The 72089-nt window shown below is 33.9% G+C and overlaps 1 protein-coding gene across 2 annotated transcripts; it reads right to left on the reverse strand.

The window, feature by feature from the left end:
* Nucleotides 1–1002: 1002 nt before the first annotated feature.
* LOC113491845 (U8-agatoxin-Ao1a-like) lies at nucleotides 1003–59706 on the reverse strand. Of its 2 annotated transcripts, none has more exons than XM_026869019.1 (4): nucleotides 58946–59706; nucleotides 3776–3887; nucleotides 2564–2642; nucleotides 1003–2132 (listed from the first exon to the last, which is right to left on the reverse strand). In XM_026869019.1, exons 2-4 carry the CDS (start codon nucleotides 3858–3860, stop codon nucleotides 1997–1999), a joined length of 300 nt encoding a protein of 99 aa, XP_026724820.1. In that variant the 5' UTR covers nucleotides 3861–3887; nucleotides 58946–59706; the 3' UTR covers nucleotides 1003–1996. The 2 variants fall into 2 exon arrangements, with proteins under 2 accessions (XP_026724820.1, XP_026724819.1); XM_026869018.1 differs by having other exon boundaries at nucleotides 1003–2159.
* Between the last annotated feature and the right edge of the window lie 12383 nt (nucleotides 59707–72089).

A 72089-nucleotide genomic window follows, 5' to 3' on the forward strand; every position in this document is an offset into this window, starting at 1 on the left:
ATAATGCAGAAGGAACGGCGGAAACGTCAATTTTTGCGAACACAGTAAAACAATTTTGAAAGTGAAATAATTAATTTTGTCTCGGATCGAGGGGAAGGATTAAAAGCCTGATTGATGAAGTGAATAAAAAAGTTTTATCGAACTTTGCTAATAATGAAGTTGGTCACCGACAGGGTTTTGTTTTGTGTATTCTTCATTCGTTTTGTTTGCTACCAGTGTGCAGTGACATTGTTTTGTACGGTTGCTATTTTCATTTTGTTATTTTGTCTTTTTATTTCTGTCTTGTTTTTTCCAATGCTATAATAAATAGTTTATCAGATACTTACTTGTTCCAAGAATAGTCGATCCCACATTCAAAATATGCTTACCATGAACATCGTCAATCGTTGATAGATTTTGTACAGCCAGACATATTGTGTTCATTGTGACATTTTATATATGCAGCTATACACTTTTATAGGTATTAGGTATATTGACTTGATTAGAATAAATGCAAGAAAAAATTCTGAAGACAAAATGTATTAATAGTATCAGAACTGACGTTGTGATTTTTTTGTTATTAACGGCAACGGCTTACTCACGCGTATTTATTTATTGGGAGTGCCTGACTAGTTTCGGACCCAACCGGAGTCCTTAATCATGATCTGACTGATGATTCAGTTTCACGATAGTAACTATAAAAAAATATATTATTGTTTGCTTTTGCGTTCAAGATTATAATACCGCAAAGATCTCTCCTCCCTTTTTCATTTTAGTATGAATTAATTATTCATACTAAAATGAAAGCAATTCAGAATAATTAGAAGTCCTTAAATTTCAGTGCCTTTTTCATCCGTCTATCATTGAGCTTAATTTTATCTATTTCAATAATTTATTAGCACGATCTGATTTTTAAGGTTTTTCATAAATATTTGACCACTTATTAATTAACATAAATTGAAATAAAAGCTACATCTCAGTTGGTTTGGGTAATTAAGGGTTATGTAAATAATAACACAAATATAGTCCATAAACATTTATTAATATAATTCATTTTCCATATTCCAATATTAGTATTAGTACAATTACCATATTCCATAATCGGAACATACATATAAGAAGCTACATACAGAAGAATCTACTAGGCTGTAATAACATATATACTCCTGTCCAAGAGGCGTATAGAATACATTAAAGATTCGTTTTATTAATATTATATGAATTATGTATTGACATTTATAATAGATATTTAAAAATCTAAGATGCCAATCGCAAATACAAATGGCGTTGTTATATATAAAGGCTTATTATAGCGTCTTTCACCAAGTTTTCCATTACCGATACTCCCTTATGAGACTAAAACATTTACTTTTAAGAGTTACATTTATATTTTTTTTTCTATTTTGTAGTGATAGCTACTTCCTATTGACATAAGTTTACCATCAATTAGCAGCTACTGCTTTATCTACGTTTAGCTTACTTAACTCTACATACATACATTGTAATAGAAATAGTCGCACTGTCTTCAAGACGACGGGTCTCCTCGTCCTAACCAAAGTATGGAACTAAACAGGACGTCCGAGCACGCGTCGCCAGAAACAGTCGTCGGGGTCTGATTGGCCGAGCTTTGGCGTCAAGGCGTACTGATTCGGCAATAAGGCTGGGTAATTGCCCAACCAATAAGCGGACACTCGGATAATCAGATAAATCATAACAAGAGACAAATCAACCGACAGAAATCTAAAGTCATTAAAAGAAACGATACTGATTCTAAATTTTGTATATCATAAAAGGTCCAAAAATATTTCCGAACTAAAATCTAGGTCCCTGTTTTCAATTCGAATCTCTCTAATAAGTAGGTAGGGTAGAGTGACTAAGGAAGGAACAAATGAAATGAAATATGAAGAAGAACGCAACGGGTCCGTTTGTAAATGCAAGGTTGTCGTCCGATGGAGCGGCGGTCAAGTCGGCTGGTAGGAGTTGGTCGCCGCTTCAGGGGAGTCGGGGTGCGAGGGGCCTACCCCCACTTCTGGAAGAGGCCCATGCGCTGGCAGCGGCAGTTGGAGCCCCAGAGGTTGCACCTGCACGAGGACGAGTGGCAGCAGTCCCCGGGGCGGTGGTCGCAGTTGCCGCCCCGCCGCACACAGGCGCGCCTGAAAACGTAGATCAGCGACGAACGTCTGAAACCACATCATTCAATGCTAGCCTAAGTTTGTGTCGGGCCAATGTGCAATGCTCATGAGGTACAATCTCACAAAATTACGTCGATTGTGACTTAACAGAGAAATCCAATTAAAATAATAATTATATTCTTACTCGAATATTACTTTGTATTATTTTCTCTGCGCATAAGCGCTTAATGAGAGTACCTCATAAATTGTAAATGATATTTCTGTGTATTGTTTTGTTCAGTAGTATAAAAGGGGTCGTTTACTCAAAGAACCCCTGTTTAATGCCCACATTAATTGTACTAATTAACATACACAAATCTTTCTCGTTTATGACAAATTTTCGACCTCCCAAGAATTCTATTTTAAACTTGCCGTCTAATTTTGAACATTGTAACAAAGATGATAGGACTCACTTTCCAACATCCTGTAGCAGCTGCAAATCGGCCGGGTCGTCTCCGTAATCAGGCAGATTTACCTCGACGTCGTCGTCTCCTGTCGAAGAAATACAATTTAACATATTTTAAAACATTTAGACTTAACTAAACATCGTGGAAATGGCTTCAGTACATTTCCACTTACTTATGAACTTATGAAGAATTTGTATTAACATTATAAATAAGACTGATTTTTTTGCATGTGTCGAAGAAGCAATCGAAGCTATCCGACATATTTCAACATCCTCACACTTATATATTAAAAAAAAACAAAACAAAATATTTTTTACCATATAACCATCCAGTAATCAGTAGATACCATAACTATGTGTAAAATAAAGTAGTATAAATAAAATCAGTAGCTCATTAAAAGTCAGGACAAACAAGAATGAGCAACACGTGTTGCGTTTACATATTTTTCCGTTCCAGCAAACACTTACATTATTCTTTCCACCAGCTCTAAACGTTATCAAATATAAATGAAGGCCAATAATGATTCTTTAATTTCCCTAAGTATATTATGCTTGAAAGAACTGGGAGATTATCATTTATTTTCCCTTTTTGTTATTCACGGTCGGCAAATTAAGAAAAATAGACGTGGGAAAATCGTTTCGGATTCCCGTTGCGGCAAGGAACGAGGAATGATATTCTTTTATCTTTATAGATGGAGTCAAATTAAAATTCTTAACAACAGAATTGTTTTGGATTAGGGATTATACAAATATTTTTGCAAAAGCGATAAAAATGTACATTTTGGCAATGGAAGATAATTAAAACAAGATAAAAACACACATCTAATATTAATGTTGCGTAAATAAGGTTAATCCAACCAAATTAGGTTTTCCCAAATTTCCAACCTGACCTCGAAATTTTAGCGCAATCAAACATTGTGCTTATTAAAATTGGTTAAGGCAGTAAGTCTAGTTAGTGTAATGCAATAAATATTTGATGAAGAGTAAATCTGTACGCCGTTCTCCGAAAGTCGAGTTTTTATTTATTATTATATCCTACTGCTGGGCTTCCCTTCTCGTTCCGAACTTCTCTGTCTTTCCACATCTTTCCCGATGACGACCCCGGAGACGATATCCTTCCTCCGGGCGACAAGTGGGGGACGATTTTAATCTTCGGTCAGGTTGCGATTGGAGTCATGTTATAAGTTATGTTAATATTTTGTTTTTGATGGCAGTTTACCAGGATCAATGTAAGATGCATGAGCCCACTCGGCGGCGAGTAGGACGGCCGCTATCGCCAGCAGGAGGGCGCCGGCGCGCGGCATTCTGCCCGCGCACCAACCGCTGCTTGCCTGGAAATAACATTACAATCAACCAACAACAAAAACAACTCGGCCTTTAGCAGGCCACTGCCTGTCCACTTGATTTTGTTAAAATTTGTGAAGGTGCAGTTGGACCTCAACGTAGCTTGATTTTATCAAGTTATGTTGGAGTTTGAACAGAAACGAAAAAGAACATAAAATACTGACGAAGTTCGGTGAATTGTGTGTGGCGGTTTCTTAATAATGTACCTATCAATTATACATTAAAAAACAACTCCCGCGCTAAATATTTTTTTAAGTCTCACGCACAAAATCACCTAAACTCAGAACAAGCATTCAGAATAGATCGAACAAAACTAAACTACCCAAAATAAAAGGTGACCTCACCATACATAACATACCCAAAAAAAATACTTCCAATAGATTTCACCGTAAGCCTAAACCTCTGTGACATATATTGCTCAAAAACTCTGCGTTATGCACCAACAAAAACTTAAAATGGAATGAACAGAGCATTTAAAGAATGTGAGAGATTTAACCAAAAGCGAATAGAACCGAACGTTTTTCATTGGGCACAAACACAGCCAGCTTTAAAGCTAAATGCCGATGACGAAAAACTGCTGAACAAAGGACATTTGCGGCAACCCTGAGCACAAAAAGCGGTATTTTTAAACTATAGTCAAAAATATCTACACGTTTTCTTTTATCTATGAAAAATTTAAAACAAAAGTTAAAAAAATATATTATATTTTATTCACACATCCTATGTGATAGATTATTTAACAAATTAATTTGACTTAAATACGACAAGAATTCAATACAAACTGAACAACATTTTATGATGCAATCCATCAAAAGGAACAAACTAAATTGATTAAAGATAACCTACGCAAGATCGCGTAGCAACTTGCTACATCGCTACGCTTTTAGATGCTACGGCTACGAGTCGATTAGTGCCGTTTCGCGCCATTGCTGGTCGGATTTCCGCTTCCTTTCCCCGCCCGTATTAACCTAGCCATTGTAACGTAAGACAAGCGGTTCGACTTTATTGACTAGAAAGACTTGATAACATCGTTTCGTATCAAGAAGACTTTATTTGTATGATGATGCCGTTGACCTGATGAGTAGAATATAAGCTTCTATCTTTTGACACAATATGAGGTATTTTGCGGTAAGTGTGACGTTGCTATCCTCTTCAACATTTATGACACAATGCGTGAACAATGACTACTAAGATTTTGGTTTTAAATGTACTTTTTAAAACTGATTTTTTTTATCATTATAAAAGTCAGATCGTGATTATAAATTGCTGTGCTGTCCTTGCGTTTCTATGCATGGATTTGTGTATACGACGTGCAGGTTCGACCCTAACACAGGCAAAGAACCAATGAATTTAAATTTATGTGCACTTCCTTAATTATTCTAAGACATCACGGATAAGACGGTAAATGATTGAAAAAAAAAATAGTGAGGAGACCTGACTTTCAAATATTGCAATCTGAAATCGCCAATCCGCAGTGAGTTAGCGTGGTGATCAATGCTCAAACCTTCCCTATACGGATATAAACCTTTATCTAGTAGAAGGACGTATAAAACTGGCATTTATGAAAAGCCTCTTGCATAATTCAAAAATTATCAGCATACGTCATCACTATGATAACATCATAATTTATCGTTAATATGTATTGTTACCGAACGGAACACAATGCTCAACACGCCTGTTGTGTGTAACATGTGTTGATTCACAGCAGTCAACAGACATTAACTAATATATTACACTAATTAGTAACGCTCTACCAGATCTGAGGCTTACTAATACCTCTTGTAGTAACACTAGCTGTTGCCCGCGACTTCATTCGCGTGACTATGAAAGTATAAAGTAAGGAGTTTTTTTTAGCTTGATAGTATATTTCCCATAGAATTCCTGGATGAATGGGCGATCGAACATTTAAGACTTCCAAATCGGACCAGCAGTTTCTGAGATTTTGACGTACAAACACTTGCAGTAGCGGGACAGCAATCTATACTGTGTGGAACGTTGTTTCCTTTCCACAACTGCAATAATAATGTATGTCCCATGGTCTAATAAAATGTAATTAAATGCCATGACTCGACAGCGGACACATTTAGAAAAGTGCCTGTAACTAAACCGTCTAAATCTACTAGCTGTTACACAGAAAAAAAAACTAAAGAAAATATTCTGTATAATTTTTGTCATAAAATATAATAGAATTCCATGCGGGTGACACGTTGACATTTCCCGAACATGAGCGAAATGTGTTCAAGTATTCATAACATAAATATGTTACATCATGTCATGTGACGCAGATTATGAGACATGAGACAATTTTGTAGATATATGGAGAAACGAATTGGAAAAAATATGAGACCAATTTAAAACGACGATTTGTTTTTATGTTGGGGTTTCGGGAAACACCTGAAACATGATTTGTAATTATTTTTTATTCGGATTGTCTAGGTTTAGGGCTTACAATAGTCTGAAATAATAAAATAAAGGAAGAAAGTGCTTTTTAAAATGGCGATTATCGAAGTTACGAAATTACGAGTAATTGTCATTCCTCATGAACAAGTTGAATAGAAACAGAGCCTTATAAGATAATTATTACAACCTGCAATTAGTTATGGTTAATTATTAAACATACATTTCGTATTATACTCACGCTCTTCTACTCTCAAACACATGAAAATCTCGAAGTATTGACAGCATTTGGTGCTGTCTATTTGTTTATTTGACGTTCAAGATGTGCTTCTTATACGCACATTTTGAATAAATGGATTATTGATTTAGATTTTGTCTTCAAATGTGTAGGACTGATATACCTATTCGACAAGTGACAAGACTTACTTGTTAATTCAGTATATCGGTGTGTGTTTTACTAGTTTTAGTGCTTAAATCTTAAACCTATTGTAATTCAAGTCTCTACAGTTATTCAAGACCAATTCCAAGCTTCCCTGAACCAGCCATCACAATACTTGAAACAATCCCATCACTATTCCCAATAAGCTCTACAAACTCTACATTCTTCATGCATTATCACAACGGCTTGAAATCGAGCTTCCGCAACGGATACACACTTTCAATATGTCAACAACAATCAAACTTGTATTACCAAACCACTTGCTTCAAAGGGAATAGTTCGAACAACTTTGATTACTTGTTCGCCCTTTGATTGGTGTATATCGAGGCGTGAAATCAGGGATAACATCGATATATTGATCAGAATACTAAGATGGAATTGCTCGCTTGTTTTCTTACAGAACGCATACGTAATGGGTTGAGAAGTTTATAAATTTCCACGAATATCTACAGTTATCTCTGGCTAATCAATAAAGACTTTATGAAACTTCTTCATAATATATATAAGTATCTATAGTAATGAACATTGCAATCAAGTTTTATGCATTTACAGTTATCAGTTGGAAGTCAGAAACTTTTACATATCACTGTCATAAAAAAAATGGAAATACTCAACCAAAAAGTTTTTTTTTAATGAATAAATCTTTGATTGATTAGTACAAATTTAAGGTAACATGTTATTTGTAAGTTCAAACGAAAAATATTTCCAATAAACATATTTGTAACATTTTAAATTATCACATCAACTATATTATTTACTATACATATTTTTTGGTTTCTCGACGAATTATCAAATTTCTGCCAACAGCAGACAAACTTTGATCCTGGATACTGCTACCCTTTGCATGAGATAGGCATAATGATGTATACAAGAACATCCCCCAATCCAAACCAAACAACCCTTTTGTTATCAGCTCTGAGTTATAGCTCTCCCGGGATGATACACTGCCGATAGCCCGACGATAGACGACACGTATTTATAAAAACTTGACAACTACAAACGCCCGATAAATCTTAGTATCTCTCTGACATTTCGCTAGAAACAAGACGGCAAAAAATAATATACGAGGAGAGATATAAATCTTTCTGTATCGATGCGATGGAAATGTTCCCTTTGCTTCGTTCTAATTTGTAAGAATTGTAGGCACTTGTCGAATCGTTAAACATGGTCAAGTAAAAGTACCTCCCTTTTACATGACCCTTAAACTGGCGTAGTAAGGGGACTAGTGTCACATAGTTATTTGCTTTCGGATTATCGTCCCTCTTTGTCTGCCAAGCGTGAAATTCCAAAGGGTTTTTTTTTATTTTGTTATATGAGTAATTGACGAAAAAAAGCAACATGTATTTCTTGGAAAATTTATAATGGACCTCTTTTCAAATCTTTGGAATTTAAATATGCTCGGATTGATTATTTTCTGAGCAAGTGTCACTTGTTCTGCGTTTCAGAGGGCTATAAGTAGAATAGTGACTGCTAGGTCTAAAATCTGATTATTCTTCTGATATATTTGAACCAAAAAATATTTCGTCTATATTTGAGAGTATTGTTATCCACATTCAAAGCTTCCATCACTTTGTATCTTAATTTATTACAAATTCTCTCCTCATCCAGCTTAATAATAATCCTTTGTTTTAATACTCAACAAATTATCTGTCTATCCCACATCCCTTTAAATTTAATTCAGAGCAATATTTCAGTATTACCATCAAATTATAACGTAATAAATCATATTGCTGTTACAACGCTTGGTGGAGCTTCGCCGGAATATCTATCGTACAAACTGCAAATGGAAAATTTATTATCAACGCGATTATAACCATGATTAATTATATTACCATTATGTTTTGTTTTTAGGTGATTATGTTTATACAACAAAAATTTTCATTGAGACGCTGTTGTGGTCGTATTGGGGTTCAGGATAAGTGTCGAAAGATGTGGGAATGGTCGCCTTAAGTTGACGGGCAAGATTAAATTTCTAAAGATTAAATTTCTACATTGTATGAAATTAATAAGACAAAATCCTAGACAGAAGGTGTATAATTAAAGCATTCGTTGAAGAAAAAACGACTTTAAGGTTAGTTTCCATTGACGCAGAGCAAGGCTCAGCAAACTGTGAATACGCCAATCAATTCAGTTGTGAAGAAGTGTAAAATGATTTTAAACGCTGTGATTGGTCAATTCACATTTACCCTCTTATTCCGCGTGAATGCAAACGAACCTTAAGTTTTTCACGACCTTGAATCCCTATCTTATTTCGGCATAAATCAAATTGAAATATGAACTTAAATAAAATGAGATATCTTTGCTTCTGTTCATAAAACAGTTTGCCTAAGTTTCATACGTCTTAAGCGCCATTAATTTGATAGACCCTTACTTCGGTAGTACCTGAACCACAATCCCTCTTGAATTTGTAAAGGAGGGACACGAATTAATGAAATACGTGTTTAATTTACATGTCTACTATGAGGTTTTATTATGATGTTACCTTTGTATTATATAATATATATGTAATAGTTATGTGTTTTAGGTTGTGCGGTTTGTTGCAAGATAATTAATGATATTCTCATAGTTTGTTTCTTTCTTGTATTATAATTTTTAATCCTCGACGCAAGAAGAAGGGTGTTATAAGTTGACATGTCTTTTTCTCTGTCTGTGCAATATGCTCCCGAAAGGATTGAGTGATTTCAGTTTATTTTTAGTCTGTTTCGTATTAAACTTGACTTGTTCTTAAACGTGTTTGATGTAAACGGGTAAAATGGGTAAAAAAAATATACTCAGATTTATTACTTTGTTTGTTGCGTTTTGTTTCCTGCTCGTTCATTAATTGACAAACGCCCATGTTGTCTAGAAGTACAATGTGAAATGAGATGTTTAATTATTCCCTACGATCTCATGGTACGTAATTATCACCAAATTATCAGGTTGTGACCATAATAAATACATTTAATTTAATATAAACAAAATAGGTATCCATCTAAGCCTATCAGATTGCCATCAGGGATAATACGGTAGGCGTCCTCAATTACGTTGGAAGCAGATATTGTCGGGAAGCCTGTTATAGCTAATAAATAATTTATTATCTCGTTGTAACACCGCAAATGAGCTGATTATGTTTCACGCTGTTTATTATAAGTTTTACGTGAAACTGCGGTTTTGTTTTTGTGGATATTTTGTTTATATTAATAGAAAAACTGCGCCGTTTTTATTTGTGCAAGTTTACGAATCATTTAAGTAATTTAGTACAAATAACGTAACGAGATGGCGTTGACCGTTTGGCGTTCTGGCTGAATTGCGCTATGGTTTAGTTACATCGAAATCTTAGTACTAAACGAATGTTTTATATTTCTTTGAACTTGAATTTTCTTTATTAAAGTTTTCTTCCTTGTACCTTAGAGGGCGTTTAATTTGAGACTGACCATAAGTTTTATTCATCATTAGCTAGTATTTTTTCTTAATTATTTTAAGAAGAGAAGTTTTCGTATTACAGGATTATTGGGTTTAACGTATTCTTTGTTTCATATTTTCAGAGACGAAGAAGAACTATCGATTTTAAGTACATTTTGACAGGATGAATAGAAATCAAACATTGTTCATTTTTTTTTATTATGTATTATAGTGATATTTTATCGTAGCACTAATAAGGACAGTTTTAATTTACTCTTAATTAGCGCAATTTCCTTTAATTTAGAAGAGCCACACAAACTAAATCGACAATGGATTTTAATAACAGGGCTGTTGACGCTGTGGAAGCGAGATACATATGCACGAATGTATAATGCTGTCTTGCTTTCACAACAGAAATTGACAGCCGCGCTAATATAATATCTTACAGTACAAGTATTGATCCTTTCTCCGTAATATCGCAAGTAGGATAATCATTGTTCAATTAATTGGGTTCCGATTAAGATAGGTTTAATCACATGCTATATAGGTATATAATATACTATTTAGTACCGTTTATCTGTAATTAATAATAGCTTGAATGTTTCACGAGATTTTGTCACTGATCCATTTAGAGCCAGCAGAGTGAGAAAATGGTCAAGTGAGAGTCGGCCTCGCAACAAAGACGGTTCCATACAAATAGGCTAATTATAAAAAGTCTATATTTATTTGGATATGCACCCTCAAATTAATTTATCGCCTACCAATAACTTTATGACAGCCATCGTTGCTTAAACTCGGTTTTAATTTATAGTAGTTGTTGTTATGGCATCAACAGTAGTACAATCTGTCTAGCTATCATAGTTCATGATATTAGTGAGCGGAGCTTTAGTTACATAATATACTAGCTGTTGCCCGCGACTTCGTCCCCGTGGGTAGAAGATATAAGTTATGATTTATACCTGCCCTGTTTTTTTCACATTATCCATTGTATCTTCGCTCCTATTAGTCGCAGCGTGATGGTCAAAGCTTCCTTAAGTTCCTAAAGCCTTCCTCGATGAATGGTCTATTCAACACAAAAATATTTTTTCAATTTGGACCAGTAGTTCCTGAGATTAGCGCATTCAAAAAACAAACAAACAAACTCTTCAGCTTTATATATTAGTATTAGTATAGAAGTATAGATATGGTTCCGTCTTTACCCTATGGACTAACTCTAAAAATATATCTAATGTTTTTGGTTCATAACTTTGTAGATTTGATTTGAATTTCCTGGTACCCGTATCCCCGTTACAAATCTCGAACTAACCCACTCAAACTAATTCAAGTTTCCTGCCTCATCTTAGTAAATTATTCCTAACTAACTTTCAAATCCGAGTGCTTTTATAGCCACTTGAAGAAAACACTTAAAGTTTAGCGTAGATACACAATTTGAGTAATGGAAAAGCATTTGTGAGTCAATAGGGAAGTATTGAAGAAAGATATATGGGAAAACGTGGACGTTATTTAGTTCTTTTAAGGCTAAATTATCAATTGAAAAATAGTTTTTAGGGTTCTTTAGTCAAGTGGAAATAATTAAAGTTTATAGCTGTTTGCCCAATCTCATGAACCTTGATGAAACTTTCACAGATGATGTATTTCAGTTGCCGCCATTCAAAAAAAATATATTTGGGCTGTAAAAAATAGTAAAATGAAAATCAGCTTTCCTACACAAAGAAAAACTCTATTTTTATCTATTTACAGACTAACAAAATCTCCTAAAATTTAAAAATACATAGAATTGGATTCAACAATTAACCAATAGAAAACTCCACGTTCAAATGTCAAAAGTGTTCGAACGCGCCATTTTGATTGGAACTGTTACATCGTGTGACGTCATAACATGGAGGTGCGAAGCGAGTTTCACACAGGTCACCGAGTTTCTTTGAAATCAACGTAATGTCAACTGCAGGCGCTAACGAGTCCACGTTATGTGAAGTGGAACCATTAAAATGCACCGCTTATTGGAATACTTGCAGAAATAGGTATTTTAGTAACGTTTTGTTGGATGGGAAGTTTGATTTGTTGTTTTTGTAAAGGAAAATACTTATATGGTTATGTATTTTTTAGTGTTAAAGAGTTTAGTTGTGTAAACACGTGTTATTGGCGTGTGTTTTGAAATGGTGTTCCATTTCTTTATTGGTTGATTTTTATGCCCATATTTCGTCTGTTTTTTTTTCTATCGTAGCGAACTTTATCTCGATTATATTTATTAAAAAGCACCACACTACATGATAATAGTAAAAGCGTGTTAAAAGCAGATTTTCCTCATGTCACGCGTAAATTAAAAATGTTGTCTTCTGCATATGCTATTACGTATGTAAGTTACCTACTAAGATATTACTCATCACTTTATTCAACGATCGCTGTCAAAATAGATCACAAAAAAACCAAGAATTCGAAAAAATATTTTTTATTAATTAAACGTCCCAAACCTTTCATTATGATACCAACACTCCATCCATTTTTCGGTTGGTATTCAATATGACTGGCACAAGGCTCTCTTCAATCCAATGCGGTCACAAAAGCTTTCATAACGCGTACCCTTCTCCACGAAATAGATCACGGACTTATGTTGATACGAATATCTTCTTTATCTAAATGCAGTAAGGTCGATTGTTGGATGACGTTTTCTTAGCATTGTGACTCATGTGTGGTCAGCTGTACATGTTTCATCCTACCTCTTAATTAGGTGCCACTGTGAGGGTCAGACGGGAGACCCACATACTAAATGTACACAAGATCAGTTACAGGGGTATAGGCAATAGGGATGCTCAATACAAGATAAAATCAGCGACGGTGAAAACTTCCAACCACCACAACTTTTAAATAGCTCCACCGGTTTTTATCAAACAAATTGAAACACTCGTGCATCATTCGCCTTTAATATGAAACAGAATTAATAAAAATCGCTTTATCCATTCAGGAGCCATAATGCCACAGAAACAGTCAGACATACGGTCAAACAAACAGGGAGACGGACATGGCAATCTTATAACACCACTCTTTTTGTGTCAGGGTTTAAAGATATTGATAGTAAATAATGAGTAACGTTGTTTTAAGTTTCGTTACATTTTTTTAGGCAAAGAGCCAGTTTAGTAAACCCCTCTCAACTTAAATACATGATACGATGTTTTGGAATTTTTCCACAGCAAAAGCAATCTCGGTAAGCCTGGCCAGTACCGAGATTTTCCTGTTTATATTTATTTTCTTTATTTCGGAAACGTTTCACTAAATTATCATTGGAACTATACTAGACTGTAGATTTCTTTATTTAATAGTGTCTTTGTATAAACCAATTGCATTGCTCACAGACGTTTACACATAAAATAGGGTACTGCAGCCATCAAAGGGCGCATAGAAGAGCTGAATACCTTAGCTCCTCTGTAAACAATAATTAAAAGCCCCCATAGCCGAAATCGGCTGGGAAGTATATATATAAACCAAAGAGACCAAATTACTGTTGAATATTTTCTTTACAATATTATAGCTCTATTTATAGTAAAGATAACGTAAACGTTTTAAATTGAAGATAAGCTTCTTTACAGGTATGTAGTCCTGAAACATCGCTTATTTTCGTTTTAATCCTGGTTATAAACTATCTATGTACCAAGTTTGTGGTTTTTGCGTGAAAGCGGAACAAACATCCATACATTCAAACTTTCGCGTTTTGTAATATTAGGAGAAAGTATCGAAAAAATAAAATGTCATATATTTATTTATTGCTCTATTATAAGATTGATGATTAGTGATTCCCAAGTCACGGGAAACAGCTGATTGGTTTTGTTTTAAAAATTGTACACGGCTATATATAGCAATTTATCACACACCTGATATTATCTATACTTCTATATCTATACTTCTATACTAATATATAAAGCTGAAGAGTTTGTTTGTTTGAACGCGCTAATCTCAGGAACTACTGATCCAAATTGAAAAATTCTTTTTGTGTTGAATACACCATTAATCGAGGAAGGCTATAGGCTATATAACATCACGCTGCAACTAATAGGAGCGAAGATACAATGGAAAATGTGGAAAAAACAGGACGGGTATAAATCATAACTTATATGTATCTTCTTCTACCCACGGGAACGAAGTCGCGGGCAACAGCTAGTGATAAAATAATTTGTCATTTACCTACTTAGTTTTCATTTTCAAGACCAGTTTTTTTTTAATTCAGCTTAAATTTTTGTTAAAGTCATATATATAACAACTTGGATATTAATAATTATTTACCTCACAAATTACTTTATAACTTTACATAAACCTCATTTACGTTGAACCTTTTATTATAATATAATATATCCTATAATATATCCTGGGACAACTCACACACGGTTATCTGATCCCAAGCTAAGCAGAGCTTGTGTTATGGTAACCAGACAACCAGGGACCGGCCGGATACTCATTGAAAGGGTTTTTGAAGGGGTTTTTTTAAGCGCTTCAAGAAAAAACCCTATGACATATGTTACACCTTCGAACGGATTACTGGAACCCTGTTCCGAACAGGTTACCCTTTCACAACCCGGTAACACTGTAACAGGGTAACCCACTCCAACCTAAGGCAATGCAATATGCACTCTTTATCATAGACATTAGTTTGAAAATAGTATAACCACGAGCGCACGTGACATCTTACCGCCCAGCGGCGCCATTGTTGCATTTACCGAGCGACTTGTAAACATGGAATAAAAATCATTGTGGATATGATCTTACAGTTTAATTTTGCTTGTCGCATATTTCAAACGTTGTGATATATATTTTTCGTGTCCATACTTGTAGACCAGGGTCGATAATTTTTAAAACCAAAAAAAATAATAGTAGGATGAAACCCATTAGAAAAGGAGGGGAATATTATAAAAATGAAAGGAAAAATAATTTACGGGCGATCTGAGGTCGGGAAGGGGGTGGGAGTGACGTTTGAAGAGTAAAAAACGGATTTTCTCGATTTCCGGCAAAACTAAAATTCGTATCGAAAAAAGTCAAATGGCAAAGTTGTAGAAAATAAAAATATCTAAAACTTTTGTTTACATTTTTTTCACATAACCTCAAAATTTTTGTGAAAAATCCAAAAAACCAAGATTGTGGTTTCTTATTTTTATCTTTACAAAAATTTATTTTTGTAACGAAATTTGGTGAAAACTTACTTTTTTGTGTCCCAAATACGCTGTAATTTATTTGATTTAAAATATTTATTTTTTCACCTTATTTTGAATTAATATAAAAAAACACTCTAATTTTCAATCGAAAATCCACCCGTCAAATCTTCTCAGAAAATGCAAAAAATGAAAAAAAACTTGTATTCGATTTTTTTTTTAATATTATAAATAATTTCATCTAAAAAATTTGATCTCATTTTGTGTTCAATAGACCAATAATCGAGGAAGGTTTAAGGCTAGGTATATAAAATTACGCTGCAACTAAAAGGAGCGAAGATTTAATGGAAAATGTGGCAAATACGAGGAAAAATATTAATCTTCGAGGGCATTCGTTAAAATATTCCTAACTTATATCTTCTAACCACGCGGACGAAGTCGCGGGCAACAGCTAGTTACCTATATGGCTGGTTTTCTTATCATGCTGACATGACGCGACGTTTCGCGCGTAGGTAGTTTGTCCGAGAGGCGCGAGTCGCGGCGCGACGCCTCGCCGATAGAAGAAAATCAGTTGTAGTCTTAGTAAAGCAATGAGGGGCCGCTAGGGTGCAAGTATGCAGCTCAAGTTTAGTGGGTAATTCAGGGTAACACGAATAAAAGCCTTTCGTGAAGGTAACCACTTCAAAGGCTTAAGTTATTGAAGGGGTTAACCCCTTCACGTGGTTACCATAATGAAGGTGTTAACCATTTCGCTGGGTTTCGAGGATGTAACTCGAACAAAAGGTAACACTGCGATATGAGTTACCCCGTGTACGGGTTACCCTGTCAAACGGCTTAACTCTAAAGTGGGGTTGTCCGGTCCCTGCAGACAACTGATAAACTTACTTATATATTTCTAAATACAAACATATTATAGATAAATTACACCCAGACACCAGAACAAATGATCATGCTCATCACACAACATTTGTCCTGGGCGGGAATCGAACCCACGACCTCCGGTATAGCAGTCAGGGTCACTAACCACTAGACCAACAGGCCTGTCAAGCTCTGTTTATTGTTCGACATTAAAATTTTAATATAAAACATTTATAAGCTATAATGAAATCTAATGTCGCATTCCGTAGAGAGCAACAATTACAATAAAAATAAGCCGCAAATATACATTAACGAAGGCTCTATATAGGTAGGCATAAACGAAATAATAAAACAGTAATTTCACAGTTCAGTAACTCTACTATGAACTATTAAAATTAAACTGTTATCGTTGTTAGAGCGAGATGGCGCTCTACATTGCACATAGGCCTGTCTCGCTTGCACAATGGCAGCACTTATGGTTTATTAGTTCGTGGTAGAGGTAGTGGTAAGGTTTTACCTCTTGCTTGACGAGTTAATTAAATACGGGTTTTATTGACACCTGTACCTTAAAGGTTTATGTGATTGTTGTAGAATTAATTTCTGGTTATTCTGCATTGCCGTGGCTTTGCGAATAGATAAGAGTAACAGTTTGAAGTGTTTCTGCCTGTAGGTTGTTGGCAAATGGCCCGACACGTCCCGGGCACTACGATCGGCAACGAAAGCAGATTTGTGAGCTGCCAAAAATGTTCGAAAACTTGTATTTTTGTGATCAGCAAGTTTCTGAATGATTCAGAAGATTAAGCTACTTTGTTCCAGTCCTAGAAGTAACTTAGGTTAGAATTATTAAAAAAACTATCATCACAATTTAAGCGATGTCGTTCAAAACTGCAACAATAAATATTATAATGTAAGAGCTAGTAGTTTGGTCTTAGAAGCCTTATCAATGACTTATGAATATAAGTTGCTAATACTACCCAACTGCTTTTTTTTTCTAATACTGTAAATTTTTATTTTATAATTTACAATTTTACACAGTTAAATATTTACAGTACAATCATTTACTATATACAAAAAAAAAAGCAATAATTAAATCAAGGCATCGAAAAATTCATCGGCATCGCTGCCGGCTGGGGTGCCCAAAAGGCTGGCAGCATTGCTGCGTTGAATGGCAATGTTTTTTTTTAATAGACTGTATCGCTGTGGCCCTTCCTTCTATTTGGGCGCGATCCGAAACCCCGAACCAAATATTATTTTAAAATACAGGATCGTATTTTCGAGAGCGAATATCAACTTTCAGCGAATTTAAAAATAATATTTATTTTTGGTGACTGGTATTTGCTGTGAGCGGTATTTGCTTGCTTAACCTCATTTTATTATTTGTTGTTATAGCGGCTACTGAATCAACTATGAAAAATTAGTCAACAATCCGTTGACAGTCCGACAGGCAAGAAAACAGCGGGGCTTTGGAAGTAGAGTCTTTACTTTTTATGTACGGAACCATGTACCATTCTAAATATGTTCAGCAGAGGAAAGTTACGGAAAACAATGAAATATTATTAAAGAAAATGATGGTATGGAATCAACAAGCAATAAATTTCCGTGCATTGGACACCAGCGAACGCAAACGAACGTTTTAGACAAATTTATGAACCACTTGAATATTTAAACGTACCTACTTCACTGATGATGAAAATCCATTCATCTACTTTAAAATAGCTCAACAGAAATATATACCTATTCTGTAAAAAAAATATGGTTTAGCTACCACGGTTCTAGTACAAATAACAGTCAAATAGACGGACAGATAGCCTTAAGTTCTGACTTTACTTTTTGGATACCTAACCTTAAAACGCGTTGAAGTAAAAAAAGAAATTAAAGGACATAAATTAATGGAACAGCCGTTCCCCAATTCGTTGTAAGCTTTTGCTGGTTTTTAACAACTCTACAATCGTATTTCACGTAACAAGGAAATTATAAACATAACTGTTATGACAACAAAACGCCTCGGAATAAAATGAAATCATTCCCTTGTTTTCCTCAAACAATTTAATATTTTATTCTAGTTTTCTAGGCAAAGTTTGCAAATCCTTTCTTCGCTACCTGTTCACTACGTTTTTACATAATAGAGTATTAAATTCCTTTTCAGTTTCGATTGCGCGTCCACGGAAAACCAGGCGGTTTTAGCAAAAACTTCGGTATGCAAAACTGGGACGTTTCCCTCTAAAAACTAATCGAAAACAATACAGTAGTTAGTATAAAAAAAATACTTCTGAAAGTGTAAAATTACATTTCTGTCGCAGAGTTTCACAAAGAAAATACTTTAGACAAACTTTTGCGAATCAGAATAGCTAGGTTTTATACTCTGCAAAATAATTTACTACAAATTCAAGGAGCTAATGAGAGGTTAAGAGGTACTGGTATCGGGACAACTAAAACTAAAAATGTGTTGCAGTGATTAATAATTGGAAGAACAGAAAAAGATTTTTACGTCCATGTCATGGCAGCCAAACGAGCTACGCATTTTTTTCAATGTATCTGATGTCTAAAGTTTGATTTTGTAGACTTAGGAACTTGAGCACATGAGATCCGATAACTTTGACATTGCCAGCCATATGGTTTTGTCTTGGCAACATCTTACAAGCAAACGCTGCCACCTATATGTATATTTACATCCATACATTGTTGTTTGTTACTTTGTACATACTTTATACCAGGGCAAGTTCTTGGTTCATTACCTCTATAACCGTATTATCCCGGTTGACTTACGTACGATAGTATAAGTCTTCGCGATATATTTATATATGGGGCAGTAAACTAACCCTTATTGTGCTCAGCTCGGTAAATTTACGGCGCGATTAGCGCAGTAGTTGCGCTCCAGTGTTTACCGTTGATATTGGCTTGACCTACAGACTTGTGACGTCATATATTTGACGCGTGCACTATTGGACGTGTAAAGAGTTCATAAATATACATAATTCAATGATGCGAATTTTTGTTCAGATTTTCTGAGTTTTGCTGAGGCTATTTTTTTGACACTTATTTAAAACCAAATACATTTTTTGCTTGTCTTGAAGATAGCTTTTCTCATGCATTTTTAAATGCAAAAGTGTTTAACAGATTGCCATTGTTACCGTATAATGCAACATTTTTAAATGTCATCTTTTCAAGTAAACATAATTTCATTTCCTGATTCATGATTAAAAAAAACAACAAACAAACAGAGAAAATTGATGTAATTTTCGTGTCTAATTAGTTTTCCTTCCCTTTCTTAGCTTATTAGATTGTAAAGTCATTTATTAAAACTAAAGTAACATTCAAGGGGAAAAATACAAAATAACTATGTGCCGTTTACCGTCCCGAATAGCCTGTATCGGGGTAATAAATGTCAGTGTGATGGATGCCTGGACATTAAACCATAGAACAGTAATAAAAAATGGTAGATGCCAATATTGTAAATAATAGTCGCCATTTTGTAAACAGTTCGAGATTTAGTAGTTGGTTGTTATTGTTGTTTTTTAAAGTTTGTGATACACATAGGTATGTTAGTCTTGGACATCTGATGACTTGTGTTTTTGAAAACTGTTGTCAGAGTAAATTCGTTGAATTTTTTTGAATAATCGCTAAGTCACATGACTTATACATACGTACGGACATATGGACGTATACATACATATACTTAGATTATAATTGTATAATATATTTATACACTAAACACTAGCTGTTGCCAGCGGTTCACTGATCAAAAAATGATCCCAAGGGAACATTAAAATGGGTTAAAAACTATCATGTGTGTTATTCCGGTTTTAAACTATCTGTGTACCAATCTTCAACTAAATTTGTGCGGAGGGTTTGGTGTGAAAGGGTGACAAACATCCATACATCAGAACAAACTTTCTCGTTAATGTTATAAGTGGGATAATTATGTACCAAGCTATAAATACTTCGTAATTTGCCCGACTAGTTTCGGACCCAACCGGAGTCCATAATCATGAGCTGACGCGGCGGTTATATTTCGTGATGAAAACAATTATTAATTTTATGGTAACGCGTAATTATTGGTAAACGATAACGATAACGATATAAAAAAAATACATAATATCGATAAATCTAACATAATCTCAAATTAAACACGATTACCAATAACTTTATCGCATATTAACGATATCAACGAACTTTGAAAATCAACCCTAAGCTTCAAGCAATAAAGTTGCAATTAATACGAATGCCATGAAACTGTTTAACAGTAATGTATTTGATTCTACTTACTATTAATATAGGGAACGTTAATCGAAGTAATATGCGATAATCGGCCTTAATGAGGGTATTTCATTATATGCCTGTACTATGAGCTTTGCCTGTGGAAGCAAGGTAGCGATGATATAATCAGAACAATCTGGTAATCTTCTCAATGGGCTATACCTCAGGAATAATGCATTAGTTTATATCTCTACTAATTTATAAATGTAAATGTTTGTTTGTAACGCTTTCACCTACAAAATGCTTAACCGATAACCATGAAACTTTGCACGCATGTCGTTGGAGGGATTAGCAGTAGGTTATAGATGAAAGAGCATGCTTTACTCGAAATAACAGTATTATGTATGTTTTACAACAATATTCCACACGGGCGGAGCCGAAGGCTGCCGCTAGTATTGTTATAATAATCACAATCAAATAAATATTTTTTTCCTTCACGGATAACGTGTTTGAGATCACGAGAAACCCACTGTACGAATAGTGTCACGGGTCCGAAGTCCGCGTAGAACAAGTATTTGTGAGAACCATGCATGCTTGTTCTGAGTCTGGATTTGTTTGGGCATATGAGTTGTTTGTGAAACCCCCGCGACACAAGGATTAAATTCCTTAGTGCGGGAGTCGTTTTTTTAATGTTATATTAAAACAAATGTAGACAATAGTCTAGACATTTAATCCCAAAATTTAAAATTCGTTTCCATTTATAACTAAAAAGTGGTTATGAAACAATCTATTTCATAACAATTTGAGCCAGCGATTAAAAACTTTTCTTTATCTCTCTACAAAATAAATTAAATATTATAATCCTTGATTAGTCTCGACGCTTTTGGGGTTAGCAATTAAGCTGTGTTCGGAACAATAAACATTTCTGTTCAAACAATTATTTAATTAACTATAACAAATTAGTTTTAAAGTCATTGTTTCGTTGGAACAGTGAGTTTTCTTTATTGTTATTAACTTTTGTTTTTGATTTATACAGAATACCCGTTTTGAAGTTACTTCAATTTGTGTGACCTTAATTTAAGAGTGTCTGTGCAGTGAGCTTTTATAGTGAAACTTTTATTCATATATACTTGACTTGTAAATCGTGCTAAAAAGCTATGGAAAAATCTAGGTCCTAGGTAGGATAGCATCAGAATATATATTTTATCACAGAATTAACGAAAAACGTGACCTTGAATTTTGGGAAAATTCTAAACAGTTCAACTCACTAAACCATTAACATTATTATAACAGCATAGATTATCACAGCAGGTAGAAATAACGTAATAAAGGGCCCAGCATCTAAGTCCTTTAGAATAAAGCCATACCTTTCAAAATATTAGGTTTGCCTAGAAATGTACTTCCATCCCTAACGTATATCGTATATCCATATTCGTCCCTTGATACGATAAGTACACATGTAGCCCTTTTAGACAAAAAACCTAAAAGTCGATAATAGAGAGATAGTACCTTTACCAAAGTATAGAATAGCGTTAAAGTAACATAGCTCTTTGGAAACATGTAAAAATATTGATAAATTGAAGTCAAAGTATATTTTGTACGATATGTGAGATTGAGACGGCGATATTTTACAGCTATTTACCGCTGCATCAAGCTTAATCGAACGCTTTATATGTGCAACAAAGAAAAGAGAAAAAAAAAGAATAAAAATTACTTAATTTTAAAATTATATATATACATATTTATGGATAGATAAAGCATTACTCTAACACGTGAATATATAAAAATTGTAAACATTTAAACATTTGACGTATTTTATCCCATTTCAAAGGAAAAAAAAAAACTTAACACGAATAGAATTTAATTGGATCATTGACACGAAAAGAAGTAAGAAATGAAAGAAAAATCTTATCTTTTGAAGTTCTAGCACTTAAGCAAGATGAATAAAAATTCCGTCATATTTTCCTCTATACATTAAAAATTACCAAGCAATGTCTATTCCTGGAAAACATATTATACATTTTCCTGCTCATGATGATTTGGTTACCAAAATGAACAACACTTGAGCTACGAAGCAAAGTTTTTCGATTTTTCTTATTTTCCTACTTGAAAATATACAAGCAACTACTTATGAAGTAGTTTCGAGTTGTTTGCTATGAGTTAGCGAGGTATCTTTGCGAGAAAACTCCAAGTGAAATGGGGATTAGGATATATTTGTGTACCGAAGAAGGTAACATGCCTATATGAGAAAAAGTTGCTTCCAGTTTTATAAAAATGAAAGTTTTTGTTTGTTTTTTATCATATATCTCCGTAAAACCCAAGATACAATAAAAAAACATCATCTTAGAATTTTCCCCACTATTTTGTGGTCGGCTTCCAGTCTAACTGGATTCACAACAAAGTACAAAGCCCATACGCATAATGAATAACGCAATTGTTTATTTTTATTTTTCTTCTGTATGAAGTCCATTTAAAGTTTTATCTATTTATGTGTTCCTATTAATATACCCAGCTTATAAAAGAGGTATATTGGAGCCCCTGTACAGCTGTTCAGAAACATATTACACCCCAAATAGTTTTCAGTTTTAATGATAGGTTAACTTTTACTTCAATTTCGGTTTTAACTGGCTAATTATAATTTATATAAGTACTCTACAGTACATCCAAGAAGGTCATTAAAGTTAGGGTAATTATAGAATTATTTCTAAAATACAGTGGCATCGGATATTAGTACCACGCCCCATTTCCAAACTATTAATAAAACATTAACCGTTTGTTTATCAGCCAATCTATTTAAGTAATGATATTGGAAGCTTGACATTTTCCGTAATAATGTCAGTTTTTTTTTCTTAAAGTATAAGTAGGTAGTTACTTACCTACATACCTACTAACCTATTATTAGCATTTCCAAGGTAAAAAATGAGAATTCGTACGAAAACAAATCATTTGACTCAAAAATACATGTACAAAATATTATTCAGATTCATTAATGGACAATAAAGACTTGGCAAGATTAGCAAATTATTATTTTGATCGGCTTTTCTGATACTGAGAGATTCAAACAAACATGTATGCCAATAGGTATATGAGCCTGCGAACGTCCCATGTTACAATTTCGCTTCTGTTCGGAGTTTGAACTCCCGGACTATCCGTCTCTAAACCCCCATACCTCATAAGAGTCATGGACCAACATGGCAGACTGCAAGAAGTCTACATGCGAATGTAGTACAGTGACGTCATTACCATCCCATTACCGCTTCCTAAGTAGACTGGCAAATCTGATCACTGTCCATAGTAACCTAGTTTGAATACATTATTTCTGAGTTTCACCAACAAATAACAAGTAGGTAAATATCTTCTTTTATAGTCCCAAAATATCTTCCACAAAAATTTTAATCAGGCTTTCATCTCCCCCAAACAGCTATCAAGCATTGATTTTTCCCACAAAGCCTAAACCATCTCATTTATTGCTTCCACAATTCGAGAATACGAGGAATACGGGCGAAAGTCTTAAGAGACATTACATTTACAATCGGGATTCGCAATAAAAGGTGAATCGTTAAATAAGACAAGCGATTTAACGCGTGAGGGGTTCCTCGTGCAATCCGCTGATTGGGCCACGTCTACAGCAGGCTGGTTTGATTGGTATCAGCACAAATATGGACGAAATTAAGTCTTTAAGGGGAATTATAATGTTTCCGTCTTCTTATTGTATGGCTGATAAAACGGCTCGAAGGTAAGAAGGAGTTTACATACCCTTGCTAATTTTTCAGGTATGTGGGTGTCCTTACAATATTTTCTGTTTCAGTATTGAATAATGTTATTACATCAAATTGTTGATATGACTTCGAAAACGCTAAAAACTAGACTTGAAGTTTGAACCCTTGAGTTGTAAGTCTGAGGGTTTTACCACTTGGCTAATAAAAGTGTTTGAGGGAGAGTATATAAAACCATGTAATCATCTAATAAAAGCCAGTATTTACTCATCAATTGTCGTGTCATTTACTCCCGAACCTTTACACAAACACGCCATTCGTACAAGTGTAATAAATACTTTTGTTACTCCAAAAAAAGAAAACGAAGTGCACTGTAAGTTAGCTAGTTTCTACACCAAAATAATTAACTACTTACCAACTAAAAGGTCGATATACCTAGATGTTAACCTCGATAGCTATATTCATAGCTCGGTCTAATAGCAATCAACGCTCCAGACCTCTCTGGATAGTGTTACACGAAAGACATGCTTCGGTAAATAAATATGAACGAAGGGTTGAGTTACTGCCTCAAAGGGATTTCGAGTTGAAACTCTTGGGTAAAGTATGACGTCATGGGATGGGACAAATAATATACCCACTTTGAAATGTTTTTGGGCGTGTTTGGTCATCGATTTACAGTTTCTGTTTAATAAATAAATAATTTATATTTAGATTACGTTATGTTCATCTTTATCACAAATAGCTAAATGGTAATAATATTATAAAAAGACCAGCCAAGAGTGAGTTGATCTAGCCGCACGTGTTCGGTACGATTATTTATAATAATAAATCTTTAAATTTTTAAATTTTCACGTTATATCTTTTCATGAGATATAACGTGGACTACGGAGTCGTTCTAATAAACGGAATTCACGGTATACTGTTTGGGTAAGACCCTAAAAAAACTCATAAATAATATTGCGCAATAATTAGTTTTTGATGCAACAGCAAGAGACATATATACATATATGTATATACTTCTAAAAACGAGACTCGATCTATAATTAGATTCGAATTTCAAGAAACCCAATTGTGACGTCTTAATCTAGTGAAGGTTGAAACGAAAATAGAAATCGATCGAACAATCCTAATACAAGACATGCAAGTTTATCCGTGACCAAGTGTTTGTTGTCCAGTCCATTATTTTGGGGACCTACCATCAGCTTCCAGTTATATAAAAGCGGTTGTGAGAAAGAGATGCCGCTCTACGCATGTATTGTGCCGTCACGCAACCACAACCATACCTAAAAACTTGCTGCAGCCTCTTTGCTGGTCAATATTGTAATAAGTAGGAAGGGAGAAGTAAGCAATAGGCGGTGTTGTCTAAATGTTTGTTCGTCATAACGCTTGTTTGCGTGTCTTGACGTTTTGAGAATTGTAGAGCATATTTTTCCGTTGTGTATAGATTCTGACATTGACAGACGAGATGAGAATGATTTCGTTTATTAGTAAGCGATCACTCTAATATTAAGGAGGGGGTATCTTGTCTGTGTGTAAGTAGTGTTCATATTTGTATATAATATTATTTGTTACTTCTTCAAGAGTCACGAATTCTTGAAGAAGTAATAGTCTCCTATCCTACTTCTGTACCGCATCGCATGTATGTAATGATATGATGATTGATTTTCGACTACGGTGGATAGAGTTGCGAGACATAAGCCATGCACAAAGGTGTGCACCATAAAGGTCTCTTTTTCCCCTTACTCTTTAAGCCCTTAGAGATGGGACGATAATTCTACAAGACCGGAGAGACCAAGTTCAAGACCCTCATTTTTCCGTCCCTCTGAAACACGGAAACGTATAATTGATATTTCCTTAGAAAGTCCTCAGGGAACAATATATTAATCCACAAAAAATAAAGTGCCATAAAATGATTTATTTCCTTTCCTCACATAATGTATTTAAAAAACTGTATTTAATTTTCCTCATGCAGTCCTAAATAAATATTCAATTTGACTATAAAGTACTCACTTAACAAGTGTGGTGCTTTTGAGTAAACTCTTAGTTTAAACCGTTAAAGTTAATTATAGTTTCAATTCCGTAGAATGGGCTCATTCATTCTGAACTTCGCGAACGTTGAAAACTTGAATTTTATCGTTAATGAGGTAACAATTATAATGATTAGCAGTAATTAGTCACAAATGACTCTCAGCCTGCGATCGTTACGGCTGTCTTTTCCAATTAACTTTTATGTTCGCGTAGGATGATAAGAGACGAATTCGTGAAAATTCACTGTAATTTTGTTAACTTCGAGGTTAATCAGTTTGAAGTGATACAATTAAGTGTTAAACCAAAAACGAAAATTAAATGTTCAGATTAAATTCTGGGATGTTTTTTTTCATCCGGATATTATTAGTATATCTGATAAAATGATGTGACTTAAGAATTTCCCTGTAGGATTTTTGTCAGATCTGAACGAATGTCATTTTCAAAAAAGAAATATTAAAAATAAACAGTAGTTAAAATCTTACAGATAAAAAAATACCCGTCTCTGAGAGTTGAATTTACGTCCTTTTAGAAAAATCTAATAATAAAAAACGTATGTATGTGTGTGTGTTAAATCCCTAGATTTGCAACATGCCCAGTAAAAAGCACGCAAAAGAACGAAAAACTCATTTAATTAAAATGTAGGTCTGTACTCTGTAACCATGTTTATCAACCTTTTTCAAGACTAACTGTTACCTACACATGTTGTCTGGTTTGGTAAAAATACTTGCCTTTCTACAGTTAACAAAAAACGGACTGAAATTAACGGTTCGCTGGAATAGCGGACGGTTGGCGTATTTACAGATTTGTTCATGTAAAAACAAATGAAAGCTGTTCAAGTGTGCGGGATGTTTCGACGACTGCGATTTTTGAAGCGTATTCAGGAATGTATACTTAAGTTAATAGATACCATTTTTTCAACTTGCCTTCAACAAAGTACCGCTTCAATGGGTATTTGACAAAAAAGAATTGTTTAGTCGGTCAGAAAGATTTCTGATGTATTTTTTCTTTCATGTCGTAAACCAAAGAATGAAGGGTATACCGTGATTTAAAATCTCGTGTGACGTCACTTACCAGCTTTTTAATAGCAAGTGATGTTGTAGCCCCCACTGCCTAACTTAAGTCCTTTTTATGTTCCTTACTTTTAAATGATGTGATAAAATGAAAAATACGGCCTAAAAATACCTGTCTGACGGACTATATAGGTTTATAATACTAGATTTAGTCAAATACCCTATTGAAATCTGACATAAGCTATCCTTATGTACCGGCGTAAAGCGCTAATGACTTCACGGGGATATGTCGGACTTTCACTAACTAACAACAAACCGCGCTCTTTCAAAGCCTTGGGATTAAGTTAAAGTTTTGTTCTCAAACACAATGGTAAATAGATAAAATCAAAATCTCCAAGACACCTTGAAAGTAAGAAATAATTTATCCCCACTGGAATATGTTCTAAAAACAGATATTCCTCATTGTACTGTTAAGTAAAGAATAACATTTACTTTTCCCGATGATGATGTTTTAATAATAATATAAGCTACTAAAAATTGATGCTTCTGTCCTTGAGTACACATTGGCGAAATTTCAAAAAAGGGTAAGCTGATTCCGCGACTGGTGCGCATTTATTAAAATATGCATGAACGGGGAAATAGAAAGACGAGAGCAGTATCAGGGATCTGTAATACTCGTATCTGCCTACACACAAAAACAGCGTGAAGTTATTCTTCAATTACACTTTGAAACACTAAAAGACGTTGCTGTGAATATGACTGGATATTCTACGGGTTAATTACCTAAAGGATAAAAACAGAGCCCTGATACTGAGGCCCTGTGATCTGCCAGTCTCTCGGTATGTTACAGCTGTAACAATAAAAACTTCAAAGAAATATCGAAGTTTAAACATAAACATGTTAGATGACAAACAAGTTTATTTTACACCGAACCAATTTGTTTTTTTTACCTTTTTGTACGGCTCAGTGTCACGGGTTCGACTCGCACTTGACCTGTTATTCTTTTCATATTAGTGTCTTATCTCGCAATTATAAGATATGGTAACATAGTTTTATTTTATTCAAGAATTCTTGCTGTTGGAACCTAAACTTAAATAAAGACAAACAAAACAAATCCAACTGAATCTCGTTAGTTTCCAGAAAGAGACATTTTCATCCCGTATTTCGTTTTCTTTCACGTTGACGCTCTAAGATACTTTTAGTCACTGGCTTTAAGAGTCCATCGATCGCTGCTGACCGACCTAATTGGAAATAGCCAGCCAAGGTCTAGAGATTTAATTAAGGAACTCTCTTTCTACTATTTTCTCAATTTTCCCTGTCGAAATAAGATTTGTCACGTGTTGTCTTTATTGAGTTAGGTTTTTTTATTGGAGAATAATTTGCTGTTTATTTGAAAAGGTATTTCAGTTATTGAAAAAAAATGTTAAAATGTAGAGTATTTGTTTCTGTTTTCTTTAAGTACCTGTGTAGATTTTAGATATATTTGAATCACAAATGGAATCATATTATTCTTAGGATTTGTAAAATTTGACGATTAGAATTACATGAAGGATGCATCGAACTAGATTTACTTACATATTTTTATTCCTTAGCTCTATAAAACTTTTTGAGTTGTCAATCTCAGAAGAAAAAACATTTTTTTTTAGTTAAAAGATAGCATTCCATTGATTCCTTATTCCTTTTTATAATTTTCATAGGTATTTTTGTTTTGTGTGTATTTAAAAAAAAACATTGTAAAAGAAGGTTCCCAAACTTTATGAATGATCCTTTCCTATGGTAGGTCATTCGGAATTGCTAACCGAGTTTATTTCCCTTTGTCTTTAAAGCGACGCATTTATGTTTAAACCGTAAACCCAGATTTAGGGATGACCGCACTTATTTTTCCTGGAATTAAGTGGAAATGGTAGGGCTTCTTTTTATGGCCAAGGCCTTAGTATATAAAGCGTTAAATGGCATGGACTTTATATATGAGAGGGCCCTAGTAGGGTATTTAATTAAATCTAATTAATTCTCCAAATATATTTCCAAAAACATTGGACAAATATATTTTCTTTTATCAAAGAAACAAAAGTCGTACATAAAACAGTTGAAATCTCGTGTGACGTCACTTACCAGTACAGTCTTTACTAGTAACTAGTAATGTTACTAAGCGCCTCTTCTATACTATTCAGAGACTTCCAATGATTGATTGATGAAAATCAAAAATATTTTTATTTTTATTTTTATTTTATTTGGGAAACAAACAGATGTAATATAGTTAATAAAATGCATACAAAATAAACATAATAAATAAAATAAAATATATTTTTTGAAAGTCTCTCTGACGCACAATTCAAACTTAAGACCAATAACCCTATAAATAAGGATGAAGCTCCTATAAATAAATTTAAGTATTCTCTATAATAATATTTATTTACACTATTTCAAGTTTTGTTTTCAAGTCCTTAAAATACAAAGTGAAGTTTCAAAGTCTGTTTTCGTTCCCGAAAAGTCTGAATGGCGTCGTTTCAAATAACATTATTCCGGCCGGCGTTTCCATTTTCTTTCCTTAAAAGCAATTTGTATATAATTTAATTATGCCCGCGTCTATCTAAACGAATTATCTCAAGTGATATTTTGTGTTCTTAATTAAATAGCTACCTTTAATAAATATTAAATACATCGAAAATTTGTTTATTATACAAAACGTCTTACTCAATTTTGTTTATTGTTATTGTATTTTAGTCTCTATCTTCTAACGTTACAGGTCAACATTGAATAACTTATCGAACTCTTTATCGACTAACACATTTGTGGCAGTTTATTACTACTTAAATCTTCATAATTGGACATAGAAACAACATAGCAATATAAAATACTTCCTCCCTTATATTTTCCTACAAATAGTCCATTAGAAAACTTTTTCTAAACATTCCTGACTATAATCGGACCGCATAACAATTTCCTTCACGATTTATATTTAATTCAGTGGCTTTAGTATATTTAGGGCAGGCTTAAATAGATGGCATCATGCCAAAACCGTCGAGTACTGCCAATGCCAAAAATAGGCGCTCACCTAACGCTGAGTTAGAAATCCTACAGCTAAGCCAATTTTCTTACGTCCACTTGAGTTATTTGAAAACGTAAGGTGAAGTAAAGCTGGATATTCAAAGATGTTCTTATAACTTAACTCATTAAAATTGAAGACGTATTTCTGTCTAACTTTTGTTTTATATAAATTTTCGGATATTAAAATTGAGAGTCCAAAGTTGCCATTTCAGGTCAGGTACATCTTTGTGTATTGTATTTTGAATATTGGCTTAGAACGACGGCTCCTTGTGTTTCCTATAAAGAAGCCAATAGCATTATGAAACATCCATTTCTCAATTTAAACTCCTTTGTTTATATAATAGTAAGGATCTCAAGCAGACCGCGTATGGGCGTTTCTACAACTCAAATTTAATATAATACTATATTTTAAAGTATTATTTCATTAAAAACTTTTAATGTCATATCCAAAAACAATATATTTGAAATATTTTAAAAACTCATTAAAGCCAATGGGGTGGTATGGCTAGGAGCCAAGTATTAACCACTGACAAACTGCCAATATTACACTCATTTCCAATTTCCTACCAGCACTAGATACTAACTTAGTTGTAACTTTGACCACTGGAAGTGTCACGAATATTCTGAATGGTATTCATGAATGTATTTGACTTCTTCTGATGTTTGCACGCCTGTATATGTATATGATTGCAAGAAAAAGGGTCTTCCATCCTACCTGGTATCATTTCTGTTAAACTTTTCGCCGTTTGGCTAATAATGATATTAAAAATAATACAATGATTAAGTACTCATAATACTAGATGGCGTTGTGTGAAAGTTGAAATAACAATGAACACATCAGAACCGTATACGTGGTTAAGTCGTAAATTCATTGTCTTCGTTTGTTAAAATAATATTATAAAGTTTAATAAGTTTATAATTCTAAGTTGATCCCACAGTCTAACTGCTTTTACAGTTATGTGGGAGATTGTAATTAGTTCATAAGTTAACACTGTATTTTAATAAATAATAAATAAATAAATAATGACCCAAGCAAAGACAGATTTATTTTCAAATAGAAGTTGGGCGGAATTAACAAAACACGAATAGATTATAATAAAATATAGAATTATATTGAAACAGATAATCAAGTGTCACAAACAAGGAATATTAATTATCTCCTACCGTATATAATTGAACTGCAGAACCAGAACACGAAGGAATTCAATTCATTATATACAGTAATAATTTGCATTAATAATTGGAATAGTTAACTACATATTTGTATTAGATTATGCGGTATTTCGCGACAGGTATGCACATGACATTTGTGGTCATCTTATAGGTAACTAGCTGTTGCCCGCGACTTCGTCCCCGTGGGTAGAAGATATGTTATGATTTTCGGCCCTGTTTTTTTCACATTTTCCATTGTATCTTCGCTCCTATTAGTCGCAGCGTGATGGTTTATAGCCTAAAGCCTTCCTCGATGAATGTTCTATTCAACACAAAAAGAATTTTTCAATTTGGACCTGTAGTTCCTGAGATTAGCGCGAACAAACAAACAAACAAACTCTTCAGCTTTATATATTAAGTATAGATTATAGATGATTAGATTTGTATTTTCATCCTTCACGAAAAAATTGCATTTTTTCTTAGGTGGATATTGCTCTTCTCCTTAATCCTATCCCAAAGTTAAGAGGCGAAATACTTTTGATTTTAGTTTTGTACCCAGAGGGCACAAGCGGAACCATGTTCTTGAGACTATGTTGTCTGTTAGTCTGTCTACCTTATGTATATCCTCCGCCAGCCTGTATTTCATGAACTGTGATAGCTGGACAATTGAAATATTAAAAGACTATGTGTTTCTGCTGCCGCTAAAAAATATTCAATTTTTTTTTTCATAAATTTTGTTTGTTATGTGGGTTATTTTAAAATGGCAGTTCGTATTAAAAACATTAAAACGAATTGAATGAATAATTTTGAGAGCAAGGTAAGCATATTCTATGTAGACAATATGCGTGGTTTAGTATTTCTATCTTCTTAAGATAAAAATTGTGCAACAGATATTTCAAACAAAAAAAAATATCCTCAAAACATACAACAACAAAAAAAGTTTTGATTCATCAAAATACATTTACAGAAACCCTTTAGTATTATTGTACTGGTTTTTATTATAAAAGCATTGATCCTTAAACGTTAAGGCTCCGTCTATTTGGCATACAGGTAAATAAACACAAATGTTTACCATTTTATTTTGATTAAAATTCTTAGTGGTTGTGCGGTGACCCGCGCCCACATAAGATCTTTAAGCGTTCAACAGTACCTTTCTCGAGAGATTCTTGATATAAAGACATAAATACCTTTTGGTACAAAAGAAAATCAAGAAAAGAGGTCTGATGTATTGCTTTCTATTTTAGCTAAATAAATGAGCAGTCTTTTTCGATTAATTGTTTTTTTATTTGCTACTAATTAATTTTCGTTTTTATAATATCTTTCATATGATAAATGAGTGGGGTCAATTTGTACTCAAATCTTCGCCGTCGCGTCTACTCGTAATAAAGGACTCTAGTGATCGGGCACTAGTCGGGCGATCCCGATAACTAAGTGTGAGTAATATCACTTTGGTTATAATTTTATCTACCGTAAACACAATTGCAAACAGTTTCGACACAGATTTTATACATGCTGTTAAAACACAATTAATTTTACTGATTATCTTTCTAATGAATGATTTTGATTCTAATGATTCTTGAATTCTTAATTCTTCTCACAAGTAGAAGTCATTGCCCAGTGATAGCTTTCTCTCCCAAAAACAAGAGACAGAACCTTTTAAGATAAAACTTCACACATTATACTTCTAAAACGTAGTTCTTTAGCTTATCTTGTACAAGAACTGAATTGAGTGCATTTTTCCGAGCAAGTTCGAAAGTTTATCTTTCATATTAAGAGCGGGTTTTCAAGAAACTTCATATTAAAACTACATTCGCTTGAATTTTAAGTTTCACTGGGGGAATGTAGACAAATATTTGCGTAGAGTCTTTGTTTAGTTTATGAACTTGTTTTGAAATTAGCTTAGCTTCAACTTATTGTATTGGTACATTTAAGCAGTTAGTCAACATTAGCGCTTGGAGAAATGTAGCTTGTCTCCACGCCCCTGTTCTACAATATGATGAAGTTTTGTTGCAAAAACTTTTCAATAGCATTTGTATTTAGTGTTTGCCTATCTGACCCCCTCTATCCAGTAACGAAAGCTACAATCTTTCTAGCTTATAAATAACAGTTCGGCCTACTATTTAACGTGCCTTACGGTAACGGAGACACTAGACAGAGTGTCATCCATCCACGGACCGACCCTATCAAGCATAGCTTAACCTGTGATCGATCAACTTGTTTAGTTGTAGCTTAGCCACGAGTAACTTCTCTTTTTATGGAATTGATGATTTGAAATCCTTATTCGTAGTCTGGGCACCTACCACACAAAGTATATCGGATATAATTCTAATAGCAAAACAGCGCAATACATGGCGTAGAGTGGTGTTTTTTCCTACAACTGCCGTAATATTTCTTTAAGAAGAGCTAGTCGGCCCTATAGCTATATAGCTAGTAGTACCTAATAGTATGTTATCACCTATACTAATATATAAAGCTGAAGAGTTTGTTTGTTTGGACGCGCTAATCTCAGGAACTACTGGTCCAAATTGAAAAAATATTTTTGTGTTGAATAGACCATTCATCGAGGAAGGCTTTAGGCTATAAACCATCACGCTGCGATTAATAGGAGCGAAGATACAATGGAAAATGTGAAAAAAACAGGGCATGTATAAATCATATCTTATATCTTCTACCCACGGGGACGAAGTCGCGGGCAACAGCTAGTTTTATATAAAACCATGAAACCACAAAAACCTACCAACTTTAAATCAGCTTTTAAATTCAATAAATTTTAAATAAATTGTTGTAAATTTAGTTTGAGCTGGGTATTCGCAGGTGTGTATAATTGTGTTCACAATTGTAAAGGTTTGCTTCGGTAATGAGCAAAATTTATTTGTAGGAATAGCATTCTGAATTTTCTGTGGCTTCCTGAAAAATATATAATACACAGTTAGTGACGAAAAGGTTCGCTTTGAAATTTTGAAACTAAAACGACAGACTTTGCAGATAAATTGTCCACAGATTTTAACAAAGCCTTTTTAAATGATTACAAGTAATCTCTTCTACTTTGAAATTGAGTTAAATATTTTACTCTAATTTGAGACGATTTTAGCAAATCAATACTCAATCATTTATTGCATTCCATATGTTACAGAGATGGTAGAAAATAAATAGCAGTTAGAGTTCAATATGGACCCTGTTGGGCACAATCATGTAGACAAATCATGACAAACTAATATAATCGATAATGTAAATTTTCCATATTAATAATTAACTAAAATTGATGATTCCGTTTTAGAGCAAAAAAAAATAATTATAATTTTTTTTAAATATTCATTTTACAAATCCATTGCTAGTCTTGAAAAAATCGTTTAAACTATAAGAAAGCACGTATTATTCTTAAAAAAGACACACGAAAACAGACAAAAAAAAATCGACCGAGTTTGCTGTCAACCGAGAAATAATACCACAGGTACTGAAAACTCATTTAAGTTGTTTAGGGGTAACAGGTCAAGTTGAGCAACATTGCCAAGCCCGTGATGACGTCACAGCAAGTCCAACACACTCAAACAAGTTAGATTGTGTTGACAGTTGCTGTAGACGCTTCAATTACATTATAGTACAAGTTTAATTGCTCTTCGCCTTGACATTTTCTGAGTAATTTTGTGGGCTCGGCGGCCTGAGGAAATTGCGAGGATACCTTTTCAAAGGTACGAATATCTGTATACCTAACATTAACACTAACGTAATATATTTTGTATTTGATTTCAGTAGTTATGGAGTCAATCAGCTGATAGTTAAACTAACTTAACTTATTTACTAACTTAACTTCTTTCCGTCTGTTCGTCTGTCACCAGGTTGTATATTATGAACCGTGAAGACTAGTCAGTATTTTTTTTACAATTGAATTATTTATTTTTCCGATATCCAATACTATCAAGTTACATAAATTTATTATAAAAATTAACAATTATGTAATCAACCCTTATTACGGTTTCATAGTTTCTAAAATAATTCAAACGATCATAAACTAAATACGAAACCATATCACATACCATAAAATTTATACTCCAATTCACACATACTCGAAATTAGAAATAATTACTATTGAACGAACAAACAAGATTTAACTAGTACTAATAAACAAAGCTGCAGTCGCAAATAGGAAACAACGTTAAATTTTGATTTTGCCAAAGCCAAATGAACTGAAACAGAGGCTATATAACCCGACTCGGCGCGTATTCAAAACGGTGACGTCATTTGCGTATCATCGTGATTTGTGCCGGACGCGGGCTGTGCCAAAAATTTGCAGCGAATGCAATGTTCAATTTGTCTGTTGTCACCCAGATTAGTTAGGCTTTGTGACCGACGGAATATTCTCGTATATATAGGCGGATGACATGTCCGCTGTAATCTCTGAACCCCAGTGGAAATTGTACACGGTTTTGGTTGGTTATTTTTCGAGAACGGTGGCAGAATGTCAACATTTTTCATTTTTGTCGGTGATGTTTAAGCGTTGGCCTTTTTTATTGGTAAAAGACAAATTTGTTTTATTTTGCTTCGTTTATATATCTTGTTTAAAACGTTTTTGAAATTTTGTACCCTGGGACACGTGCATAAATGAAAATAAAAATGGAAAATTACTCTATTTGCTTTCCGAGAAAACCAGGTCTCCTAAGAATTTTCAAAGGTTTTTTTTACCACATCGCATAACCACGGGCGGTTTAAACTCTGACACCAGGTTGTACATCAACCATATGACAAGAAAAACGCAATATCAATTAATAAAAAGCTATATAATATTAATGTCTTAGATAGCAATGTCTAGAATATACAATACCATTATGTTGATTTTATTCCTCCCTTTGAGAAAATATAGGTACATCTTGGCATTTTTATAGCGAGCTACGGACCCTGGCAGGAATACTAATTTTGGTTCAGAGGTGAATCTATTTATTTTGAAGATCCTTTTGTATTAAGTTTAATTATGTTACCGAGAAATGTTTGTCGGAATATCTTGTATCACAGAGCAAATTGTATTAAATATTCATGTCTTGTAAATTGTGTTAAATTTTCATATTATTTTGAATTCGGTTGAGATCATGGGGTTTATATTACTGGTGTTTTCGATTAAGTATTTTATAAATAAGGGTTCTTCATTTGTACGTATTCAGTTATCTAATTAGGTGTGTGTATAAATATAAATGTTTGAACTCGAAAGAAACAGCTAACATATTACATGTAAAAGAACAAAAACTATTACAATTCAAACAAAAAAATCTTACTATTTCAAAAATCTTGAATTAGATAAGCTGACTTTTAAATGTCTATTTAATATTAAATACTTAAAATAAAATACATACAAATTTAAATATTCAATTGTGTAATTTTCCAACATTAAAACCAAAATCCTCGAAAATCAAGTACAATTCAACAGCAAATTGAAAACCTACATACGTATACAAAAGATTCCCATTTCTTCTAATTAAATTCGTTGCAGACTCCAAGTTGCCCTTTTTTGGTCCTTATTTACGGAGTTTTGTGAGCTGGGTCGCATAAGTGGTTAACAATGGTGCTATCCGCACATGGTTATGTAATTTGTATAATGTAATGTGTTTTTGTTGCATTATAAGTTAAGGGTGTTTAGTTCTGTAAAGGTTTTATAAATATGAGACGGTATTGTGAAAATATTTTTCATGAAATATTAAATTTAAACAAAATATTGTATTGATAACCGAGTGGTACGGTGGTGTGATCCACGAATGCTTATCATGCATAGAGACACTCAGACTAGTATCTCTGTGCATGTGACTTGAATGATTGCGCAACCCTCCGCAATAAGAGAATTAAATTCCTTTGTGCGAGCTTCGTTAATAACATTAGTCAGTTATTGAAAATTTTTAGACCAATAATAAAGAAATTATTTTATCCCCTTCCATTATTAGTCCCTCTTGTCTAACCAAGAATGAACTCATATGCTTAAACTGAGCTATAAAGACAATGGCAAACCATCAAGGTCTCGAGAGACCAACTTGGAGTGAAGTACTAAAAGAGACCCGTGGGAAAATGTAACTGAATTTGTTCGGACAGTGAAGGATTAGTGACGGCACACGAGAGGCTGTGAAGTAGAACATGGATGTAGGAGGAAGTACCACCGAAGCACTTTCACAGAAAACGGCCTTTGAAATAAAGCCTTTTTGATTTGGATTTGGATTTTGACAGCGGAAGCTTTTATGGAAGCTAGTTTAATTAAAATTGGAGGTTAAGCAACGGTTGGTGCTTTTTTGTAGCTATTCATAATTGGATGATGGTAATGGTTATTTATTTATCTATTTACCTACGTGTGAGTAAACTGCTATATCATTAAATTGGAACGGTTCGATTATGATTTTGGTGGGTGATGAATTTTTGGTTTTCTTTACCCTTTTTGCACGGAAGCTTCTCAGTCGCGAGACTAAATAATACTTAAAATGAGTATGCGAAAAAGTAAATTTAGAATTCCAGGTAGCAGTAAACAGGCACTTCCTTCTATTGTTATGTTCCATGCCATGACTGATCCTCTTTTGTTTTATGACGTAATCTCTTCGCCTACCGAAAAGTTTACCAAAACCAATTTGCTGGTTTAGTTTTTGGATTTAATGTGAGTGTAATTTAATTCTCGAGGGAGAAAATTGGAGATATTTTAATGTAATGGGGATTTTGGGTACACAGTGTTAAATTTGTTTATTTTGTTTATTAACTGTTTTGTAGAAATAATATTAGTCACTGGCTTACTTTTCCACTTTTACGCAGCCCGCTTAATAATGGTAATGACTGCAAATAAATACGGGAGTGAAAGTTTCTTTTAGTGGTGGTATTGGCATCTATTGCTAATATTTTATTCATCGTCAAATGAAAACAATACTCAAAACAGGAATATTTCTATCTGGAAGAATTTTATTATTTAAGAGAGTAGACAGACTTGGCAAAGATTCAAGATCTTGTTTAGGCAATTTAAATGACCCGTGAAGTCTTAATGGTGACCTAAATTATATTTGTTTGGTATTTAAAATATGCATGAAATATTGTGATACTATAACATTAGCATAATAAAAGTAGATAATTAAAAGAACGACTTGTTTTCGCGATATTCAGGGCGGAACCCTACCAATGGGCTAAAAACATTTTTTTTTAGAATATAACCAATTAAGAGTTCAATTGTTGTTCACACTTATAACATGTTATTTCGAAGAGTTTCAATTTAAATTCAGACGCAACTATTTTCTGTGTTGTGTCAAAAATCGTTACTATTGCTGCTCCAAAATGTTAACAAAATGTCGAGGGAAAATACCATTTAAGTTTAATTTCCGAATTACTTTGACTTTGGGTGTTACACGAAATACATATTATGCTTATTCCAGTAGGTATTTAAAAACAGTCATGCAATACAATGGCATAAGTGACCCATTTCGCTATCAGAACATCGGACGTTTCAGCAAAAAGCTTTTCTTTCTTTCACTTTTCATCCTTTTCTTAGGTGTCAAAGTACAATGAGAGATGCTTTCCTAATGACACCTGCATTTCTCTTTGTGAAAACGAAGAAAATATCGCTTCCTTTTGTAAATACGTTTGTCCATTTTTTTGTGTTGATTACGATGCTAGACTAAATGACTTTTGCTGTAACTCAAAGAAAATCTCAAAGCTATGTCGTCAACCTAAATTATCTAGCAAAATGACATGTATTAAAAAAAAACGTTTTTTTCATATATAAAATCAAGGTTTTTCGTGAACATTGTTTTTCAACAAAACAATGTTCACAAAAACCTTGATTTTATTCATTTCATTTTATCCAGAACAGTCGTGAAAATGAGACACAGTTGTATGCCGTGTAATGCGGTATCTAGCTTCAAAAACTATGGTACTGCTTTAGACTTTAGTTTCCGTGTGCAAAATTAGCCCATCTGATCACCCTTTAAATCTCCATAAACTACACAAACTTTGAGTTCAACCAACCGCGTTCAAACCAGTCGCCTACCTCGAGGTACCGTTACGTAATTAGAATTATTACCATAAATAACATTCACTTGTTTGTCTATACCTAACCAGCAATATGACAGTACTGTATTCTTGGAGAAAGTCCCGACCGATTTTGGTCACATCTTTTAACAAAATGAAGAAAATGACAGCCACCTATGCAGGACAAAATTTGTGTACAACTGTGGGCGCAAGCATAGACGCACTTTCGCTTTGGGTTGATGGAAAGCGAATGTCAAACTCCTATTGACTAAAACCCACCTAAGTTCCTCCCTTTGCTCTTAATTTACCGGGGCAACGGTAACCCTTTCGGACAATCCTGTTGCCCTAGCAGGCGTCAGCTTAATGGGCTCTACAGAGTTGCTGACGATATTGGCTGTCCTGCGGTCTTACCAACAGACTACCACAGCTTTACGTCTAGTACACTTTTGGTTTGAACGAGGACTAAGTTGCGACTAAGTTGCATTAGAGTCCCCTGTCGTCTTGAATTACTTGATGCGTTGGGTTCCGTAATAGGGTGCAGTGGAGCTAAAACTATTACTTTACTTAGGAATAGATCATATTGATCAAGATAGATAGTGTAGCTAACAGTTTGGTTAAATGGGTATCGGTTTTACACGATACAAGATTAATGGATATGAATACAGAACTAATAGTTTAGGTTTAATGATAATGCTTATCAAATGAAGATATAATATCGACATGTCCAAAAAATTCTAAGTTTCGTTATGTAACCATTACAGAACTTATACACAACTAGTTCATCCGGGAAATGGGATGTTTTGTGAATCAAAACGGTCCGACGCTATTCAAATTATTTTAAACATTTAAACTGGTCCAGTCGTTAAGACGGAATTCTGTGACGTACACGTAAAGAAAAATTATGTACGGTAAAACGGGGTGAATAGAGGCTGTTTTGGGGTGGATAGAACCAGATTTTTTACTAAAATTTCGACGTTTAACAAGACAAAATATAAAGGTTATATGAAAATTCTCAAGCATTTCATTAAATAATTGTGTTTAAGCATTTTTGTGTAAGAAAATGTTAATGAAACCCCCCCCAAAAAAAAAAAACTTCTATTTACCCCTTGAAACTTTATTCACCCCGTTTAAAACGTTTAATTTATTTTTAGACACTCTTTAGATACCGTAATCTAAAGAGTGTCTAAAAATAAATTAACAGTTTTATCGAGTGAAAAAATATTGTTTTTGTATTTATCCTTAATACAGTACTGAATAATCGTAAGAATAGTGATTTTAAATTATTACTGCATGTAAACATTAATTATGATAATAATTCGACATGAAATTAAATTCATATTTGATCTGATGATTAGAATTCACTAGAGGCCGTTAATAACAGAGCCGCAATCATAATTAGCGGCTCTTGTTCATCAAATACCGTTATTCAATGCTTGGGTTGAGCCGACCTTTCCAGGCCATATGATTTGAATCACAATATCCAAAATTTATTCAAAAATGAAAATTATTGTTTGTCTATTCTAGTTGTATCGTTCGCGCGTGCTAAATACAGAGCCTTTGTCTCACAGAACACAATCCAAACCTTAGGGTAAATTGGAACCGTATTAATACATTTGTGCTATCTATCCGTCCGTGCAGGCTGTATCTAATATTTTTTCATTTCATTGAAGATCCTCTATGACAACAAAAAAATAAAAACAGTATAAAATTAATATTAACGAGCTTCTATAAAACATAATTCCAAAATATCGTCCTTTTGAAAAACTAAATGTAACAAAACACAAACCTCTTTATTTCTAAACATACAGCCTGCAGTAGTAGAGAGTAAGAAGCTGCATTTAAAATTGATTTAGTCGTTTCTGAGAAAAATGTCCACGATTTGCGAACAGCAACTACCGCTCAACTTGATGGCTCGATTTATTTCCTTGTGAAAGGATTTATTTAACTTGACCAGAGGTCCTGCCACCACCTTTCAAAGTGAGATCATCGGCTATGTGGAAGCGAGATAGCGCTATATACAGTGATAGCTCCGTCTCAAGGATAGGTTGTGATAAACGCCCTGCTCTTTTTTGCTGTGTCATCATTATTGCTGGTCACTAGCGCGTTGTTAGTTTCGTTGTATCGTAGAGAACTTTGTACTAACACTATTAAAACCACACTGTATTCTAATTGTAAATGTTTGTCAGGACGAAACCAAAAAAAAATTGCAAGGACACACACACATCCATATCATTCAGAATAGATTTTTCGTAAACATTAAACTGAACAATTTCTCTAGCTCCATTTACTTAGAATGTTAAGTTAAAACTTGGCAAAGATAAAAATATACACAGATAAACAATTAATCTTGAATTGGTTTTATTTAGCCCCAAAAAGTCACGGCATCCTCGAAATAAAACACAAAATGAGAAACAAAGTAAACAAAACGTAAATGTAACGTTACCCCCTTATCTAACCCAAGAAATGTAAAATAAACCAGTGTTACACGACGCCACGTTTCCCCAGAGAAAATATTCATTATCAACGAATATAATTAAGATGTAGTACACAAGTAATTTATCTGGCGCCGCGGAGTCGCGACGCGTAAACGACGCTTTGCCCCACTATTGCAACGTCATTCCGTAAATTATTGCAAATGGAACATTTCTGTAAGTTAATTTACAAAGTTGCGACGGTAACGTGAACCCCCTGTATATGTTCTGATTTATTATCAAGTTATTGTTAGATAACGAGGAAATTGAGATGTTCTAAGGAGTTCGGGTTTTGTGTTTCGTAATCTGTATACGTACTTTCAGTGTCACATTTAATAAGTGGAAGAATACTTTTGTGTATCATTACATGACTCATTATGTTTTTGTGAAGCATTTTTTTTTACTTTTTAATAACACATTCGTCTTAATAAACAGGTCGGTTTTAGGTATATAACCTCTTTTCTCGTGTCTTGCTTTTTGGTTAAGGATTTCGCAAATCTTCTCAGCCCACAGAAACAATTTACATTAAAATGTATTTTAAACGTAACCTTCTTTTAAATTGTAAGCTACGAGTGAAGCTAATACCCTCATTTGGCTAATAGAGGAAGCACTTAACCGTTTAAGTTCTCATTAAATGCACTACGAGCGGCTTGTAGCATTCTGAAGTCGGTCGATGTGCAGATGTTCACTTGAAGTAGCAATCTTACTTATTTAGTCTAAATATAAAAGGTTTATTTTATAAAACTTGATATAAAAATGAGCCTAAGTTGATCTCATTACGTATACACATTTCAAGACAGTAATTGACGGATTATCAATCGCCTACGTCAATTATAAAATAGAATAGAATAAATTTATTTGTTATAAAAGCACTTTATGAAAAAAAAGTCTCACTATTTTCCTTAAATTGTGTAATGAAATGTCACTTCGATTTTTTTACGATTACTCTATTATCACTATATCGGAAATAATGTCCTTAACGATTATATATTATACTAGCTGTTGCCCGCGACTTCGTCCCCGTGGGTAGAAGATATAAGTTATGATATACCTGCCCTGTTTTTTTCACATTTTCCATTGTATCTTCGCTCCTATTAGTCGCAGCGTGATGGTTTATAGCCTAAAGCCTACCTCGATAAATGGATTTTTTCAATTTGGACCACTAGTTCCTGAGATTAGCGCGTTCAAACAAACAAACAAACAAACTCTTCAGCTTTATATATTAGTAAGTATAGAGTGTAGATCATAATTAAGGCTGTCATCACAAAACAAGATCCAAATAAACCCGATAAATCAATCAGGAAAACAAATGAACGTTCATCAGCGTTCCTCAGAAACAGGACGTGCACAACCATGTTAGTTCACATGACGGCTAAACCGCATTTAATCATCCAGGAAACAACGGGCCTGGTCTTATACGACAGGTAAAAAGTAGAACGGTCCCACACGCTGACAAAGGCATCCCCACTTATTTCAAACGTCAACTCGAGAGCTTGAAAAAGTGTGTCAATGTAAATTAGAGTGGGGGATGTGGAAATATGAGGCAGTTTGTAATGGCTTGATGACGTCATATTTGTTTATAATATACGGGTCATTGACAGAAAATTAGGTGAAGGGAAATTGAGGAGTCAGATTCGATTCTTACTGCTGGATTCCTTTTAAAGGTATTATTGTCAGCATTAAAATGCCTCAATGCTGGGCACACTCCACTTGCAAAGATGCAAGACTGTGGGTTTACCAGTAACAGATATCTACATTGAGAGTCCAGGTTAATTCCTTTGCCATTTCTCAATGTCTTGGAATAATAAAGAACATTGAAAAATGCCATTGGATCGAACCTGAATCTCGTGCCACCACTTCTTGGTGCTAATTATGGAGTCAAGTAGAAACTGACCATGATAGAACAAATAATATGAAAAAATTGTATTATTTAATCGAAAATCTTTGTTTTGTGAGTCCAACTCCCAGTTTTATAAACATGAATAATAGTTTCATAAACAGAAATAGTACCTGATGTTATTAACAACGACAATACAGTTTTTGTCCGATGTAGAAGTCCAATTTCTCCAGCCATTTCCATCAAGCAAATATAAATGCTTACTTTCATAGACAAAACTACACAACACCTAAGATTAAATGAGGAGATAAAACGACTGTATAGGTCACTACACAGTGTTGGTTAGCGAGTGCAAACGTCCTCCAGACGACCTCTGAATTATCATGAATACAGACAAAGTTAATCGCTTGTTTTGTAGTTCAGACTTAAAATGTATCTAGTTTCTAGAAACGGATCTAAAGATCACTGTTTTTCAGAAATAAATGAAGTACTGTTTTGTTTACTAGCTGCTTAGCTTGCATTTTTTTCCGGATGGGAAATTATCAACTGGCTCATTCAGCTTTGGGCTGACCAGAAAGAAGTGCCTGAATTTTACTGACTCCAACCCTATTCTTTTCTTTGCGAAAGGTGTTTGGAAAATTTCACTGCTTCGACAAACATCAGCCGCAATGGGCTCTACCGAGATTAGGGACTTCTTTTGAGGCACGCGAACACAAACACGCTACCTGGCACGGGCCTGGTCCTGATGTGAGCTACCCATCAGCCATCGTTCGCAGAGCCGCACTTATGGTGGCTACTTGAGCGCCATTGCCGTTACTTGAGTTATACTTAGCTTATTTAAGAGGTATTTTGCTCATAAAACCCTTTCACCTGTATTAAGAACAATCTAAAAAATATATCACTAAATGCTCATTAACTTACCAAAATGAAAAGATATATCAAAATGCGAAGAAAAAAAGTAATTGAAACAAGTTTATAATTCGTGTTTTTCGCTTCCTAACTTTAATCGAATTAAAATACTTCATATTTCCACTCGAACGATATAATTAAATCTTCCGAACCAAGTTTCTTTCAAACAAATCAAATTACGGATACCAAATACTATGTCAGGGGCCTCCTCGTCCTGAAGTAATATTTTTTCAGGTGGGGAAGCGAGACAATGCGTCTTATAGTACTGTCTCTCTTCCGCAATTACAACACTGTTACTATGAGACGTAGTAGTAGGCCTCCAGGGGTCTTGAAGGTTAGTATTAGAAATATGATACGGTTCCGTATCGAATTAACTTTCATATATAATACGGATCTTGATTATTCCTTTAAGAGGATAGTTAAATTATCAAACACGTGTGTATGAATGAAATAAGAGAAAAATGTGTTTCCAAAGCTCATTAACGTTAAACACTTTACTACTCGCTAGTAAAGGCATTCTATATTTATGAGTCGCAACTCGCAATCTCTCATTCTTCTCATCCCTATTTTGTTAAAAAACCGAAGATTATACAAAGATGAAAAGTTAGTGGAGGTATGGTCAGCAACGAGATTCGGTGAACAGTGAGATTTAGAAATTCATCCTAAATTGACGTTCCAATAATTTGTAATTTAGCCTCAGTGTTACCTTAACAATGTCTTTTGGATCTAACAGTGTTCAAGACTTATGTTGCAGACTATCCAAGCCAAGACATATGTCCAGTCCGCTGGACGTCGCCGTTGGACGTCGCCTATTGAGATTTGAGATATCCGAGATTATTGAGCAATTTGTTCTCCACAGAAGAGGGATCCCCGTCTATCTGATTTTGCTTAGATCACAGTGACTGATAGCGTTGTGGCACTTTTTGTGGTTTTTTCAAACGTCAACCTGTAATCCGTACGAATAAATTGGTACTAAAGTATATTGAAATATTATGGACAGACGACTTGTTAACCACTGAAATATAGTGAGACATATGCCTTCTCGTTAAAAATCACATCCTCTAGAAAACAATTCGTCCCTTTGAAACAAAGCCTCAATATGAATCCTCTTACTTATAAAATCCTACCCTTGTAACTGTCATACAAAATTTGGAATACAAATGAAATTTCCTCTCTTCACAGTTGTTTGCAAAGAAGTGTGAATTATTCTCGAAATCTAGAATCTTGATAGGAAGCGAATCCAAGAGAAAAGAACAGCAACTACCAACGGAAGCAAGGATTACCATAATTTATTCGGGATCCGGTACAAAAAATATCTGGCGTCAGGAACAAGGAGGTTGTTTAATATTAATGAACCTCTGTATCTTTGTGATATATTTCGTGAAGATTTTAGTACTCGATTAGCGTGTGACCAATGTGGGTATTCATGTCTGTTTGATTTTTGGGAAAACAACAGGCTTTTCTTTGTGAAATTCAAAGATATTTTTATTTTGTTGAAAGGTAGATAAGGAAGTATACAGTATTACGAACTTTAAGGATGTTTACAGTATTCTTAAAAGAAAATAAAAACAAACACTCACATCATACAAACATAAAACATACAATTCGATGAATAAATAAAAAATGATTACAAAAAAAGAACGTTTCGCTCATAAATTCTTATAAAAACATAAACAGTTTATGCATACGGAATGGGACGTAAAATAAAAACACGGACCTACACAAATGTAAAACGTGTATTACGTCTCAAATACCGTCCATTTTGCATAATTCAGATGAATTCCATCGAAATGACTTGGTTCACGTCTTTAAGCTGTAAAACATGCGCTACTACTTTAAAATGCATTATTTTCGTGGAACAAAGACTGTTGTGGGAAGTGCCTTTCATTGTCATGATACAGACAGGACATTATAATTAGTCGGAGAGATCCGCCGCCGTGCTACAGAGAGTACTGGTAGATTTGACTGAAGTATATTGAAACTATATTCCAGATATAATTTTCTTTCTGTCGTCGCATTTGTCAAGGGCAAGCAATTAGTCAAAACTTTCGTATTAGTAGTTAATAGTTGACTATTTGCGATGAACATCATGCGAATTAACTAAGATGACTGCCATCAGAGAAGTTAGCACAGACCCACACACAAGTAGGCCCATTTCTGGCACTTCTGAAACGTTAAAATGATTAATTTCCGCGGTTTGAAATTGTCATTTTTATGGAAATGAAACGTAAGCATTTCTTCGAGTTATTTTTGCCCCTTCCATCTATTTTAGCTTATTCCATGACTCTACCCAACTTATAGCCCCCACTTTATGTCAGTAAAAAGATAAATGACGGACGAAAATAAAGGGAAATATTTTATTATGAGACGATTCTGTCATGGATGCTAATGTAGAAAGTATGAAGGATTTGCAAGTTGTCAGCCATCCTAAGTGTTTTTTGACGACGAAACTGTCTAACAAAATACAACAGTATTTTCTTTTGGAATATTTTTCGTGTCTTAGTGGACTAGACGACTTTATGGTGACAAAAAACGGTGTTAGAGTGACGTAAGCAAAAGATGTGATGTGGACGATATTCCTACATTTTTCATGTAAATGGTGACATTCTTGCATGATAAATTGAACTTTTGATACCTATTGGGTCTCTTCCGCAATTACAACACTGTTACTGTGAGACGTAGTAGTAGGCCTCCAGGGGTCTTGAAGGTCAGTATTAGAAATATGATACGGTTAAGTATCAAATTAACTTTCTACAAATCGACTATAATATTTTTTGGACTGAAAACCACTGAGATCGAATTTTGGGGCTTATGTATGCGTCAAATTTCCGAATGAGTATTTTATATTATTGTGATTAAGGAGTTCGTGTCTACGTAGTAACTGCAACAATGATCCATCTATGGATCCCAAGCTTAGCAATGCTTGATGTGCTCAATCTATGGGTGGGTTACTATGTTTGTCATAATAAGATCGTTCCTGTTTTTAAACTACTTCAATTATTCGTGGATCCCGGGTGACATTTGTACCTGATATTTGTAGTATACTCAGTAGCATTACTCAGTACTGAATTGCCCCGTTAATTAAGATGAAATAATGTAAACCACTGTTACTTACGGTAAGACTTAAATCCGACCCTCAACATAGTTGGGAAAAAGCTGCGGTAAAATTTTACTCTATTGAAAAAAAATATCACCCCTACCTTGTATTCTCTTACTATCTCCTGAGTATGAAATAGCGAAACATTCTTAGTTGAATTCAAACCTACTTCAATATTTCGGGTGAAACATTTGAACAATTCGATTGAACTAGTCAAGAAGTTATTGAGAATGCGGAACTGTAAGTGAACGGTCCAGCGCTTAGTCTTGCAGTTGTAGAGGTTGTAGGTTGTCTAGGTTGTAGAGGTACTTGTTGCCTGTCTAAACTCTACCTCCAATTGTTCGATTCATTTGCGGTTGACTCACTGTAGTTACCTTACCAAATGTCTAGTAGCTAACGACTTTATTCAAGATCGACACTTTACTAAGTGACGATCTAAAATGTATGTATTTGTCTCTACATTCTATTTGGATTTGAGAAGGACAGCACATATGAGAGTGACTTTTAATATGGATGTAAAGAATAGTTCCATTTTTGTTTTATCTGTTTTTTTAACGACTTCCGTACTAACGAATTTATTCCTTTCGTTGCGGGGAACACGATATCCAGACTCAAGACAATCGTACGTGGATGGATTTATTGCCTAGTTTTTTAGTTAATTGAAATATCTCTCATATCAAATGTGTAAAGTACCGTGTGTACCATTTCTGTATGAGCAACATACAAACTGTTCATCCATCTTGCTTTTATAAAACCAACATGATATGTGCATGTATAATAAGTCTCATTCATCGAAAGAAGTTTCAAAAGTTCATCCACATGCAGTTTCACGTCTTAGCTAACTGAATTTCAGGCACTCGACTTCATAATCCCTGAGAGTACTTAAAGTGCCATAAAACGTCTCATACCTTACAAATGTTACACCTACAACAAAGAGTTCACGACCCCAACTTTATTTCAAAATAATGTACCAAATTGTCCGTTTGGCTCTATATTTTTTCGTCCCAAATACGCGGTCAAAGGATAAAAGCTACTGCCAAAATTACTGCAAACATAATACACTCGCAAAACTTTTATGCTTTCTCCTTGAATAAATCTTTTGTTTCGACCTCAAAGACTTTGTTTGAAAATATTTTTTTCTTTTGTAACTCTTACGTGAATCTTTGGGATGTTTCAATGTTGTTGCTACCGGCTTATTGGTTTATATCATTGTGGAACAGACAGCTTTGAGATGTTTTAGCTTTTTGGGATTCTCGGTCATCGTTTTATGATGTTTGTGTGTTGATTCCAGAGAATCATTGCATTGCAAATCTTTATAGGTATTTGAATGACATATGGCTGTAAAATATAACATCATAATTAACCGGGCCAGTTTCTTCATATTCGATCTTTTGTTAACGGTTGTTAAATTCCTGGAAGAAAAACATTGCCATTTTCCAATTTGCGCGAGCTGCTCGTGTTTTAATTTTTAAATTGACATTTTAACACTAATGAAATGAAGTAAAACAAACCGATATCAGAAGGGCACTGAAGGCCGCCTCAAGGTATAATTAAGTTAATTAATTAAAGTAAAGTCAATTAGAATGTATTCCGTGACATTTCACAATATCAGTTTTTGCTCATAATTTATTTCGTAAGGACATCTGAACTTTGTAGGTAAAAGTCACTTTCATTATCTTCAACAAATCTGGATCACGTGATATAAAAATGGAAATCTGTTCTTTACATATTTTATCGATTTCATTTAAAATTTACTGGGATAGACTTAGCTATCACAAAGTAATCTACGGACAAAATTATAGTACTTAGTAATTACTCTTCTATGTACTGAGCTGATATAAAACATCAAAAGTGTATACAAGAACAAAATATACCGGCAAAAGTGGAACCGCAACAACGCTATGCCTTACGCCTTCTTCAACAAATACAACACACTTTAAGAGCCGGTTTGAGAGTAAATAGTCGACACGTACACCCACTGTAAGGCATTTTGCAGCCTTCAAAGGGGTCTGAAAATTATGTATACTTATTCAAATTTTCCCCTCGAGTGAGATCCCCGTCGTCGGCAGAGCATTAAACGGATTGCTTCACTCTATCTCTTCCATTGTTTGTCGTAGAAGGCGTCTAATGATAATATTATCCTAATGGCAAACACAGAAATGTGGGCAAAGCTGACCACGAATTACAAGCGCTTAGAATATTTATTAGAATAGATTTTTAATTACAATTTGTGTGTTTTTAGTGAGAAGAGGAATTTATGACCTTAACGAGCGTTGCTTAACCAGATTTTTCTTTGAGTAAATTTAAAAGGTAGCCTACGAGGTTTTCGAGATATCTGAGTGGCAGAAGAACGGACACAGTACAGTATAGTATGTAAATGTTTTACCCTTGTGTACGGAACCTGAAAAATCGATCGGTAAATTACAATTCAATCAAAATGATATTGCTTCTTCGCTTTTCGCCTAATATATCTTCCTCGTCAAAACAATTCAAACATCAATGTTTCACATAACAGGGTATCTAGCTACGTATATCACAATACTAACACACATCCCTCTGTTACAATTACGCATACCAGGAAACAATGCGAGTCACGTAAGGAATCCTCCAATTATGGACGCAACATGTCAGTGACGTCATCATACTTATAGTTAGGGTCCAACCACACTATGCTATACAGCTTGAGGTCTTAAAAAGATGTTCATAATCCTAATCCCTACTAATATTATAAATGCGAAAGTAACTCTGTCTGTTTGTCTGTTACGCTTTCACGTCTAAACCACTGAACTGATTTTAATGGAATTTGTTACAGAGATAAAGTTGACCTGGAGAAAGAACATAGGATAGTTTTATCCTGGGCTTTTGAAGAGCTCTCTTGGAAACGCGATATAACCGACCCCGACGCGGGCAAAACCATCGTCCACAACTTTATAAAGTAAGGATAGATTATAAAATAATACATAAACAGTCACAGGTTCAAATTATGGGTTTCGGGGGGGGGGGGGGGGAGAAAGTTCCCCTCCTAAAAAAAGCTACATCTCATTTGATAAACCGCCTAACATAGCGTCGAGCATTCGTACAGACGTTACATTACAAACAAATGCTCTTATAAACCATATAAACAATAGAAACAGCTAAAGACAACAGTCGTCGACGTAGTGTGCACATGCCCTTATATATACAGAGTTCAATTGTTTTTAATTAGAGTAATAGGGCTGTTATTATTTATTATAGACAGTGTGTGTGATGGTTATCAAGTGTATTTTAGTATAATTGGCACGTTGATCGAAACGTATTGTCCGATGGAATTATGGTATTTTAAATACTGTAATTATTATATCAATAAGTATTTAATAACACTGCAGTGATTCAGTATCCCGGTTTTTATGACGATTTTCCTTGATACATATTAGAATCCTGCATTCTATATGAAACTGCCTATTTAACTTGCACAGCCCATTTGTGCGTAACTTAATCAAAATTCTATATTTTAAATTAGATGATTAATTTTGAGCATCCTCGTCCTATAGATAAAAATCACATAATTGAAGTTCAGTAAAATGTAACAAATTCTTCTTTACACTAAACAAATTAAAATGGGACAAGCTATTTGAAACCCAAAAATAGAAACAAGGACTTTTGATACGAAAAGATATTGATTAAAAAAAAATTGCTCATTAAAAACGTCGTGAAAAAACCAGCATACGTATAATATTTTCAACGGTTTCTTATGCCACATCACTGGCCTACGGTGAGCTTTTCCTCCGACATTAAGTTGCACATTTATCTCACAAACGTAATAAACAAAAACCGATACGGCAAAATTATCACTAGCAAACACGATAAATAATATAGCTCTGAGTTTTCCTTTAGTTAATCCTTTAAACTTCTACTCCTTTGACTGTTAAAGTCTCGGTAAAAGCTGATTTTAATCAGGGATACATAAAATATGACATCAAAGTCCGGAAAGCGGGGACAAAACATTATCAGCTTTGTAATTACGGAGTAGAGTCGTAAACGCAACAGAATTACATTTAATATTGCTCTGATGAATTCCCTGCAAAGAGATATGAGACTTAACGACATAATAATGTAAGGGACTTTGAAAAATATTCCTTGAAATGTAATTATTTGATTTTATGGTGTTGTTCGGGTGTGAATTATTTTGTTGTTTCTGAAGCTTATATGCATTTTTTGTAATGTTGGAATACGCTCGAAAGTGAAAAGAAAATACATGAAATAATATAAAATTTCACTCATGTTTATTGTATGTTTTTTAATTTGAAATAGAATAAAAAGACATCATTCGTTTTTGTTATTTGAATTATTTAAACTCTGCATCTAGTATATGCTAATCTGTCTTATTTAATTACAATTTATCTAAAATGTAATTTAATATCTTTTAATTTTTGAGTAAATAGTTTGTTCAAATGCTGTCATACGGTATATTCTACCTGGCACTATGATACTGAAAGCATACTTAAACTTGGCTTAATATTTCCTAAAAATATTAAATTTAAAACCATTAAAATACGAAGGACTCTCCACCATATGAAAGCAATAACTTTTTAATATAAAAAGCCAGACAGTTTAATGTGGTCTCCAGTTGTGGGTATCGTCTAGTTTGATGACGTCACATATATTATTATGACGTAAAACTTGTATACCTATTTGTATCACTCGTACAAATGAATTTAAAAGGTTTATTAAGGCATCTGGTGTATGAAAAGTAATTTTGAAAAATTAAAAGTATTCGATATTGGTACTGAATTCGTGTGACCGAATAGGTACGTGTCTGTAGACAAACATTTATCTAAGAGCTATAAAATTCTATACTATACTATGTTCATGACTAAACTCAAAAATAAACGTCATTCCCTCAGATTGTAAGTGTTCTAATCTAGTGTGATTCTATTTACTAGGCACACTGTTAAAAAACGACATCGAATACCTTCAATATAGACTTGTCCGAGTTATATGATTATTTCTCAACAAATGCTATCCGATGCTTTCCATTATCCTTCAATTGTGTGATTGATATTTTCCAGGAAGGAAAAGAAAAGATATAAAATCCCCAAGATTAAAATAATCATCATCAGCCTCTATCCGTCCACTGCTGGACATTGGCCTAGCCATTTGCACGCCATCGAGATCTAACTTCGGCTGCTCGCATCCAACTCCTGCCAGCCAAACTCATGGAAAAACAACGTCATTTCTGACATAGCTCTTTAATGAAATAATGAAGAGCTATTTGGTGCAGATGATCCTAGAAAAGTAGAAGTAAAAGGCCAGCCATGATAGCTCTACATTGCTCTACCGTGCTTGGGTACAAATAGGTCAGGACTGAATGGTATCATCGTGGCAGGTCAACTGTACCGCATCGTGAGAGACGCTCGAATGCTCCATTGATTGGGTTAAACGGGATATTTCGATAGGAATGGCGATACAGCCTTTTACGGTCCAGATTTTTGATAGATGGTTTTTCTGGTTAGATTGTAATGTGTAGATTTATGATTTGTGTTGTATTGGGTTTTTTTGGGGAAATGGAAAGGGTCTCTTTGTTTAATTTTCTAACACGCATGTACAATGACGGAACTTTTGTAAGCACACCGTCACCTCATTGTCCCTGTTCGCCTTGAATAGCGCAATTAAATTGTGCAAAATCTGTAAATAATAAATCAGTCCTTAAAATTAATAAAGGCCTTCATCCCAATTAAATGGTGAAGAAAAGAAGAAAAAGTTAAAGTACGAATTGTCTAGTATGAGTACATATTTTTCTGGACTATTTCAAATCATTTAAGTCCTTAAATGTATAGCTAACCAAAACCTAAAGAACACTGCGTCTTCGAAGAAATTTTTCTCTTTACAGCATTGTCACTGCAGCTGACAAAATGGCAAGAGGTAGCTATATAAATATAGTATGCCAAGCTATGCTGAAGTAACATAATTTAAATACACATGCAAGATGAACTACCAAACATTTGGCCCTGAGGAGTACTGGGAAGCTGCGGTTACTCCGGCATAGAACCTCTTAACAACTTCCAGACTAAGTAAAATTAACAATATCGACCGTATACGAATTTACGTAAAGTTGATTTTCGAATAACATTAGATCAAAGATAAATAGTACTATGCATTATAGCATGACATCATTTATCTCTTCATAAATCTGAATTGTTTAATTTTATGTAAGTTTTAATACTTCGCATGGTCTTTTCTAAAACTTATACTACTTCACATAGCCCAGGAATTGCTCGTATAATAGCTATGGAAAGTAAGAATTAGAATATGCATAGATAGAGTTGAATAGGAAGATATAAAACATATGCGATCTTTGAACTCATTCATGTGATAAATACGAATGCCTGTGAATAATATGGCTGTAGTTATTAAATAAATGAGGTTTATAGCTTTAGTAAGAACTGAGGTATTGGGAGTGATGTGAAAGATATTACGTAATGAAGAAACGTATTTATATGCTTCACTGTTAAACTGATTATTTTAAATTGTTCCTTTATAGATAACTAGCTGTTGCCCGCGACTTCGGCCGCGTGGTTAGAAGATATAAGTTAGGAATTTTTGAACGGAAGCCTTCGAAGATAAATAATTTTTCATGTTTTTTTTCCAAATTTTCGATTGTATCTTCGCTCCTATTAGTCGCAGCTTGATGGTATATAGCCTAAAACCTTCCTCGGCGAAGGGTCTATACAACACAATTTTTTTTTCAATTTGAACCAGTAGTTCCTGAGATTAGCGCGTTCAAACAAACAAACAAACTCTCCAGCTTTATATATATATAGAAGTATAGATTACATCCTATATTGTTAGTAAGATGAACTTACTTGAAAATTCATTAAACATGTTTCATGTTTTTTTTTAACGGATTTAGTTAAAAAATATATCTTTTATTATAATAACTGGTCTCCAACATAAAGAAAACATGAGATGTTTTATACATAATTAAAAGCAAAGTCTTGTTCATGGAACTACAAACTAAAAAACAAAAAACTGCATAAATAATCCGTTTTTCTAATAAAAAAAAAGGCTCATTGAAATTAAAAAGCGAGATAAAGTTTCTCAGTTTAACAGCGTTTGAGCTTCAGCTTCTGTTATTCTAACGAGAAACAGACAAAGCCGGTCTCATTTTCATGTTAATTAGTTGCCCAACGGTTCTGTAAAGGTTCAGTAAAACTTTGACCGGCGAAGACTCGCTCATAGCAGAACCGTATAGGTTGACAGCAGTTTATGTTAGCCATATTGGTGTGTAAACTTAACTATGTATTGAATGACTTTAAACTTGATCTGTGTAACTAGACGATTAATTTAATTGATGAAATATGTCGAAAATGGTCTGTCTGTTCTGTGGGAATCTCCATCTTTTATTATATTTTAATTGTTGTATTTGTGGTGACAGAACTAGGAACACAATTTAAAGTAACTGTCACGATTCATGACGTGCCAAATAGCCTGATGACCAACGGACTTGCAGAGGGCTGAGCCTTACTGATGGAGTTCCTTTTTTACTTGGGTATGGCTCCATAAAAGAAGTATATCAGTACGATATTTTTCTGTAACTTTGCAAAATTCATACAATCGATACATTTACAAGATCCTTATAATCCCTGCACCAGTACATATTTACCGATAACACTACAGAAAACAAACTCAATGGTGATTGCACCATCAACAATTTTGTAATGGCCCCGATTAAATCTATATCCAGTAAAGAGAACATTAACACGCTGAAAGACTCAATTGGTTGTACCCAGTATTTCTTTTGAAAGAACCGTTCGTTTTTCAGCTCACGGTATATCATAAGCTCAGTAGTAAAGCCATACCGATTTGGAATTATCACATCACATTTATATTATAAAAGTATTTGACTATATGCATGTGTGTGTGTATGTTTGTAAACTCTTCACGCCATATTGGATGGACCTGATTGTATGATCGCTGTTGGTTTCATTAAAAAGTTTTGTGCTATTTTGTATGCTATATGCTTTTTTACGCTTTTTATTCAGCTACGATAACCATAAATCTTTTCTGCATTTTGCGTATTCAGTCAATTTTTTATTGCAAAACCTACCATAGTTAAAACACCTATTGCACTTTTCCGACGTTTGTAACAAAATAAATATAGTATGCAGTTAATTTGTCACCTAAAATACGAATAATAGCCTGAGTGGAATGCAAAAGTGGCCGTAAGTAATCGTCGACTTAGCGGCAAGCCGGCACTACTCTCTTCGTCCACTACCCATACCACAAACAATCAAGCCAGGAATCTACCCATTGTGGAAGCGAGATAGCGCGATTCACTGGATAGAGCAGCATCTCGTTCCCACAACGACGGTAATCCCACTCTAAAACCACGTAGTAAGTGGAAGACCGCACGAGAATCAACAGCGTAGAATGGATTACTCTTATTGTTATTCTTCAGGCTCTCGTAAGCGATGAGCCAGCAAGTTGACATCCTGTTCCACGAATTTGAACCTTAAACTCTGCGGTTTAAGTTACATAGTTTAAATTGCATCCAATTTTAATGCTGCTTTAAATTCTGGTCAGGACGAGACCGCTATGATAAACAAATATTGGTATTTTTTTTCGTTTCCTTGAGTTTTTTTCCAGTACAGGAAAAGTAAAAACATTTAGGGGTTAAACGTTTTTAGCTGTAGGTATGCTAAAAATAGCTATGTATCCCAATGCTGGGCAAATACCTCCCACCCCTCTTTCCATTAAAGGATAGGAAAAAAGAAAAAAATATACTAATTTATTCATATAAACACCGTTTCTGTATCTCAACTTCCTGTCCTTTCTAAATCATAATCGTTCTATAGCTTGTGACGTAAGCTATAAAGAATGAAGAGCTACAGCTGACTTAAAGCCTTTAATCCAATAGACCAGACCGATGTCAATGAATGCTGGTGACATGCGAAGCAATGGTCCGTGAGCGTAAAACTGGATTAAAACGATTATTAACACGATATCCAACTTCATATCTGCAGTATTTAGAGATATTTAGTCAAATCGAACGAAATAAATAACCATTTATTCAAATTAAGCTGCTTTGGAACGAATGAACTGCACTCAGATTTGCGCTCCCTTCATGGTTTTCTAAGTGCTCTTGCTGTGGGAGAAGAACAAAACTCACCAGCAGCATGCTGTCTGCATTTATAGTGATAAAGTTTATGAAGAATATTTATTGTGAATGTTTAAATGGTCAAGCAGCACGCCATGATTAAAGGTTCTTGACGTACCTCGGTTTCGATATATACCATATAGAAACCAATATAAATTTCTTTCCTATTTGAATAAAGGGCCTATGCCCAGCATAACGATATTTTCAAGCTTCCTTTCATATCTGTCTATCAAAAGACTTCATATTAGTTCATATGCAATTATTCTGTCAATTTGTTACACATGATAAATGAGGGAAAATATTTTAATATTTTCTGTACGAAGGTACGTAATATATTATTAAAATCACGGCCGGCCTCCTTTATTTGCTTACCGAGAGTAAAGTGTTTGAATACCAACGCGCTGTTTTGAAAATTAATTGCTCTGAACGTTAAAACGAGATGTTTTCTAACAGAAGCATTTTCTTGCAAAGAAAATGTTACCAGTCTTTTTTAGATAGTAGGTTTAGTGAAAACGCTTGTAAACGTAAAACGTTTTAGTTGAGTGAGATTTCTTTAATAATGATTTTATGATAATGGACCTCACTGGTTAGTTCCACTGTGACCTGTTAAATCTATGTGATGACAAACAGAGATAGAAAACATGTTAAGGAAAATTGGAATCCAAATATTGGAATCTGGAATCAACCAAACCGCAGTGAGATAGTTTGGTGATCAATGCCTAATGCAAAACTTTGCCTACATGTATGTTGTAGGAGAATTATGTCTTTTCTTTTTAGAGTTAATGTACTTTTTAAATAACATTCGGCCCAGCATCATAGTTTTAGATTCGCATTGTTATTGCAAGAAAGAAAGTTAAGAAAGAAATATTTTTAAACCAACTTTGCATATAATTGGAAACATAAGGGCAATATTTTATATCACCGTGCTTCACACAGTGTCTTTAAAAATTACATGCAGACCCGAAAACCCAAAGCCAATAAGTATAAAACCCGCCGTTCCAGCTCATGATTGCTCATGATGAGGACTCTGATTAGGTCCAAAACTAGTCAGGCAATCCCAATAATACGAGTAAGTAAACCACTATCAAATAATTGAACTTCAAACATTATTCTTACAACGTTAACTCTTTATCTGTGTTTTAATTATCGAGTTTTCAATAGCTTTTCCATAAACATCATAACTCTACATTTCAAATAATAGAATAATGGTTTTCCACGAAGCTTACGCTTCCAAGAAAGTGCTTAATTAAACAAACAACACTAAAAGCCGTTAAGAGCATCTGTTATCATTTATCAAGTAATTCGATCAATGATTTATGTAATAACTGCCGCAGTTGAGTTTGATTCCGATAATAACGCTAAAGATTTTATTGAAGGTAGAAAGAAAATGTTTTAATTTTCATTTTTCCGGCCTTTAAAACGCTAAGATATGAATAAGCATTATTTTTGGAAAATGTTTTATGTGAAACATAAACTTTTAAGGTTTAAACAAACAGGTGATTCAATTTCGAAATATTTTTCATCGATTTCACAATATTTTAATGAAAATTCGCACCTACAATTATTTTTCTAAAAATCCTGTTAACAACGAAGGTCTCTCAGAGATATAATACCCTCCTCAGAGCAAAACCATACTTCATTCCCATAATTATAGGGTGAAATAATGTAAGTGTTATTTTAATGACCTACGTAAGCATTATTAACAGCCCATCAAAATAATTATAGGTCCACTTGACACCCAAAACCGTCCAAACTCATTAAAATGCATGAATTCCTATTTGAATAGGAGATTGGAATGTTTTTTGTATTTACATTTCACGCTCAACGATGCAAATAAAAGATATTATACCAAATTCGCCCAAAAAGTCAATTAAAAAGGACAATATTGAAACAGCGGTCCATAAGCCCAGATTGTTTGACAATTTCGTAGCCAATTCAAATCGGTACGCACAAAAACAGTACCTATTAAAACAACCTGTAACCAATTCGATTGCAAGTTGGTTTCGAAAATATTTTCTTGATTAATGAAAACTAACAATCGAGCATCAAGGACCCGTCTACGTAACAAACCTATTTTCACCGTCGACCAGGCATTCGAAACTCAAACTTCGACTCACCAAATTCGCCACACACAACACACGAACACTTACGCACCTCCACGAAGAAAAAAAAATGATTAAAAAACGTTGAAAAAAAAACTTTTACAATTAAACTTTGAGGATAAAATGGTTTTTAAATAAGGAACTTTGAGGATACATACGCGCGCGGTCGTAGAATTGGTCGGAGATCGGACAGCGCCCGACTGGTCGGGTCGCGGGTTGGATCGCGAATGAGTGTTGGGGCGCCGCGCCAGCCCTTATACCAACGCGCTCAACCCCGAACATGATGCCAGTGGGCGGCGATATATAGAGCTGTTAGACACACATTTTTAATCACACTATTAATTTGTTTTTAAATTGGATAAAGACTACTCGATGTACACTGTAGTGTAAACGATGTTTTAAATAAGATTTAAGAAAGTTTTTGTATCTTTCAGTGACCGATTTTTTTCAACACTGCTGAAAATTCATTTAAACGTACAAAATTTTACATTGAAAGAATAAAATGAAAGTTGAAATAATAATGCTTCTCTATACCGTACGCAATTTATGAAAGTTCATTCGTGTTTCGAGGTTAGTTTTTCCAACAAAGTTTCCAATTTCGTAAATAAAATATTTCTAAAAAGGTATTATCATCTCTTAAAACATACCGCAGAGTGCCATCCTTGTCGCACGGTGGCGGGTTGTCAACAAAACGTTATTAGTCGTCATCTGCGGTGGCCGCCTAACTGGAAAAACTGGCTGACTGGAAAACTGAAAGTTGCCTTTAAAGAAAAAAGAAATGTGCAAATACCTAAAAATGAATAGCGATGCGTATTACGAAAAAAAGTAAAACGAGCTAAGGTGTATATTTATATCAGTTTTATATATTTTTTTAATGTTCAGTTAATTTGTGACCATTGCAAGATTGATACAAGTTCAAATGACATTTAGACAGTTTAAATTCGGAACTTCTAAACGGAATTCGAAAGCAGCTTGTTTGCAATTAGTTAACGCGTTGTTGATCTGTGAGGTTAATCCGCCTCTGTGGAGGTCTGTTGTTGGATGGATTGACCTTATAATGATATTCTGTCTGTATTTTGGTAATGATTTTAATTTGTATCATCTCTGTTTACTGTGTGGTTCATACAAATTAGAACTTGAATACTAGGTACTAGCTTCGTCTCTATGAAACGATTTCTGTTCAATCGTCTAGGATACTGTAATCGTCTAGGAGTTGTAACTCCATTCTAAAATAAAAACAAAAACAAAAAACTTGTTGTAAATATTTTTTTTAGATCTGCTGGACTAATCTAAGCTTATCGAATTTTCAGTCCAATACCAAATTAAAATCAGAACCAGATTATAACCAGATTCTGGAGGAACTCCGAAAACTGGCGTAACCGGGTCAAAATGTGATTATGTTTCAGTATCGAAGTTTGTGCTTTCGAGTGCTTTCAATTACTTGACTTTAAAATTTTATTGAACATACGAGGATATGGATTTCTTATATAAATAAGAAAGAAATATCGAATATAAATTTGAGGTTTTCAATTTCAAGAAGTATAAAATCGCCTCAGTTTTTTAGGGTGAACGGTGTTAAAATTCAGACGTTCAATTTTAATTACAACTTTTATTTCAGTTTTAACTGTCCCTCAAACTGTTACCAAAACTATAAGATGAACCATACAGATCTATTTGCTGGATTGGATAGACGAAAAAATGACTTAGAAGAATCCATTACAACTGAGTAAATAACAAATATAAAAGAGCCTTTATTTTTTGCCGATTCGAAGGACATTTATTATGAAAAAAAAAAACCTTTTATTATATTTACACTTTTATGTTTATGACACACTAGCTGTTGCTCGCAATTTCGTCCGCGTGGTTAGGTTAGATTTAAGTTAGGAATTTTTGAACGAAAGCCCTCGAAGATGAATAATTTTCCCTGTTTTTTCCACATTTTCCATTGTATTTTCGCTCCTATTAGTCGCAGCCTGATAGTATATAGCCTAAAACCTTCCTCGATGAATGGTCTATTCAACACAAAATAATTAAAGAATTTTTAATTTGAACTAGTAGTTCCTGAGATTAGCGCGTTCAAACAAACAAACAAACAAACTCTTTAGCTTTATAGCTTTATAGCTTTATATTAGTATAGATGACACGCATAAATGTTGACGCATATGTTGTCACATGAAATTGTGATAGCATATTCTCTAAGCTATACAGAAGGTTTCTAACACGGACATTCGCAGATTATACTCTTGACCTTTAGCGAGAAATATCTTACGTTATACCACTGTCTCAATGTTTTCCTTATAGAGGTTATATAGATGTCAAACAAGATAAGTATTTACGAAAGTAATTGATATACTTACTTACTTGTGGCATAATTAAAGTTTAGAGACTTCCCTTTAAGTTATGATGCCATGAATTACGAAACCTTTCAATCTATTTACAATATAAACTCCTTAAACCAAACCGTAGCTTTTTATGAAGCATTTTTTTTCAAATTAAAAAAAAATTGAAGCCTTTTTATATCGTTAGTTTAGGTATAAATGGGATTGTTATGAAGCAGAATGGACACGTAGTTGATTTGATGTACACACTCTGATAAATTGTAATGATTGTAAAGTTGTGGAAGCTTTTGTCGGGTCTTTAACGTTAATCATAGAGTTTGAGACTTGAAAAAGATACAAAATAAGCAGTCACGTGCGATACCCAACACTGAAGATTATACGTTTCAATAGGACAAAGACGAAGGAATTTGTGAACAATATTGACTTAAAATCAAATTTGTGACCAGAACAATCGTTGCTTACCCCGATTTTTTTTTTATAGGAACAAAAATTCAACTTTAGTGAAAGTTTTAGCTGTCTAAGTACACGATTCATGAGATACAGCCTCATGACAAACGAACAGCGGTGCTTCAGTAATAGGGATCAGCTTTTAACTTTGAGTACAGAACACTAAGAATAATAACTGAAAGTGAAAAGTAAGTAACATTACCAGACTCAATTATTAAACTTCCGTCAACACATTACAAAGTAAACTGTAAACAACAAAATAATTGTAATAATAAAACTTAAATTAATATCTCCCGACACAAATTGTAAACTAATAATTGCCAAGTAAAGTTAGGTCCATGCCTCGTCCTAGTTAGCTGTACAACTCTACAAACAACAACTTTGGCAGCTCCATGTGGCTATTGAAACAATTGTGACGAATATGTACATAAGTACACAACTACATATTAGGCCAGTTTCATACCGAGAGACTGTGGGCTGCTAGGCGGTCTATCGCAACAGAAATTCTCGTGAGGCATAGAACAAGGCGTTATAATCAAACAGGAATCAGCTAATGGAAGTGGGCTACATTTTTACAGGGACTCAGAATGTTAATACGCAGTCCGCTCCGAGTTAATCCCGCACAGCATCTCCCATATACTAATTAAATTTAGGTGCCCACGACTAACAAGAACTAAACCCATGTCTATACAAATACAATTGGTACAGAGGTACTGCTCATTCATTTTAAAATTTCTACCAGCAGACCTGTGAAAAATATTAAAATCATAAAAAGTCGTAAAGTGTATTTTACTTCAGAGCTCTGCGGGTACAACCCGTATTTACTCTATCGTGTACCGATGCGGTCGGCTGATGTGTAACCAGCCTTATTGTACCCAACCTTCAAACTAACAGTCACAGCAAATACCTTTGTACTCACACTCAGATGTAACTAAGTCTGAGTACAAAGGTTGTGGAATACAAAAGCCCTTTTCTGTGTAAAAGGACTTTTTGGAGTTGTGTTACACGTTGTCTATAAGTTGGGTTATAGTAACGTTGCGTTACTGTATAATAATTATGTTTACTTGTGTATTATATGCTTTTATTTTTATTACGATTATAGTTCCTTGCTTTTTCTTTTATACTAGCTGTTGCACGCGACTTCGTCCCCGTGGGTAGAAGATATAAGTGCCCTATTTTTTTTCACATTTTCCTTTGTACCTTCGCTCCTATTAGTCGCAGCGTGATGGTTTATAGCCTAAAGCCTTCCTCGATTAATGGTCTATTCAACACAAAAAGAATTTTCCAATTTGGACCAGTAGTTCCTGAGATTAGCGCGTTCAAACAAACAAACAAACTCTTTAGCTTTATATATTAGTATAGATTAGCGCGTTCAAACAAACAAACAAACAAACTCTTCAGCTTTATATATTAGTATAGAAGTATCGATTTTTACTATAGTGGGGGTATACAATATTCTGTTATCTGTAGTGGGTATATATTTGTGTATTTTTGTTACCTCTTCAAACCCAAACTTCTGGACTGATTTAAATTAAATTGGTTGTATGGAGATAGATTTAGACATCAGGAGTACCTACTTTTTATTCGACCCTAAACAACGGTATTATGTTTTTATAGTAACTGTCGTGAGAATGATTCATTATTAAATGATGCAACGGCTTACTCACACGTGTTTATTGGGATATCCGACTAGTATTAGAACCCCTAAGTCTTTAGTTCGAAGGGCAAAAAATGGAGCTAGCTCATGTTAAGCTTTTGTGCGCATTCCGATGTTATTCCAGAGAAATCCGAGAAATAAGCAGTGTCTGAAAAATACTCGGAAGAAATATCAGGTATTCGAGAAAACCCGATTATCTGTCCGTTTGTCTTTTAAAATGAGGTTAAAAGTATTTCGATATCGGTGACTAGAAATGTTGGAACGGCCGCGGTAATACCTAACGTGAGAGGACATAACGATAGCGTCAGTTTTGCAATATGTTATTATAGTATTTAAAGGAAGTTATTTTTTTCTGGCCAGACAATGGCATAGTAACAATTATCATTTATTTGCTATAATTGCACTTTCGCTCTTACGTTGTAATAAACGCATACGATACGTTCTTTCATAAGATTCTCACTGACAGCTTCCTTCAAAAATGGTAGCTAGAGTAAAGGTATTTACTTAAATTATTTTCATTATGGTTACCATATTTTGTCACGTATCGTAAAATTTTCGCTTTTGCATTGCAAGTTACGTAACACGACTGCACTGAAGTTTGTAATATACAGCGCATGCTGTTACATGTGTGAAATGTGGTCGGAATTGCTGCTAAAAGTTAGATTGCGTTGAATACTGCCTGCATCCGACTAAAGTTTTACAAAGCAATGTAATTTTAAAGTCAGATGAGTTGTAATTGAAATTGTCTGTGACATCATGTGTATTAGCTTGACTGTTGTTATTGTTGCAGTGTTTACTTGAATTTTAACTTTATATTATTAGCTTGTTTGGTCTGTTTGTAGCATATTTCTGTATGAAAGAGTTGTTTTGTGGTAACGTAAAATTACGCTTTAATATGCAAAGGTTGAAATTCGTTAGTCATAAACTCGTTAGCTTGAACCAACTGTAATAAACATTATCGTGTAGAGGTTGAAATTAAAATCCACGGGCAGAAGCTAGTATATAAAAAAGGGGATAAACCCTAGGTTTTGGATACAACATATAAGATAATTTGATGAGCTTAACATTACGTACTGACCCAGAATCGAATAGAATAGTGGAAAAAATGTGACACAGAAATAAAAGAAAAAAATGTTTTAGCAAGACGGTGTCAATATCAAGCTGGTTATACTACCAAAAGCTAACACAACATTACTGAAGACTATGTCCCTCCTCCCTCGACTACGCCCTCTAGTCTTCACTATGTCTTTATGGCACGTGCTAAGTCGCCAATCCCACGCACTCTAGCTGTGCTTAATAATCTCTTGGATCTTAATCCAACAGCTGATCTGTTTGCGGATGTATGGCCGAAGATTTTGTCGGTATGCCTGAAGTACTGTGAGATAAATTTATGAAAGTGTTTTGTTTTTATGTTTTTTTTATTTATATTCTAATTTGTTTAATGTTTAAATTTGTATAATGTATATTTTTTAATTGCTGTAATTGGTTTTTCACCGTTGTAATTGATTAAAAAAATAAATAAATTACCTAATTTAAGTGAAAAAAAGAGAAAGTAAAAAGAGATACGCCACTCTACTCTATAAAGTAAGCTATCACACTTCTACATCTGAAATAATATTATTTTAAGACGTAACTCCAAGCCCCTGTTCTAATTTTATTCACTTCCTTTTATTTACTACAAAATTGTTTGTGTTTTTATTTTTCATTTCAATTGCTTTATAAAATATAGGCCATTTTGAGAACAACTTCAGCCATTAGATACCTCAAGGTAATTATTTTGTCGAGCAAACGAGCCGAATTTATAGCCGGATAATCCTCGAAGCAAGTAATTCTAAAGTACAAGAGTATATACTAATAGTAGAGTTGAGTATGCAGTGACTGTATAGTTAGTTATTGTAAATATTTGAAGCGAATAAAATCTGTTTCAGCTGTTTTTTTATTATGACACAGTGGTTTTTTAAAGATAATACATTTTATAGTAAATTTTTTGTTAACAGTGTAAAATAAATTACAGAAAATTGGAAAGAAAACACTAGACTTCATCATTTATCATTATTATTTTACTGTTTTTCTAGTATACTACTTGTAAATACAAATAAAATTACAAAACAAATAGTTTGCTTATTGAAATAATTACTCGTATACTTATCACTATGAAATATCATTTTTATTTTGACAATCTACGAAAAATCTATTTAAAAATAAAACACGACCGAAAATACGACGTAAATAGTACAATAAGTACTAATATTTACCCAAGCGAGCAATCCACTTCGACAATAAAGCAATAAAACATTTAATAACAAGTCTTTTCAATACTGTTGTCGAACAAAAAGTTATTCTATTATACTTGTAATGTCCCTTCTAAGATATCAAAATACACGAAGAAACTAAACGGTTTCAATACAAAAAGGATAGATACATTGTAATTGTTTCTTGAAGTTTTCTTATCAAAATCATAAAATCTGAAATTAATTAAACATGTTTTTATTAATACATTCAATTTGGGTGAAGTATACCTATTTGGCATGTTCACAAGGTACTAAAGACTTTCTGTCGAAAAACGTCTACTGAAGCTACGGCGTAGGCCGTAACACTTCGTAGTATGCAGTGTAGCGCATCGACGTAGCACAAAAAGTTTAACCATATAGCATTTTAATTATAATGCCTACGCCGCTGTCCTCACATCATATAACAGTAAATTACATAAAATTGAATCAATAAAAACGAATATTTATATACAAGGCTAAGCAACTACGGTTTTGCTTGTTTCACCTTTGGGCACAGTAATATTCAAGTAAGGTCCTAACCCTTGCGGTTCATGTTAAATAAAGCCCTATGCAAAGCTCGCTCAGGCTTCATAATCCCATCTAGACTACTCGACCTTAATATTTTGACCTAACATAGGTTTAGGTAATAGTAATCTTAGTAGACGATCAAGCGCAAATTACGAATCCCTTTACAAACATATATATGCAAACCGCGTGGTAAGTCTAGAGACTTATTAAATAAAATTATTAAATACGCAAGCTTGACTCAGCTTTGTCACAGGGAATGAAATCTTCGACAGAAGACTTAGAGTCCATTTTTCTACTTCGTCACAAAAGATAGTTCAACTGGTATCTGATTGGTTATTTTGTATAGATGCTTGACGCATAAAATGTTTATATAAATCGGAGCAGTTAAATTAAGTTTACGAATAGTTCTTGGATATCCTATGATAATTATACACTACAGAACAACGAGCCACTCCCGAAAATGTTTTATTGTATCGTCCTTTCCCCAAGCCAACATTTTGCTGAGCATGCGCTAGAAATTTAAAAAATAATTGCTAGTAGAATTGGTCTAGAAATACTGTTTCACTACTACTATTAAAAATTTAAATAATTCTAAATATCATTTTTTTTATAAAGCGTAAAATTCGTCCTGTTTTTATTAAAAATAATAGGCATATAAATGTATGGTATGCATCTACCTGAGCTTACAATAATGAATCTAAACCAAACTCAAACTCTACACTACTCTACTCTCTGGTAGTCATTACCACAGTTCATGCAATCTCATTGAAATTTCTCTTTGCAGCAAACTCTGAAACTTTAAGTCTCCAAGTACGAAGTCTAGATCAGATAGAGAAGCTTTTGAGTGTAGAAAGGTTTGTAAACAAACTGCACCTTGTAAAACACATACAATGTATAATTGGCTGAAATAGAAAAAAATAATTCGTTTGTACTTAACGTTTATTAAGGACAATAATTATATATTCTCGTATATAAATCATATACATATGTACAGTAATTCTTTTTATCAAAAATTGTTGAGAAAAATATTGATATGTCAAGGGACACCAGGATGGAATTAAGTTCCTTTCGATTAATTAGTGCAGTAAAAAGTTAAAAAACAAGAAGAAATCTTAGAATTATAGCAAAAAGTGTCGTTACAACTTTAGGTTTTATTTTTTTCCATCTAGCCCCGTAACTTTATTTCAACACTCTGCGTCTGAATAGTGTCGTCTTGTTTGCACGACAGCAAAAGTCCCTCTAAAACACCGGGCCCTCTAAAAAGGTTTGCTGACGTCAACGTTATGTACATAATTTGTACCTCTGTCCATAATGAACTCTGTCACTCGACTGAGGTAGCTCGTTTTCTTACAATTGTCCGCTCACAACAACCTCCAGACTTCATTACTTTTTCAAACATTCACCTCGTTGACTCGCTATTCACTTGTTTTCATTCAGAATATTGAAAATCTTCATTACTTGAAAGGATTTTATTTGCTTTCTCTGTGATTAAATTTGTGAGTTTGTTAGTTTTTATAAATAACGAAAATCGAATTGAAGGATGTTGGAAAAGTGTTGTTACAAAAACAGTGTTTTTTTTTTAACTAATTGAATTTGATAATGAGTATTAAATTAAGGTCGTTTATATAGAGACGAGCACCTATAAATACCTTTTCTCAATAATTTACCATCTTGAAAGTATTCTAACATGTTTTAAGCCTTTTCATTTACTTCGTACTAATTTAATTAAACAACAAATTAGTAAGTTTTCAAGCGTAGCGCAGCATCACAGTTAATAACTACGTGCACTGTGGGCTGCAACTGTTTAAGCATTCAAAGGCTTACTTCAGCTGTTTATTGAATAAACAGAATTCTGTGCATGCACTGTCTCTAACTCTTAAAACATCTCTCTGGTCAAGTGGTATATTGGCTCTAAAAAATGTTCAAATGTATGGAGATGACTGGTCAAAGTCACGTGACTTCTGTTGACTCTTGCGATTAATGCCACTTAGGTAGAGCGGCTGGAAGGTGGCGGTTGTGAAAGACAGGCAACGCATTACACTCAATCCTGATTTAGGCTCATACCAATTCCTAAAATAGCGTGCAACACACTGCAATGAACAACTGAAATTGAGCAAACTATATGTTCTCAATTGTCAATCGAAATGTAGAGACCAATTTGCCACCAATTCAAAAAAACCCTAGACATACTACAATCTAACAATATTTAAAGTCAAACGGTTACACGTTTACAAGTACATCCCAAATATGCAAGAACATTCGAAACATATAAATAGATCTAACGGCGACACAGGAACGTCGCTCGGAATCTAATAAAGGAATTTAAAAGACGTGCCAGCCAGTGCTTCGCGAAGATATTCGCCCGTCTGTTTTGGCAGACGAAACAAATACTCTTTGGTATGTAACTTGGCTGTGTAATTTTAATTATAATTATTAACTTCACGATGCGAAATTGGAATGGGTATTTTTAAATTAAATGTGTATGCTGTAAAAGAGACTTAAAATCGCTATAAGCACATAATTAAAATTCGTCCTCTCGAAAATTGTTGAATGAGTTTATATAGCAATGATGCAATATCGTTATAGCCTTCGTTAAATCCTCATATCGCAGTGATATTAAGATTTTAATGATACCCCGTATGTCAAGTTAAATAAAATCGGATAATGCTGCATTGCTTAAAAATCAGGAGGATATTTTTAAACAAAGACAAGAGTTTTAATAAGTAGCACAGCAAAATATTAAAGGTAGGACACTTTGTACTAAAACCGTGATGATGAAAATCCATTGGTGTGTAACAAAAAAAAAGAGGGCCAACAAATTTATGACTGCTACAATGGTTGCTTATCTCGATATTTTTTATTATTTCCTTCAGTGGCAGTATAAATACATAATTCGTAAAAAAATCAACTACCTTGCTATCGGAGCTCATGAGATATCACCTGGTGAGGGACAATCAGACAGACAGCTGACGCCAAAAAACAGTATTCAATATTTAGCACATCATTACACATGACATACAGTTACGAATTTAAAAAGAACTCATTTACGCATCACATTCAAGACTCGCGCTGTAACGTAACGACACGGTGTGACAAGAAAAATGTATTCGACGTGACTCGACTGTGGAAGGTGAGAACAATGTTATGTTATTGTTGCTTCAGAAATATTCGAGTTGCAAAGCCAAAGGGTAAAGTTCAGCACTTCGTGGTGAATTCGTGCGATGAACATTGGTGAGAAAATGTCACCAGGTTTGCGGTTTCAACTGGATGCGAAGACGTGTTAACTACACTAATGTGTAGGTTATACTAAATTCTATTATGAGTTTCGATAATAGTTTTTTTTATAAGAATCTTAAGTGAGTTATATTTTTTTTTCTCCGAAGTAATCTACTTTTTCACTTAATAAATGCGTAATATTCAATCTGTATACGAGCAAACTTATTTCACTTTTAGGTTTATAAATCACCTATGATAGAATTAACTTTAACTATTGTTTGAGTATATATTTTGCTCGGATCTGTACACTGAACAAAAAAAGAACTATAGTTCACTATTTAGTAAATATCCTAATTTTGAATGTTCGTTTTAAGTACTTGCGTACTACTATTATTTACTCGAATATTAACACCGCTTCGAGTATATTCAACAACACAAGAATGTTGTGAAGGTATCCCCTCTGTGTAAATTGTACAATACAGCGCTTCACCTGTAGCTCACCTTTATGATGGCAATAATATGAAGCACGTGGCATTTTATGTTGAATTCGTAACAATGAAACAGCGGTTAAAGTGTAAAACGGACTAAACCGCTTGAAACTGTTATTTTACATCTTTGAAATTGGCCTAAAAATGGTTTCATTGTACACTGTACAATGTATTGTGTGTTTTCATGAACTTTCACATAACTATTTGACTTATTATGTTTTTAATATCACATAAATAAGACTAAAGACTAAGACTGCTATTATACCACTACACTGTATGCTTCTAATTTCACTGATTTTATTCTGTGGAGTTCAATCATTCATTCATTCTTAAGCTGAGAACTGAATGTTCATAAACCAATCCTGTTTCAATTATTCCAACATATTTTTATTGAAAGATAAAGTATAGAGAATCAAAAAAATTAAATAGACATACAAATTTATTGTTTGAGTCCTCCAACCCAATCCACTTTATTAACCTAAGCTTACGTGTACAGTGTAACAGGGATGAGATTCATCGAGACAACTCGAGGTACTGGCAATGCTTTTGCCAGAATGCTTTCATTTAAAATGTAAAGAATCGTTTCACCAATTCATGAAACGAAATTGAGTTTCCACGAAAAACAAAAACTAACAAATTTATCAGTGCAAAACATACTGCTATTTATAAGACTGCTGAAATACAGCAAAGCAGTCGTGGGATCCGCAAAGGCTTTATCTGAATCCTGGTGTTTGGTGTATGTAAGTAAGGATTTTTTTTATGAGAGGGACTTTAAAGAAAATCTTTGCATTCACGAAGTATACATCCATAATCCATACTATACCATAATAATATTATCACAGCCTTAATTCACAAAGTCACACACCAGTAGTCATATACTACTCAAGTCACGATCATAAATGCAAAGACGACGAGAAATGTAAACCGAATTCTAGAAAACGTTCATAGAGATGTATTTAGTAAGTCTGTATAGTTGGTACCGGTAAACATTTGCATGTAAATGTTGTTTACATAACATGAAGTCTTTCGACCAAGACTTGAGGAATCAGTGTACTATGAGCTCTTGAAGCAGCTTTGCATGTGGAAGCGAGATGGCGCATTAGACTGCGCATAAAGGCATCTCGCTCTCGAAAACGAAAGAGAGCTTTTGGTAGTACGTACAGTTCTCTTTAACAGCATAATGTTTAGTTTGTTTATTTACACTTGTATTTCATGCAGAAAGTCTGGTTATACTGCTGATATATTCAGATTTCCTTTAAAAAACTTGGAGGTAAATATAAAATAGCTATGAAGTCCCTATAAAGGCGTCGTTTTTATTGCACGAAAATGTCATGTGAATATAAGAATATACTTAAAGGCTATTGTAATTTTCGAAGGATTTCAATTTAATTTGTTGACAAATCAACTGATTACGACTCTATTCGTTGACCTCAAGACTTAAAATCAATAAATACTCTTACAATAAATTTTGATAGTGGATAAATGTTTTGATCAGGGTATTTATCTCTGACAAAAACGTAATTCTTTTATTTCACTGTATACTATTAAAATTAAAAACGTTTTCAGCTAATCTTTGCCTCTCTTAGATGCAAAAACAACACTCAAATGCATGCATCCTTTTACAGAACGTACACAAAACATTTTGAAGCAGTTATTCATGGTATGTCGTAATGTCTTATACCGCCAACTGCAGTCAAGGGTTATTTACGCAAACGGTTTTAGTTGGTTCATATTCCCACTTAGGTAAGAGATATGAGGGCGATTTAAAATAAATATGTGAAAATTCTCTAGTCAGTGTCTTAAATGTAACTTTATGAGTTTTTTTTTTCATTTACATTAAAAGGAGATAAGTACATCTATTAAATTATATATCTAATATCATCTATGTATATAGTTATATATTTTCATATATATTTGTATTATTTATAATTAGCGAAAACTGTATTATGTAGTAGTTTTAATTGTTTCGTATTCTACTGTTGTACCTATTCCAACTGTCTTCTATTATACCCAAAGGTTGACTGGTAGATAATGCCTCGCGGCATTAAGTCCGCCTTATGTACCACAATTGTACGTAAAAGATTAAATAAATAAATAAGCCAAAGTGTATTTTTGGCGTAATCTTTAAAATCTTAATTTATTAAGTAGAGGTTATCTTGTCTTAGCAATCTAAGTTTATTTTAACAGCAGAAATGTTTTTTTAATATAATCTCTAAAGGCCTCAAAAACAGCTCTTAATAAGTAATTCCAGAAGAAGTATCTCCCCAAAGACCAATTGAAAATCCAACTCAAAAGTTACGAGTAAGATTGCAAACAAACATTCAAAATTTCACTTTCATACATTGAAATACGAAACT

This window comes from Trichoplusia ni, chromosome 3 (assembly GCF_003590095.1).
Source record: "Trichoplusia ni isolate ovarian cell line Hi5 chromosome 3, tn1, whole genome shotgun sequence".
NCBI classification, from domain to species: Eukaryota; Metazoa; Arthropoda; class Insecta; order Lepidoptera; family Noctuidae; genus Trichoplusia; species Trichoplusia ni.

Bases quoted from the DNA above. Each gene is read 5' to 3' on its own strand.
- LOC113491845 (XM_026869018.1), bottom strand. From the start codon at position 3,860: ATGCCGCGCGCCGGCGCCCTCCTGCTGGCGATAGCGGCCGTCCTACTC. The intron at 2,643-3,775 runs GTAAACTGCCAT...TTTCTTCGACAG, and splicing joins TGCATCTTACATTGATCCTG to GAGACGACGACGTCGAGGTA. The intron at 2,160-2,563 runs GTGAGTCCTATC...ATGTGGTTTCAG, and splicing joins CTGCTACAGGATGTTGGAAA to ACGTTCGTCGCTGATCTACG.